At 42.2% G+C, this 72,089-nt stretch overlaps 2 protein-coding genes across 3 annotated transcripts; both read right to left on the bottom strand.

Annotated features, from left to right (window-relative positions):
• Nucleotides 1-17,157: 17,157 nt before the first annotated feature.
• LOC101029068 (large ribosomal subunit protein eL8) lies at nt 17,158-19,288 on the bottom strand. Its single transcript, XM_074387352.1, is given in 2 exon segments — nt 17,158-17,704; nt 19,206-19,288. Coding segments are annotated over 2 exon segments (630 nt in total).
• A 6,170-nt stretch (nt 19,289-25,458) lies between these two features.
• Nucleotides 25,459-50,972, bottom strand: HSPH1 (heat shock protein family H (Hsp110) member 1). Of its 2 annotated transcripts, XM_039473191.2 has the most exons (19): nt 50,921-50,972; nt 50,417-50,656; nt 47,761-47,818; nt 45,006-45,146; nt 44,101-44,223; nt 41,834-41,933; nt 40,600-40,733; nt 39,945-40,189; nt 38,974-39,202; nt 37,424-37,530; nt 37,037-37,170; nt 34,698-34,906; nt 32,952-33,083; nt 30,309-30,446; nt 29,002-29,127; nt 27,820-27,927; nt 27,606-27,725; nt 27,246-27,407; nt 25,459-26,355 (listed from the first exon to the last, which is right to left on the bottom strand). In XM_039473191.2, exons 2-19 carry the CDS (start codon nt 50,521-50,523, stop codon nt 26,149-26,151), a joined length of 2,580 nt encoding a protein of 859 aa, XP_039329125.1. In that variant the 5' UTR covers nt 50,524-50,656; nt 50,921-50,972; the 3' UTR covers nt 25,459-26,148. The 2 variants fall into 2 exon arrangements, with proteins under 2 accessions (XP_039329125.1, XP_039329124.1); XM_039473190.2 differs by lacking the exons at nt 32,952-33,083; nt 50,921-50,972 and having other exon boundaries at nt 50,417-50,913.
• Between the last annotated feature and the right edge of the window lie 21,117 nt (nt 50,973-72,089).

The raw sequence follows: 72,089 nt of genomic DNA, 5'->3' as shown, positions 1-72,089 counted from the left end.
TGATTCTTATTAGGACTCAAAATGTCTCCAACTTTACACAGCTTCCCTGGACTGAATGACCTCCCTCAAAACTGTCTGGATGCCAAGTCAGTAAGACACATGTTAAGAAAGCAAAGTCAACTGGATGTGGTGGCTCACATCTGTTAATCCCAGCAGTTTAGGAGGCCAAGGCAGCAGATCATCTGAGCTCAGGAGTTCGAGACCAGCCTGGGCAAAATGGGATAACCCCATCTCTACAGAATAAAAAATTTTTAAATTAGCCTAGTGTGGTAGCACCCACCTATAGTCCCAGCTACACGAGAGGCTGAGGTGGAAGGATCGCTTGGACCCAGGAGGTCAAGGCTGCAGTGAGCTGTGATCATGCCACTGCACTCCAGTATGGGAAACATGAGACCTTGTCTCAAAAAAAAAAAAAAAAAAAAAAAAGGTCACTGTGCCCTACCATCTGCCATTGCCTCACTTGCCTTAAGTTCTCTGTAAACATTCCAAAAGGTTCAAGTCACTAGAATACAAACTCCATGAAGACACACCTCATTTGCCACTTCACTGCGGTATTTCTAGGATGTAGCCCAGTGCCTGGTTTACAGTAGTTGCCAAATAAATATGTTTTCATTCAACCAGCATCTGTTAAATGCCTATTGTGGACCAAGCGTGTGTATTCACTAAAGATTCAGTGAGGAGCAAAACCAGGCTCAGTCCCTCCCTTCATGGAGCTTGCAGTTTAGTGAATGTTGAGTGAAAGAACAAATTTGTGCAGAAAATGCCCCAGGAAATCATGGCCATCGCAAGGGTAGAAATCATGCATGAGTCAGTGAAGTCCATATTCACTCAGTTTTCCATTCATTCAGTGCATATTTATCAAGCACTTGCATAGCTCACTGGATAGGCACAGATGCTACAAACATGAATAAAACATGATTCCTAGCTTCAAGAATCTCATGAAGTGGCAAAGAAATAAATCACTGAGGAAACAATAACCATACAATGTGACAGATGATATAATAAAGTATAAAATGCTGGGGTAGCACAGAGACGGGAACTGCCAACTTTTCCAGAATATCACACAGGATATTAAAAGATTTCTAGAACTGAGGACAAGTTGAGAAAAGGCAATCTAGATGCAGGGAAAGGGGAAAAGCAGCAGCAAAGTCTGGAAGCATGAGAAGCTTGTTTGGAAGGACTGTGGAATGGCTGGGGGGCTAGAACATTGGGTACAGAAGGAAAATGAGGTTAGAAATTTTAAATTAGAGCTTGAAAGCCAAGCTAAGGTATTGTCTTAGGCTTCTTGTGATGCCATAACAAAATACCATAGACTGGGGAGCTTAAATAACAGAAATTTATTTAGCCCAGTTCTGGAGGCTGGCAGTTCAAGATCAGGTGCCGGCATATTTGGGTTCTGGTGAGGGCTCTCTTCCTGGCTTGCAGACAGCTACCTTCTTGCTGTGTCCTCACATGGCTCTCTGGTGAGCAAGCTCTCTGGTGTCTCTCCTTACAAGGGCACTAATCCCATCATGAGGGCCCCGCCTTCATGACCTCACCTAACCCTAATCACCTCCCAAAGACCCCCATCTCCAAGTACTATCATATTGGAGGTTAGAACTTCAACATGTGAACTTGAGGGGACAGAAGCATTCAATCCATAACAGATGTGTAAACCTCATTCTGTAGGAGGGGAGGTTACGGAAGAAGGAACCCAGACCTAAGTGATCACAATTGTGGAGGGACAGGGTGTGCATGGGGATGGGGTTACCTGGCAGCCCAGGCTTGTGGGGAGGACATGGAACTGACCTTTCTTTTCCAACAGCCTCACAATGCATCTTTCTCAGCTGCATTCAGGCAGAAGGGGCATCTTAGGTGATTGTGGATAAGTCCCCAAGGGGCGCTCTATGGCAAGGGAGAAAGAACATGTTTACAGGCCCAAGAGAAGCCAGGTCTTTTCACATAATAACCATCCTACAATGAGGGTGGTGAAAAGATATGGAAATGGTCAAGGACTGTTTGAACTCTGTAGCACTTTGAAGACAAAATGTTCTTCAAAAGTCTATTTTGGTTTTGTATCTTTCCTGAGGTATATATAATATTCCATTAAATACATTTCTTAAAAGCCAATTTAGAGGTAAATATTCACATACATCTCTTTATTTACCTGTTCCTATTCTACCACAGGATAATTTGAAAAGCTACAGTGACAGAAATCAGAATCTGGAAGAAAGAATGGTGTAGCTTGTGTTTGTTTTTATTCCAAGAAGTGGAGAGTAGCTTTCACTTGGCTTTTTTTTTTTTTTTTTTGAGATGGAGTCTCACCCTGTCACCAGGCTGGAATGAAGTGGCATAGTGTCAGCTCACCGAAACCTCCACCTCCCAGGTTCAAGCCATTCTCCTGCCTCAGCCTCCTGAGTAGCTGGGACTACAGGTGCCCACCACCATGCTCAGCTAATCTTTGTATTTTTAGTAGATATGGGGTTTCACCATGTTGGCCAGGATGGTCTCGATCTCTTGACCTCGTGATCCACCTGCCTCAGCCTCTCAAAGTGCTGGGATTACAGGTGTGAGCCACTGTACCTGCCCACTTGGCTATTTTAAAAATATTTTTGATTACTTGCAAACTTCTGCATGCTTACCAACCTATAACCACTGAAAAAATAATAAGTTCACCTTGCACAGGTCCCCTTTCATAGGTCTTTGGACCTAACATAAGGTCTTAACACATGTCAGGTGCTCAATGAACACTTACCAAATTAACAACCAATAATTTGCCACACCAGCCCCTCTGTCCCTGCTGGATGCGCATCTCGATCTGACCCTGTCCTGCAGGAACCGTTATACAGCAGCTACCATCATGGTGCGTTAACTATCCCATCATATCTAGATATGTTCTTTCTTTTAATTTAGATGTGATGTTCTGAAGGGCACATGTCAGCATGGCAAGATCATGAGTACCATTCTTTTCAAGTTCAAGAATTTGTAAAAAAGCTAAAATCATTTTCCCAATTCCGATCAAATCAATCAGTCATGTAAGAAGCCCTTTGAATTAGTCAAAAGAAGAAAGCAACATTTTAATTCTACTGTGAGTATTCCATGCATAGAAGTAAAGGAAGAGTTTGGAAGCCTGCATTTTTCTTGTAATGAATTATTGCTTTCCTTGAATTGACCTGGTGTTTTAGTATAAGTTTATAAGCTTAGTAAGTTTAAGATGTTTCTTCACTGGGTTGAAAGGAGTCAGTGCCAGGGTGAAATCTGAACTCTTGCTGATGGTACTTTTCAACCTTTCTGCCAGATCCGTCATCCACAAGGTGGTTTCTAAAAGATCTCATTTGATGTCTGGGGCTGGAGTTAGGGAATTTGCAGGGAGCATGGTGCAGTAGAAGTGGGGAAAGAAGGGTACCAAGAGGCATTCGGGAGATTAACCTGGCATCTGTATCCCAACGTTAGTTAAAGGGGAACTGACATATTGATTCGATGTCCCTTTAATGAGGTAGCAGCCTTGGAAAATTTATCCTCCCCTTTTATCTCATTAGTTTGGAGCTGATGGAAAAGTGTCTGCTGTCATCCTCCCTTGACTGCACTGTGCGCCTGTGGAGGAGAGACGGGGCATACATAGGCAGGAAACATCCACCTAGCCTCCTCCTAGCCTCAGTCCCAGGCCAAAGATGTAGCCTCCATTGATTTATGAATTATCTGAAGTAAAATGAATTAGTCTGCTCAGGCTGCCATAACAAAACACCACAAACTGAGTGGCTTGACAGCCAGACATTTATTTTCTGTTAGCTCTGGAGGCTGGAAGTCCTAGAGGAGGGTTCAAGCATGGTTAGGCTCTGGTGAGGGCTCTCTTCCTGGTTTGCAGATGGCTGCCTTCAGGCCGTGCCCTCCCAAATGGACAGCCAGTGAGCTCTCCCAAGTCTCTTCTTACATGGACACTAATCCTATAGGGTCGGGGCCCCACCCTCATGATCTCATCTAACCATAATTACCTCCCTTGTGTCCCTATCTCCAAATACCATCACAGTGGGGATTAGGGCTTCAACATATGAATTGGGGGCAGGGGAATGGGAAATAAGATTCAGTCTATTGCATGAAGTTACCTTACTTTCATGAAATTTAATAACATCAAAGACATTTGTACTTACAGAAATCAGCTTAACTGATGAAGGCAGTAACTTTGGTAAGAAGCTGTGTTATCATGAGAGTCATGTCTTGGTAGAACAGTTCAGGACTAGGGGGTCGGAGGGAAGAGGCCTGGTGTGTGTGGGATGTAGAGACCAGCTTAGCCTGACTTACTGCTCAGAGGGACTCTGTCCTTGTTCCAGTAGGGTTGTCTTATCTCCTAGCTTAGATTCCTTAGGCAGGTGCTAGGACGAGTTTAAATTTATCCTGCAAGTTCTTAGTATATTTCTGAGTAGGCTATACACTCCTGTGATGTGTTTGGTGGGAGACATTCCAGGCCTCAGTGTCCAAGGCCAATTGCCCTGGAATTGTTTCTTATGGAAATACAGAGGCAGCACTTACTTTGATTAAGATGACCTAGCAAGGACTAAGGAGACCTAGGAATCTTAGCAATAAGCTTTGCCTGATCGTATGTATAGGATTTACTCACTTGTCTCTATCCTTCCAGGGACCTTTGGGCAGAGAAGCCCCTGCGGTATTTTCACTCCTGCCTCCTGGAGCTACCCGCGAGTCCCCCATGAAGTTTTGGCAGATCTCCAGAGCATGCCTGCTCACCCTGGAAGAGAGATGTTTCTGCTGGGCACAGGGGAGGAGGAACAGGAGGATGTGATGGAGGAAAAGGCTCGTGCTGAGGCTGGTGCTGGCACATTCGTCTCACCTGTGCTTACTCTGTAGCTCACAGGCAGATAACCACAGAATATAAAGCGCAGCTTAAAAGAGTCAAGGCATGATCTGGAGAAATAAGTAAATACAGGAACGAAAGTACGTTCCTTCCATCCCAAGATTCATGCTGCTGATTGGGACCAGGAGGACTTGTTGCCACCTGTGGGAGGCTTGGAGTTGACCTTCCAGCTTTGCCCTCCTTTTGACCAAACAAAAGGCTGTTGCCCCTGACCTCGGAACACAAGCAGACACTGCACCATACACAACCCACAGTCACATCTGAGAAAGCCAGACCGGGGACATTCAACTGCAGCACACACCTCACTGTTGTGAGATGTGTTTAAAAGCAGGGCTTCCTAACCAGGGAAAGGCAGAAACGGTCGGTTTAATGACCAATTCTGGGAAAGTCAAAGTTGAAGCAAGAGATTTTGAGAGGGCCCTGGTCAATGCAGTCTTGATTTAGAACTCTGTGAAATATATGGATTTCCAAGAAATGCCTGCCCTTTAATAAATTGAAAAGAAGGTCATTTCATGAGCTACTGCTCACCAGCTATGTCACAACTCAAGGCAGAACACCTGCTCTGCCAGCAAAAGCATGCATCGTAGGTTTTTCCTTCGGAGACTCCTAGAATACTGATCACACAGGATAACCTAGTCACTGACTCCTGCTTAGAGCTGCAAACATGTTCCAAATAAGAAACAAAGAAACAGCGCAAGCACAGACCAGAAAAAGCTTGTCTTGTCAAAACCTGCATCTCCATGATCTTGTTCCCAGACACGTTCCCAAGATTATCAAGGGGTGCTCTGGCTGCTCCCGGAAGACTCAGAATGTGTCGACGCGGCACAGTGGGTGATTTAGAAATACAATAATTTTAGCTTGCATTTGATATGGAGAAACAATTTTGATAGATCTACAACTTACAAAATAAAAGTACAGGGAGAGGAGAGGTGGGAAGAGGGGAAAGAAAAGAATAAAAGGGTGTGGTGGGGGTGCTGATGTGAATAAAATCCCTGTTAGGATGGCTGTGAGCTACAGCAGATCTAGGGAGAAACCTGCCCACAAGTTCAAATTTCAGGATGAGGGAGGAAAGGGGGTAAACTGGGAGGCAGAGGAGGGAAAGAAACAGGAAGGGCAGAGGGAGAAGGAGGAGGGATGGAGGAGGAATCAGGGAAAAAGGATACCCAGTTCAAACAACTCAGAATAGTTAGATGATGCTTGCTCCCCAGGCACACAAGAGGGTGAGCAAAGGCTTCGCACATGGCCTTCATCTCGTATAAGAAAGCCATAGGGTATTTTTGTTTATGATTCTGTCCAATTGGACTATGGATACCTGAGGAACTGTCTATAAATTATTTCCAAGAAAAATACATAGGAAAAAAAGAATCTGAGCCCTTCTATAGTGTATCTGGGCCAGTCAATGGGAAGTTATAAACTTACAGAATAAAATGTTTGTAGCTAGGGCTTCCTGAGTTCCACTCCCAAGTTACCCTGATTAGCTTGTGCCCTCCCTCAGCAGTCACGTCCACTGAGTTAGCTATTGAATGAGGAGTGGGATTTGATGATCTCTACGTCTCTTTCCAGCTCTAAAAATGTCAGGTTTCTCTGAATGTCTATTTTGAAAAAGCAGAATGTTGATTGAATTCTGGATGCCAGTAGCAATTCTGCCGGGATACCAGAGATCAAACACAACCACAACAACAATCAGTTGACTGGATGCAGAAAATCACTCACCTGGAAAATATCACATATGAGTTGGTAGTTTGAAAATCAAGTCGAAGCTCAGGGGAAAAGGCTCTTGTTGTCTAATGGATTCAATCAGCCTGAATCTTGTTCCGACACAGAAAATCTATGCAACTGACAGGAGGCCCTTGTTCCCCATTACCAATGTGATCATGGGTTCCTGTTGCCATATCTGTTCCATCTCCCAGCCTGAAGAGACTGCTAATCTTCTCTCTCTAGAAGATTCTGTCCTTGAAGCTGAGCTGAAAGAAGGCATACACAAACAGAATGCGTTCTGCAAAACAGGTTAGTCTGAAAGAATCACCCAAGTCAAAGAGCGGGTCCTCCTGAAATTATGCAGCCTTTCTTGGCAGAGGCATCCCAAGCCACCCTGTCATCTGCAAGAGTCACTGTCCCTTAGCCAACCCCACCATCCCATCCTGTTAATATAACTGAGATCACAACTCCAAACCCACACGTTGAATGTCCTTCTGCAGGATTGAGGCTACTCGAAGGCTCCCCCAGTTTCACTTGGTCATCACATACTACCAAGGCCGCCTCAGTTCTTCCCCCCAAGCTCCGTGGCTGATGTTCCTTCTCCCAGTGCCATTTAAGGCAGGACTGCCTCACTGTTCCTCCTCAGGAGCTCTGTGCAGGCACTCTGGCCTCTTGAGAGCGTGGGGTGGAGGGCGGGCCCCGAGGCTCCCAAAGCTGTGGAAACCTGGTGTACCACAGAGACCCCGTGTGCCTGCCTGGTCTGCAGATGCTGTGATGTGGTGGGTTCTACAGAGAAGCAGGGCAAATTAGTGCTTCTCTCTAGCTCTGTGGGTTATTTTCTTCCCTGGGTCCCACACTGGCCTTCTTGGGTCACAATCCCTGTGGTGTTTGAATAACGACAAAACCCCCTAACAATGCATTTCTCAGAATGGAGACCCATGACCGTATATATTTAAAGGCAAGAAACCATTAAAAAATGATGCATACATCCTGTAAACATTTTATTTCAATTTGCAACATTAAGATATATGTTCATTCGCCAACCTTTTAATATAGGGCCAAGGCTGTTTCTTCAACTGAGAGATGAGTTCAACATGGTCTTCTGTGATGCATTATATATGATTTTCAATTTCCACTTCTTAAAAGTAGAGTAAGAATTTAGTGATATTTGCAAAGCAATACGAGTGCAGTGTCCTTGCAGATTTTACAATTTCTCCCACACTTTAACAGTGGCTTCACGTATCCTCAATTCAGTATCACCCTTCAGCTAGTCTTCTCAAAGTCTTCATCTTAGCTTTCACAAAGTTTTCATTCATTATATTTCACAGGAATTTCATGAATTTTCATTTTGTTTAAATAAATGTATCAGCACAATGAAGTGCACAACAGACACAAACAGGTGTGAGCACATGGGTGCTAGGCACACAGCTCCATCCCTCGCCTGCTGGAGCAGAAGCGCACCGGCCACTTTCGCCACCTTCCAGACACAAGCATTCAGAGGGCTGTGGGCATTTGGCAGGGTGTTGACAGAGAGCCAGCTAATCCATCAACTCACCTAAGAGAGTGTCTACTGCAGTGATCCTGTGAGCAATGGATTCCCTAGAAATAAAATCAACACTTTCCCTGAGCAGCCAAGCTGCAGGACCAAGGACAGGGAGAGAGAACTTGGGAGGGAAGAAGGCGAGGGCCCTGTGGTCAGCCCACTCATGTCAGCTCTACAAGATGCCTCACGTACATTGTCTTAGTGGGACCCAGTTTCTCAAATAGCACACACCTTACTCGACATCAAAAAAGTGCTGGGAGCCGGGCGCGGTGGCTCAAGCCTGTAATCCCAGCACTTTGGGAGGCTGAGGCGGGTGGATCACGAGGTCGAGAGATCGAGACCATCCTGGTCAACATGGTGAAACCCCATCTCTACTAAAAATATAAAAAACTAGCTGGGTGTGGTGGCGCATGCCTGTAATCCCAGCTACTCAGGAGGCTGAGGCAGGAGAATTGCCTGAACCCAGGAGGCGGAGGTTGCGGTGAGCCGAGTTCGCGCCATTGCACTCCAGCCTGGGTAACAAGAGCGAAACTCCGTCTCAAAAAAAAAAAAAAAAAAAAGTGCTGGAGCGCTGTCCTATCTAATTGTGTGATATCTCACAGAGTTAGATGGGAAATCACTAAATACCGTTGTTAGTTCTCACAGCGTCCCTGGAGATGTTCTATTTGTTATCTCCACTTAGGAGGCTTAGGGAGGACATGTAATTTGCCCAAACTTAGATCACGAATATGTGACAAGGCAGGAATAGGGTCCCACTTCTCTTTCTGCCACCCCACAGTGATAAGGCCTTGGAGAAGGGCTTTTACATGAGCATACAAAGGAAGGGGTATTGCTTGCAAATGCTCTGAACACTTTGAAGCTATGGACAACCAGTAGATATTTGTCTTGTTTTGTTTTGTTTTGTTTTGTTTCTTTGAGATGGAGTTTCGATCTTGTTGCCCAGGCTGGAGTGCAATGGTGCGGTCTCAGCTCACTGCAACCTCCGACTCCCGGGTTTAAGCAATTCTCCTACCTCAGCCTCCCAAGTAGCTGGGATTATAGGCATGTGCCACCACGCCTCACTAATTTTATATTTTTAGTAGAGACAGTGTGTCTCCATGTTTGTCAGGCTGGTCTTGAACTGCTGACCTCAGGTGATCTGCCTGCCTCAGCCTCCCAAAGTGCTGGGATTTCAGGCATCGTGAGCCCCCACGCCTGGCCAACAATCGGCAGATTGCTGTGGAATCAGCATGTCTTCACAAAATGCAAGCCAGGTGATGCTGCTGGTGTTAACTAGCAAAGATTCGCAGAGGCTGGGTCAGCTTACACAGAAAGAGGGAGAGAGGGGGCCGGGATGAGGCGCTTCCCAGGCTGTGCAGAATGAAGTGAGGCATGGAGAGGCAGACTGGAAATATCTCCAGAGAAATGGTGCCAGAGTGACCCAAGGGGATGTGTGTGGAGCAAATGGGGTAGACACCTCTGAGTGCTCAAAGAGAAGGAAGCACTGATTGAGCAGAAATTGTAGGTCAGGCAAGAGGAACCAGAGAACAGGCAGACAACAGTGCCACCGAGACCAACTATGCTCCAGGAAAGGGTGATTGACAACTGCTACCCCCGGTAAATCAAGAGCATTCAGATTTGGTCTCGAGGTTTTTGTTGAAAATTATTGGTGAATATTTCCAAGGAAAGATTGTTCAACATTTCCCTCTACAATATTTGGTGGCCAGCACTCAGTGCCAGGCACTGTGCTGTGATACAGCCACGGATAGAAAGGACTCTGTGTGCTGAAGGAGCGGCACACCACTGGCCATCCTCTGCCAGGAGGAGTGCAAAGCATAGTGGGGGCGCTCAGTTGGGAGGTTAGCAGAGTGCCTTCCCAGAGGGAGAGAACTTATGCTGAGACCTGAGATGAGTAGGATGTGGCCATATGAAAGGAAGCCTTAAGAGAAGGCTGGGTACGGTGGCTCATGCCTGTAATCCCAGCACTTTGGGAAGCCAGGGCGGGTGGATCACCTTAGGTCATGAGTTCCAGACCAGCCTGGTTAACATGGTGAAACCCTGTTTCTACTAAAAATACAAAAAATTTTCTGGGCGTGGTGGTGCACGCCTGTAATCCCAGCTACTTGGGAGGCTTAGGCAGGAGACGGAGGTTGCAGTGAGCTGAGATCCCGCCATTGCCCTCCAGCTTGGACAACAAGAGGGAACTCCGTTTCAAAAAAAAAAAAAAAGAGACAGAAGAAAAAGCCGCTACCATGTGGATGAACCTTGAGGGCCTTATGCTAATGAAATAAGCCAATTATAGAAAGACGAAGATTGATTCCACGCGCAGGAGGCACCTAGCGTATTCCAGTTCATAGAGACAGAAAGTAGGATGGTGGTTGCCAGGGGCTGGGGAGAGGGAAATGGCTCATTATTGTTTCATGGGTGTAGAGTTTTAGTTTTGCAAGATGAAAAGCACTCTGGAAATGGATGGTGGTGTGCTTGCATGCCAATGTGAAGGCACTTCCTGCTATGCAACTGTGCACTTAAAAGTGGTTAAGATGGTAAATTCACGTTATGTGTGTTTTACTATGATTTTTTTTTTTTTTTTTTTTTTAGACAGAGTCTCACACTGTCGCCAGGCTGGAGTGCAGTAGTACAATCTCAGCTCACTGCAACCTCCGCCTCCTGGGTTCAAGCAGTTCTCCTTCCTCCACCTCCTGACAAGCTGGGATTACAGGCGCCTACCACCACGCCCAGCTAGTTTTTTGTATTTTTCGGAGAGATGGGATTTCACCATGTTGGCCAGGCTGGTCTCGAACTCCTGACCTCGTGATTTGCCCTCCTCACCTCCCAAAGTGCTGGGATTACAGGTGTGAGCCACCGTACCCGGCCATTTTGCCGCAATTAAAGAGAGAGACAGGAGAGCCTGAGGCAAGGCCACTAGGCAAAAGAGAGGGGATGTTCTGGAAATTTCTAGTAGTTCAGCGTGGTTGGCACAGAGTTGGGGGTGGCAGAGGCAAGAACAAGACGATGAAGGGAAAGGGTTTGAGGAGTGGGAGCAATGCCTTTCTGAGGGGTTTAGATACACCCAGGAGGAAGGAAGGAGTGGATGACAGAGGACCAAGTACAAGGGACCGACAGAAATATGTTTTTGCTGAGGGAAAATGTGCAGTGGCCATGCTCCGCCTCGGGTCTTTGCTTTAAGCAGGGGAAGCAGGGGGCCCGCAGGTGCCCAAGGAATCTGCACCCTGTTCTTACCTGGTTCTTTCCCGCCAGGCTGCCGGGGGGCAGAGCAAGCCCTCCCAGAGAGCGCCTGTGCCAGGGTGGCCCAGCATTTAGCACACCTTCCAGTACCACGAGGTCGTCTGCCTGTCCGCTCTTGGGGAGAAGCTGGATTTGTCTGTTACTGGCTCGGACTTGTTTAATTTAAATTTTCTTGGGAAGAAGAAGAAAGTGAAGCTGCCCAGAAGGAGCCCTGATACCTAAAGCAATTTCCTTGTCTGAGTTCTAAAGAGACCCAGCTGCTATTTTCTTTTCTTGGCAAATTTTCCCTGTGCAATCAAAAGGTCTGACTGAGATTAAGCTTTGGCAGACAGGAGCAAAGAAGAACAAAATAAGGAATGATTTCGGCCACTGTGGGCTTCTTCCCAAAACAATTAGAGCTTGAATTTAAGCGAACAAATCGGATTTGAGGTTTTTCTTCCTTGGAGGCCATAGTTTCATTGAGCAAAGAGCGCAGGGCTGATGAGTCGGTGGCGCTCGGAGCAGCTCTGCCACAGCTCCCAAATGCCACCTGCCGCCTCTGCTGATAGGCGGGCTGAGGACAGTGGGAGAGAATCGCAAGCTGTTGGTGAAAAACACTGGCAGATCTGAACATTTGCTTTGTGCCAGGCAGGCCTTGCTTAAGAGCTTAGATGTATTTGCATTTATTCCTAATAACATCCCTGGGACTAGATACTGTTAGCTTCTTATTTTCCCAACCAGGAAACTGAGGCTCCCAGAAGTTAAGTGACTCACCAGTGGTTAACAGTGAAATGACCCAGGAGAATCCAGAGCCCGCGCACTTAGCTACCAACAATGCTGACTCAAGAGTGGAGGGAAATCGGCTCTGGGAATAAAATTAGGAGGCCAGTTGCCCTCTTCTTTCCAAGGATGGTCCCAGAGCTGCCACTTTAAAGCTATAAGTGAGCAACCTCAGAGATCACAACAGCGAAAGAAAAGGAAGATGAGTAGGATCTTATAGGTGAGATCTATAAGAATAGATGAGCTCTTACTGCGCTGATCTCTTCACCAACGCCATGGAATCCTCACAGCAGGCTAGAAAGGGAACATCCCATTTCACAGATGAGAATGTTGGTCCCCAGAGAGATGAAGGTTTTGCCCAAAGTCACACAAACAAAATAATGCAAACGTTTGTTTGTTCCCAAACACTGAGCTGTCAACCTTCACCTGTAATTCAAAGCCATCGCTTTGCAAATGGAGATCACAAGGGCAGAGAGCCCATAACTGCAAAGCTAGGCAGTCTCTTGGCCCCTCCTGCAGTCAACACTCCAATACCCACTTCCTGCTCTCTGGTCCGCCCATGACCAGTACCCCTCCTGAAGCAGGGCAAAAGGACCCTGCCCTGGCCATGCCCCTACCTAACCACACCTGCTTCTCCAGGTCGTGGAACCGGGAAATCCCATGCCCAGATGGCCCCAAGTCCATGTTCAGAGCCTGTGCTGCCTCCTCCCACATCCATCCATCTGAAGAAGGGCCACACAGCCCCAGGCCCAGAAAAGCAGATAAGGGACAGTGTTTGTTGAGGTGCAGACCTATTTTGGGGTGGGGGTGTTCATACATATGTACATTAAAGCCCCCACAGTGCAGAAAGAAGCTGGGGTGGAGGGAGAAGGAGGAAAGTGAGAGGCTGAGAGCCAGAAGCTGGCTCTCCCCACATTGCTGCAATTGCCATGGAGCTATGAGTACTCAGAATTCAACATCCACACTGGCCATCTGGGGCCTTAGGGAGTTGACGGGGTAGGAGGACAGAACATTCAGCATCTGCTAAATGTTGACTGGAGAGTTTGTCAACTTTCTAATGCATGTTTAAACACTGTACCTCTATTTGGCTGGGGATGGTGGCTCACACCTGTAATCCCAGGACTTTGGGAGGCCAAGGCAGGTGGATCACCTGAGGTTGGGAGTTCGAGACCAGCCTGACCAACATGGAGAAACCCCGTCTCTACTAAAAATACAAAAATAGACAGGGTGGTGGCACACACCTGTAGTCCCAGCTACTCAGGAGGCTGAAGCAGGAGAATCGCTTGAACCAGGGAAACAGAGGTTGTGGTGAGCCGAGATCACACCACTGCACTCCAACCTGGGCAACAGGAGTAAAACTGGGTCTCAAAAAAAAAAAAAAAAAAAAAAAAAAAAAAAAAAAAAAAAAAAACTGTACCTGTTTGTGTTAGGCCTTGCTGTGGGCCTTGAACATCAGAAGGGTGAGCCTGTCTCTGCCTTCTTTTTCACGGCTCAGCTTCCTCTAATCCCACACTTCGAGGCCCCTGTGACCTCACTCCCTGTTGACAAACCACCCCTTGCAAAGAATGCTGCATTCTCATTTTCACTGGGCATTTCAGCACGTGTCTGTGTTTCCAGCAGTCAGCAGGGAGATGTTGCCCCTTCCTGGGAAGGTTCCCTGATTGCATCCCAGCATTTTTCCAACTCCACCAGCCAGGAGTCGAGCTGTTAGCACATCCAGCTGGGTGCTTGTAGAGACGCTGCTCTTCAGTGAGGACCCGCGGTTGCCCGTGAGGGAGCCCCAAGCTACACAAACTTAGGCAAAATGAAATGTATTGGCTCATAGGACTGTGGGAAAAGCCATCACCAGGGGCTTAACCTCATCCATGTGCTTGAACACCCCCACCCCAGCTGACATGTCCAATATAGGTCTGCACCCCAGCAAACACTGGCCCATCTCGTCTTTCCATCTCGTGCACCCATGTCCCCTCGAGCGCACTCTCTTCTCTGCAGGCCAGTTCTCCCCTCTTGCAGACAGCATGGCCACAGCAGCTGCCAGGTTTCACCGGCAGCTTTTGCTCCACAGACAGATTTTTGATTTCTCTTGGGTTCCAAGTCCCACACTGAAGCTTGCTGGCATATCTCTGGTCAGTACTTACTTTGGTCCAGCCAACTGAGGGCTGGGGGCTGGTCCCCACAAAAATGGTTGCTCCATGGAGCCACAGGGATGAGAAAGCCCAGCCACTGCTGGGAGAGGAGCGGGATGCCGGGACACAGGCAGTATGTGTGTGACTCGTACATCTCCTGAGGCGAGACCGCTGGTTTCCATTGCCATAAGACTGTCGGACTGCCTATCTGCTTTACTGCCTGACTTCTTTTTCCTCTCTCTTTTCCTTTCCCTACTTTTCTTCTTCCCTTCCCTCCTTCCCTCCCTTCCTTCCTTGCTTCCTTCCCTCCTCCCTTCTTTTCCTCCTCCTTCCCCCTTTTTTTTTTTTTTTTCTGATACAGGGTCTTGCTCTGTCTCCCAGGCTGGAATGCAGTGGCACAATCTTGACTCACTGCAACCTCTGCCTCCTGGGTTCAAGGGATTCTCCTGCCTCAGCCTCCTAAGTATCTGGGACTACAGGTGCCCACCACCATGCCTGGCTAATTTTTTGTATTTTTAGTAGATAAAGGGTTTTACCGAGTTAGCCAGGGTGGTCTTGATCTCCTGACCTCGTGACCGTCAGTCTTAGCCTCCCAAAATGCTGAAATTACAGGCATGAGCCACCGTGCCGGGCCCCTTCCTTCCTTCTTCCCCTCCTCTCTTCCTTTCTCCTTCCTGACCTGGATTTGAATTCTGAGTTTTCTCTTTCCCAAGCTCCAGAGGCATAGAGGAGACAGGGCCCCAGCTCTGCCATGCTTGCTGACGGTTCTGACATCTTTCTTTCGCCCCTAAGCTTTTATTTCCTCAGCTGTTGCTTTGGGGCATTTTCCCCTCACAGTTTTTCCCCCTCTGATGCTGAGCCTTTGAGCCTCCTAAACAATCTGCCTCGCTAGTCCAGACCCCTTTTTCACCCTGCTTTTTATAAAGCTTTCAATGGTGGCTTTCTCTCTCTACTTAATGAAGTGTTCCTTTTTCATCCTTGATTTTGGACTGCCGCAGTTCAGTCTCGGGGTCATGGCCTGTCTACTCAGTACTATTTTAAGTGGAGAGATCTGTGTTAAGGCTGGTTCTCTGAGAGCAGTGTTCCCTCCATTAACTAATCCCTCGAGGACATAATGCCATCACAGGAAGCCAGCAGCGTTCAAAACCAAACCCACCTCTATAAATCACGCCAGGCAGGGTTCCAGGTACCTCCAGATGCAGCTTCCAACTGGTCCAGCCTGGATGGAAGAAAATGGAGCCAAGTGTGACACGTCTGACTTTTTCTGACCCAGCTCCTCTTCCTGCTCCCTTCCCACTCCCCCCTGCCTCCGTAGCCAGCATCCTGCTTTCCCGTCTCCCTTGCGTCCATCACAGCAGGGGAAGGGACAACTGTAACCATTACCCTCAGCTCCCTTCACTACAGTGGGGGCATGTCAGACAGGGGAGAGGTTCCCTGCAGAAATGAGTTTGGGAAATGCTGGATTAAAGACAGTTCAGTGGGTCTGTTTACCTCAGTACTCTTCTGAGCTCTTAATGCTGTCAAGCACCTGGTAAATCCCCAGGAAAGGAAGAATTTCCCAAACTTACTTGACCAAGGAGCCTCTTATTGAAGGTGCATCTATGGGATGAGTGTTCCAAGCAATATCCCTTGAGAAATGCGGTCCGAACTGCAGCTCACCTGCATGAGGTGCTCGTTCGTTCAGCCTCGTGTACGTTGTCTTCTGTCTAATCGTCAACTTCTTTTGTTTTAAGTTGCTGAAGAGCTTCCACCCCCCTATCTTTCAATTTTCCCTCCTAACACTCCTGTGAGACAAATGCTATTCCTCAGAACTTACAGATGAAGAACTGGAGCTCAAAAGAGTCTCTTTGTCCCAGGTCTTACCTCTGAGAAGCCCAGAACCTGGCTGGGCAACTGTGATGACTCTTGGTGAGCATAAAGGAAACTGAGGCACAGAGAGGTAACCTGTTCCAGGTTGCAAGTAAGCCAGATGTTTCTGGTTCCCTGGATCTGTCCTCTCTCACTCTCTATAAAGGAAAGCATGAGGCTTGTCGGCCAGCCGGCAGGGAGGATGGGACTGGAAAGTCGTCGGAAGAGGGGACCGGAGGGATTCAGCATGCTGATGTCTGGCATTGGAACAGGGGTCCCAAGAGATTCTGAATCTGCCCTGCCATTAACCGCTTCTCCCGGTGAGATCCCAGAGGAAGACATGTAACGAGGAACAATGGAAAATGGAACCAAGACACCATTTTATTGAGAGCTGGAACACCTAGTAATCCCCCAAAGCTGGAGGTTATCTTAGGCTCAGAGCCTGAGCAGGGTCATTCCCTCCTCCTTACCCAAATCTACAAGAGGCTGAAGACCCTGGTATGAGGGACCCAACCCACTCATAAATGATGTCTAGTCGGGATCCTGGTCTCTAATCAGTGGCACTTGAGGAATGGAGCTGCCTTCTCTCCTCCCGTCTAGGACAACTCAGAGTAGCACTGCTTGGCCAACTCTCAGGCAAAAGTTTGTTTGCTTTTCTAGGATGCTTTGGTAGAAGGTAGGGGCCCATCAAGGATGGCCCAGTGCTTCTCTGCTCCAGTGCTCAGATGAGGCTGGCTACAGCTTCTAGAAGCTTGGTCAGGTCCCTCTGCTCTCAGGACAGGGGTTAGAATCATTCTTCTAGACCCTAGAGGCCACTCTGTCTCATCATAACCATGACTACTTTCCCTCCCTGAGGCCCTCCTACACCTCCTGTTCCTCATCCCACCCCCTCCCTTTAGGAGCTCAGGTTAAGCCTGGGCCTGCCTTCCCCTTGCCATCAGTCTCAAGATCTCAAAGAGTCTATTTTGTGGCTTAGATGCCAGTCTGAAATAATTTGTCCAGTTTGACACATTGCACCTTCCCCTGCCTCTCATCCTGAAGCACACCCTCCTGCTTCCCTTTTTTTTTGTTTTTACATTGTTTTATTTTTATTTACAGAAAACAGTGTACGTTTAACCCAGTTTCGTGGCAAGTTCTTTAGCATTTGCCTTTTCGAGCTTGGTGATGCGAGCCACAGACTTGGGACCCAGGACATTGCCTCCCTAGTGACGGCGGATCTCATCGTATCTGTCATTGTAGCTGGTTCGGACAGCTTCCACCAGCTTAGCCAAAGCACCTTTGTCTTCCGAGTTCACGTGTGTGAAGGCGACCGTGGTGCACGTCTTCCTGTGGACTAGACGTCCCAGTCTTGCCTGCCCCTTGATAATGCAGTAAGGGACTCCCATTTTACGACACAGGGCAGGCAAGAAGACAACGAGCTCGATGGGATCCACATCATGAGCAATCACCACCAGCTGCGCTTTCTTGTTCTCCACCAAGGTGGTGACGGTGTTGACTCCTGCTCGAAGGACAGGTGGTCTCTTAGAGGGGACATCCCCTTTGCCAGCCGCTTTCTTCTCGGCCCAGGCCAACAGCCTCTGCTTCTTCTCTTGCTTCCTCTCTGGTCTATACTTGTGGGCCAGCTTAAGCAGCTGAGTAGCTGTTTGGCGGTCCAGGGCCCTTGGTGGAGAGTCTCATGAAAAGATGTCATTTGTGTGCACCTTTAACATCAACAGAGGTATGATTGAAGGCTTCCAGATTTAATCACTGGTTGGATTTTCCTGGACAATGACAAAGCGAGCACATCTTGTCCAGGAGATTCCTCTCTGGTGAAACACGGGAAAACTTTGCAGGAAAGATTTAGGCAGTATTTTTTCTCATCCACTTGGGACCTCCGTGTTGTACTGAGTAACGGCCCAACCCAAAGAGCCAAGTTCTGATCCCTGGAACCCATGAACGTGACCTCATTTGGAAAGGGACTTTTGCAGATGTGATTAAGTCTCGAGCTGGGGAGATGACCGTGGCTTTACTGGGTGGGCCCTAAATGTTCTAAGTGTCCTTACAAGAGAGAGGCGAAAAGAGATAACAGAAACACATGTGGAAAAGTAATGGAAAGAAGAAGCAAAGAGATGTGGCCACAAGCCAAGCAATGCAGGGCAGCACCGGAAACTAGAGAAGACAAGGATAGATTCCCCTCGACAGCCCTGCAGACACCTTGGCTTCAGAATTGTGGCCTCCAGAACTGAGAGAGAATAAATGTGGGTTGTTTCAAGCCACGCAGTCTGTGGTCATTAGTTATGGCAGTCCTAGAAAGCTGATACAGACACTAAGCTTCTGGAATAGGGCACAGTTTTCTCAGGCATGTGGAATCTGGCCAGTGCTTATCCATCGATTGTTTTATTTGTTCATTTAGTTCACATTTCACTTATGTATCAGGCTCTGTGCTAAGCGCTGGGGACACAAATGGGACGAAAAACCTATTCCTCTTCTCAAAGAGCACACAGTCTAGCAGCAGAGAGAGAGTTAAGAACAGATTAGAAAGTAATGCTTTAAATACAATAGGAGAGACACAAAGAGATCTGCGTGGAGGGGCTGGGGCCGACTGGAGCATTGTCAGGAAGTCTGGCCAGGGATTCCTGGAGAGGGGGAGGCCTGAGCAGAGAGAAGATGGACAGGTGAAGGCTGGCAGCGGGTGGGGCAGGGTGCTGTGTGTGGTGCACTGCACTGTGTGTGTGTGCATGCATGTGCATGGGGTATGTGTGGTGCAGCGTGCGTTACAGAGTATATGCACGTGTATATACACCTGAGGGTGGGAGGCTGGGTGGGATTGAGCAGGGCTGCCATGGCCAGGGATATAGGATTGGGGTGCACGGTGTCTTTCGGGGGTAACTCCTTCCTCATTGAAGCCCTGGTCCTGCTTCAACATCTCCGTCACCTCTGAGGAAGTGCTAATCACCATTTTTAGGGACACTTTTGAACAAGTGCAGGACCTCCCCAGCAACCACAGAAGATGGTTTCAGACTGCGGTCTGCTCTTCCTTGGTTGTCAAAACTAGCTGTGATGCCCCCACCTCTTCTCCTAAAAGCAAGAGATTTATGAGCTTATGAAGGAAAAGTGCACTATGTTAGAAATCCAAGTTCTGTGCGGGTCACAATGACCTTAGAGCCCCTGGCCTGCAGACCTGTTTCCACAGGCCAGGAGCAGCCCCCAGACCAGTGTGTGCCCTCCAGTCCCCACTACCATGAAACAAGCAAAGTCTGCCATGGACGGCAGTATACATTGGGCCAATGTTAACTCCCATTTCCAAGTCTATTATCTCAAAAAGTCTTTGTGGCAGGCAATTTTTTAGCTTCTGTGTGGAATGGGTGTATAGTTCATTACTGGCTAAAACTCTGAGGAGCATGGGAAAGGGGAGAGAGTGAATGAGGGGCTGCAGTTGAGATCTTCAAGAGGTTCCTGATATGGTTTGGCTGTGTCCCCACCCAAATCTCATCTTGAATTGTAGCTCCCATAATTTCCAAATGTCATGGAGGGGGACATGGCAGGAGGCAACTGGATCACGAGGGCAGGTCTTTCCCTTACTGTTCTTATGACAGTGAATACATCTCACGAGATCTGATGTTTTCATAAACGGGAGTTCCCCTGCACAAGCTCTCCCTTGCCTTCCAGCATGTAAGACATGCCCTTGTTCCTCCTGTGCCTTCCGCCATGACTGTGATGGCTCCCCATCCATGTGGAACTGTGAGTCCATTATATCTCTTTTTCTTTTTCTTTTTCTTTCTTTCTTTTCTTTTTTCTTTTTTTTTTTTTGACAGAGTCTTGCTCTGTCATCTAGGCTGGTGTGCAGTGGCACATTCTCGGCTCACTGCAACCTCCAACTCCCTAGTTCAAGTGATTCTCCTGCCTCAGCTCCTGAGTAGCTGGAATTACAGGCACTTGCCACCACGCCCAGCTAATTTTTGTGTATTTTTAGTAGAGACAGGGTTTCACCATGTTGGCCGGGATGGTCTCCATCTCCTGACCTCATGATCCACTCGCCTTGGCCTCCCAAAGTGCTGGGATTACAGGCGTGAGCCACTGCATCTGGCCATACCTCTTTTTCTTTATAAATTACCCAGTCTCAGGTATGTCTTTATTGGCAGCATAAGAACAGACTAATGCAGGTTCCAAGTAGGAAACAGGCGGGGGTAATGGGCTAGCACCGGGTGAGGCCAGATGGACACAGGGGAGGATGCAGGACACCTGTGGGTTCTTTCCATTTCATGGTGGCTGAAACAGGTGCCTCTGACTGCCAGGGCCTGCTGATTCAGTGAGACCAAAGGCAAGCATATGAAGACTACGGTAAGTTGAAAGAGGAGACAACCGTCTTCCTGTGACCGCAGAGCACTCACCACCCAACGTCTACCCCAGACTCTTGTGGAATGCATTTATTGCTCCAGTTTACCACTCAATTTTCTAATCTTACCCACGGGGGAGCACTCTCCAAATGCAACGTCCTTTGCTTCCTCACACTCCTTCAGCTGCTACTGCCTTCAGAAACAGCCAGTGAACTCTGCTGAAGTCTGGTGCACGTTTTGGTCTTCATCTCCTCGGGCCACTTTGTAGCGCTCATCCCTCCTTACCCCTTGCTCTGTTTTCCCCCTTGGCTTCTGAGCTGCCTCCCACCTGTTTCCTTCCAGCTCCCCCCGCACTGTTTCCTCTGACGTCTTCCTTTTGCCCTGATTCTTAACATGGGCCTCCTGGGGCTTTCTGTTCTGAACCTCAGTTCTTTGACAAATCCTGAATGAGCATCCACTAAATGCAAGCCCTGTACTAGGCACACGGGCTATTAAAAAGTAAGTAGAACTGAGCCTTTTCCCCCTCACGTGAGTAGAAGAGGCTGAAAGCTCAGTAGAGGAGGGCGCATGTGACTCAGGGTGACTCAGCAGCGGAGGGTGCATAGAGGGCACACACGGGACAGACCGTCCTCCACTTGGGCATCTGGCTTGCGTGTCTGCACCCAGAGCCCGACTGTTCATCCACCCGCAGTCTGTCAGCTCCGCTCTCTCCCGAATCCCACACCTGGGAGCCTCTGCTCACTGGCTAACTGTTGGCTCTGCAGACGCCTCATATTGAACATATGTCAAGGTAAACCTAGCTCTCCCTCACCTTCTTCTCTGGGTCTCTGTCTGCAGGTTCTCCTCCTTTCACCTTGAAAAGAGAGAGCCCAAAGTCAGAGAGACCTGGGAGTCAGCCTGGACTCCCCACTCCCTCTCCCTGTATTCAGAGCCACACAATAGCAGGGCAGGGGCAGCCCGACACGGATGAGGATATCAGGGCCTGGAGGTTGGAGGATGAGCTTTCTGGGCAAACTGTGAGGGGCAAAGAGCCCTGCTCAGAGCAACGACTTGGTGAACTGCATAGGCTAGTAGGCCTGACTCCCAGTGACAGGAAAGAAGTCACGAGTCCATGCTTCCCTCCTTGGGAGCTGGGAGTTCTCAGCATCTTGGGCCACCCTTGCTTTGTGAAACCTCAGGGTTTGACAGTGATACATGTGGTCCTAATGCCTACCAACTCAGCACTAAAGAACCACTTCCTGGCTAGTCTCCTCTGTGCCAAGTTGCGAGAATGCATGTGCCCTGGGATGCAGGGGAGAAGGAGGAAAACCAGGTTACATGCCGGGCAGATACCCAGCTGCGTCTGCCCGGCATCCTCCATTCTCCTGGAAGCAGCATCCCACTTGTTTTGATAAATGTTCCTCCCTCTACCCACTCATGGTTAGAATGTGGCAGTCGTGTTCTTGCAGAGCTCACACGGCACAGTTTTGTCCCCAGGAGGGACAGAAGTTTTCCCCTGGGACTTCTTGTCCCTGGAAGGTGTGTTAGTGGTGTCTTCTGGGAACTGCTGTTGCGGCTGTGCTTCCCAACCTGCTCTAGAAGCAAGTTTTCAGCAAGGATAGTGGAAAGGAGTCCCTGTGTTCCAGAAGGCTGGCTGCCCTGAGTTCTGCACAGACCGGTTAGTCAGTGCTTTCTGTCATTACCTGCCATCCTTCTGCTTATAAATACCCTTTGAACCAAAGTGCTTTCAGGTGGATTTCTGACACTTGACAACTGAATGGCCTGACTGGTGGTACAGTGAAGGCAATGCCCCTTCTCAGAGGACCGGGGCTAACACCTGTAGGGAGGAATTCCAGATGGGCAGGCACTCATGGGGAATGTGAGCAGAACACACCAGCTGTATGCGGAAAATACATCATCCCACCGGTGTGCAAGATGCATGATGTATGTGCCAGAAACGCATGAAAGCCATAGTAACTATAGAGCCAATATCTATTCTGGATTTTATTCTTGTGGCTGTGGGGCAGTGGGAACTGTTTCTTCCTGGACTTGTATTACCCAATCATGGAGGAACAGTTTTGACTGATCACTAAACCACTCCAGTAGTTTTTATTAAGGTTAAGTCAACAAATACATTCAAGATAATTTACGGCAACCTTCTGGCTGATGGGCCACATTTAATAATGCTTTTTGATATAAGTGAATACAAGTAACACCTAACAAGAACTATTAAAGAGGCAATGTAGACATATTAATGTCTAACAAAGTGATCCTTTTGGTAAGATGATTATGTATAGTAGCTATATAATCTCCAGAATTCTCAAACAAAATTTACATCATTTTAAAAGTGTTGGGCTGTTCATGGCTACCAAGCGAAGTAGATCATCTTTGTATCCTGGATCCAAAAATGCAGTTTTAGAGGACATTTTTGATAGACAATTGGACCTGGTAATACTACTGTGTCAATGAGATTTCTTGGGTGTGATAATGGCCGGAGGTTCAGGAGAACGCCTCCGTCCCAAGGAGAAACATCGTGAGATGTGTCACAGTAGCTGGTCACATGTTCACTGAGCTGTTCTTTTAACTTTTCTAAATCAAAAGGTGGGAGCATTTTTTTTTTAAATGCTAGTCTGGTATTTGTCATTGTTAGAAGGGAAAGGGGTACTATTAAAAGATTTGTGAGATCTTATTAGATTTGTGTATATCCTGACAATAGTTTACATCTCTGGGACTGGGAAAATAATGTCCTCTGCTTACGGACTGTAAAGTCACAATTCTCCAGAGACACTGTTGGCACCCTCTGGCTTTTGAACGTCCCCAGGTGCTCAGACATGTGCAGTCAAGAGGAGCCATGGGCACCTAAGCAATGACAAATGGACTTTTGAGTTTCTGCTAAACCCACGGCAGCCGCTTGGTTCACCAAGCAGGAAGAAAGCCATGCTCTGACTGCCTGACAATGTCTAATTAAAAAGCCACATTTTCCCAGAAAACCCAAAGGGGGGAAATAAAAAGTCAGTGTGTTTGTGTGTGTGCAGCGGTGGCAATGAGAAGTAAAAAGTGAACGCTGATACTGGAGGAGAAAGGTAACACTGAAGAGGTGGACAAGGGAGCACCTCCTCAGCCAACATACTTGTAGAATTTCCTGGGTGCCCACCCTGTGCCAAGATCACTCAACACATCATGTGCACAAATTCCTTTCATCTTCCACAACCACCTTGTGGAGGCAGAAACTGAGTTTACAGAAGAAACCAGCTCGGGGGGTTAATGCTAAGACCATGTGGATTGTGAAAAGTGCAACCAGAATGTAAACCCAAGTTATGTTTGACTTAAAAGCCAAACAAGCATTTGATGTGCTTTCCAGTGCTCCTTCCCTGCTTAGCGGGGCCAGGACCAAGTGCAATAAGGAGCTGTTTCCCAATTCTCCATGCTTTTCTGTATTTTATCAACAATAAAAGCCAGAAGCAACTAAAAGGAACACATTGATAGGAAACCCACAGACAGTGTATGTGTCTGTGCAGATGTTGATGGGGGGTGAGCGGTGGTGGCGATGCAGGAAGAAGCCCTGAAAGCACCAGTCCAACAGTGAACCACAGTGAGATACTCAACTGCCTTCACTGAATCGGCTGCAGAGGGGCTCATTCTCAGTAGGACTCAAGGCTTCAGTGATTAATGCAGAAGTTAAACCTGTACAAAAACCTACAGAAAGGTGCAGAAGCCATTTTGCATCAATCCCAAAATTCTTCCAGTGAGAAGCAGGAGAGGTATAAGGAAGTTGGGTATATGTAAGCAATACTTGAACATCTATAGCCAGTGTGAAAAGGCTACGTACAGAAAAAATGTAAATGGATGAGCCTATCATCTGTTTATCTACAGAATAGATCATCAGGGCTTAGAAAAGGAAACCTTCAAATTCTTAGCACTGAAACATCACTTACCAAACAGGACACCCCACATACAGTCAATAGCCCTGTGGTCCTTGAGCTTATACATTGGACTCACTTGGGAAGCTTTTAAAATCCTGATGCCCAGGTTTCATCCCAGACCAATCAAATCGATCTCTGAAGGTGTGTGCCATTATTTGTATAATTAGCTCCCAAGAAATTCTAATATACAACCAGAGTTAAGGGTCAGTTTCTAGTCCAATGCTCAATGAAAAGGTAAGCTTTGGGTTTGGTTTTTTTTGTTTGTTTTTAATGAACAATTGCAATTGTCTAAGCCAGTATCTCTCAAACATTTTGGGACACAATCTTCAGTAAGCATGGACCTAATTTATGCCTAACAAATAAAAGCATCAGGAAACAATCCTCAGCCGCTTGCACTGGCTCATGCCTATAATCCCAGCACTTTAGGAAGCCAAAGCGGGTGGATCTCTTGAGATCAGGAGTTTGAGACCAGCCTGGCCAGCATGGTGAAATCCCAGCACTTTGGTTAAGTTAAGGCATACAGATTGCTTGAGCCCAGGAGTTCAAGAACAGCTTGGGCAACATAGCGAAACCCCTTTTCTACCACAAAAGAAATAATAATAAACTGTTGCACCCTAGTGAGCAGCTGGTTACTTGTCATCTATCCTAAGTGAATGTGTCTTCTCTACTACCCCAAACACAACTTCAATTCTGGGCTTACAAGATAACCAGATAAAATTCACTGCAGCATTATTTAGAACAACAAAAATGAGAAACACCTAAATCTACCAATAGTGAGACTGGTACTTTTAAGTATGTCTTTATAATGAACTCACTACATTTATGTAGTTACAACACCTGACTGTATTTACTGATTGCCCTGGTATAGTTTTTTAAAAACAGCCTACAGCACTGTAACATAGACACCCACACAGATATAACTCCAGCATTAGGGGGAAAAGGCTCCAAGGATGTATAACAAAGTGTTAACACTGTTTTTTTCTGGGTGGAGGAATTTTAAATTATATTCACTTTACAGTATTTTTTTAATGCATTAATGTAATAAATATGCTACTTTTCTGTCAGGAGAAAACCATTTTAACTCAGAAAAGAGATAAGATAAGCAGCAAAAAAAAATTGGATCTTGACACTAACTTCGTTTCTGCTAGAATAATTGTCTCCCCATCTGATTTTTAAAATTAGTGACAAAATCAAGTTTAGAAATGACACCATAAGATGAACTTTATTTTAAAGCTCATAAAACTGTTCACAATCAGTTACAACAGGATCAACATTTCTTCCATTCCACTTTCACATGACAATATACTGTATAGTGAGAGATAAATTTTAAACGTTTTGTTCTGCATGCTTCTAATACATTTGACTAGCTTTTGTTTTACTCATTGAATTAATATCAAAGCAAAAAGTCATTTTCTATTGGACAGAAATGATTTTAGAAAGCCCTTATGAAGTCAGACTTAGCCTTGTTTATAAACATCCACACCCACACACATGCTGAATGGAGAGCAAAATGCAAGAAAACTACCTTGGCAGGAACAAATGCTTAAAAGATTTTAATCACAGCCCTCTTGAACGAGCAGTACAGTTTTTTTTTCTCCAAAAGACAAAAGTCAGTTTTATCCTCAGTGATGCAAATGGTTAAGACTGCACAGAAAGCTTAGTATGAATTCACAATTCCACAGGAATCTGAAAGTTACCAAGGCAATTTTCCCTTTTAGGATCATAAAGACTGCAGACTTAAGCTTTTTTCTTTTTCCATATAATACACAAAATTTCTAAACATCCTTAAAAAAGAAAATATAAATAGTTTCAGTATGTTATGTAGAGTCACATACTATGGCAAAAATATTTTATTAATTGAGGGAATAAGCCAATTTAATGTTATCTAGTCCAAGTCCATATTAACAGAATTTTTCTCATTAGGGTAACATTCACCATTCTGATGTGGAGGTTCAGCACCAAAATTATTTTTGTCTTCTAAATCTTCTTCCTTTTTATCAATATTTGGGCCATTTGGAGTTCTTTCCAGTTTGGGTGATTCAATTTTTGGTTTGGGTTGTGTTACAACAGGTTCACACGTGTTATTTAATTCCTAAAGAAAACAAAACTAGTTATCAGATTAACTCACATCCATCCAGTTCATTTTCAACTGCTTCTCCATATGTCCGAACCACTATTTTTCTACCAACTCCAATTATACATCAAAAAATTACATTTTCTCATTACACTTGCCAAAAACCATAGCTTAAAGTCCGATCAAAAGAGAGTATTAATATTCTTCCATGATGTGTCAGGACTCCCCATGTACTTACACATATTACTTCCCTTAATCCTCACAACAGTATTAAAGGACAGGAATTAAAATCCCCACTTCATGGAAGAAAATGGTTCAGAGAGGTTAAGTAACTTCAAGATCAGGAAAACTAGTGAGGACAGAGCTAGAATTCAAGTTTATAGCTTGAAACTGATAGTGCTTAAAAGGGCCACTTTTCCTTGACCTTCACTATGTTTGAATATTATTCCAGAAAAGCACTTTTCCCAGTTTCCTTCCAGCCTCACACACAAGACCTAGAATTTCCTAACCCCTTTTGCCCTACTGTTTCCTGACAGCCCTGAACACTTTCTGACAGATGACACAGGTATGTTTACTGTTGGTCTCTCTCCCATTACAAGGTGAGTTCCATAAGGGCAGAGACTACACTTTGCACACTTAATTGTTTAACCCTGAGAACAAGGACTGGCACATGACAGGAGCTCAACAAATATATTTGTTGATATGAATGAATAAATGGAGAAGTGGACATTTAACAAACTTATTAGGTCTTCTGTATTTTGTGATACAATAATGGCCTAAGAAAATCTGGTCTCAGTCAGGATGAGGTAAAAGATTTATAGGAAAAATGGCTACGTTAAAGGTCCAAATGACTGCAACTTTAGTCTGTAAGAGAACCCAGCAGTAAACACGAGACAGTTAACACTCACCTTGATTTTTGTTTTAATTTCCTGAGCACGTACAACTGGATCCTGATCAAGACTCTTTTTAGCCTGAGCATTCATGACATTATTCATCCATTCCATCACTTCATTAACAGACTTCTCAACTTTCTTCATTTCAGACTCATCAATATGGTTATACTTCTCATCCTGAACAGAAAAAACACATTCTATGGAATTTATTGAATAACATCTCATCTGACCCAACCTTCTAGGAGGTTCGAATCTATCTCTAACCTCAAATAACAAAATTTCAAACTTAAGATTATTCATGATGATTCCCAGCTTAAATGTTAGCTTATTCAAATCTAGGTTAACTTCCTCCCTAGTACAAAAAGACCGACTCACCTTGTTTCTGAAGTCAGCTGCTATCTTGGCATAGTGCTGCAGCCTCTGTCCTAGTTCTTCAAACATTTTTGGCCGTTCTTCAGCTTCCTGAAACCGAACTTTAACTGGAGTGCCAATTTTCTAAAATAAAATGTAATAAATTAATAGTATAATTTTATTTTAAAGTCTGTAGTTTCAAACACAAACCACCTTTTAGGGGGAGAAAAGGGCCTACCATTAATTCTTCCAACTTGTCAACATATGCTTGTTTAGCTTGGTCCTCTCCTTCTTCATACAGCCAGTCTTCAGTTTCTGTGAGGAGTCTCAAAAAATTCTGATGATCCTTTAACATAAAATATGACAATACTAGTGGCACTCGTACTTCAGAATTTTTCAAAACAAAACAAAGAGGCATTCTCAGAGGTGTTCACACACTAGGTAGCTAATCTTATCCAGGAAGGCACTCTGATTTGGCTTCTCTGCCTTGTTATACAGACACTGAAAATGGTCTCATTGACTTACAATACTGGAGAAACCCAATCTGTAGAGTGAAATGTGGCTTACAGAGGAGCAATTATCTTCCTACTCTCCAAAACAACCGGGTCTTACTAGCTTTTTGTTCACTTACACAACTATCAAATACTGAGCGGAAGCTATACAAGTTGACAGTCACTGAACACATGAAAGAGTCATTCCTAACCAGTTCATGTAAGGTATGAACTTCTACTCCAGCCCTGGGAGGTCCTGCCTGGTTCAGTCATCTCCACTTTAGAGCCCCCACCATAAGAAACTCAGACAGTAACAGGGCAGAGCTAAGAACTGAAGTACATGACAAGGTAGCCCAGAGTCCTTAGAACTATGAATAAAATAGAGTTGAAATTTCCCTTTAAATGACCCTTAACTAAACTGGCTGGATTTATACCTAGCCAGTTTCTGTTTCCCCAGGCCTATCTTTCACAGCTGTGCATTGGGATTTACTCAGAGCCATACTAACTGGGAGTCAAGAAAAGGGATAAGGGAAATAAAAGGGCTTAGTAAGCTCTGGAATGACTGAACACATCTCAGGAGATGAGACAATGACAGAAAAGCTACCAAGGCAGTGGCATCACTGCATTTGAGGTCTTTAAAATCGAACATTTTTCTCTTAGTGTCCTAGACCCTATGACAGTAATGACACAGACTCTACGTAAATATTCGACAGGTTCTCTCTTCTTGATGGTCAAAAGTGTTTTGGGGGCAGGCTGGTGCAAAATAAAACTGCTCATCACTAACAAGCCCTTTCTCCATGACTTTGTCTTCTGTTTCCAAAAAGTTCAAATTATGTAACTGAGTAAAAGGCTTAAGCCTCAACTGTCCATTTATATATTAAACACTTTATATGAGACTATTGAAACAAAAATAGAGCTTGAAGACATACCTGCTCACATATAAATTTTTCATATGGTCCACACAGCTTGTCTCTGAACTCATACACATATTCCTCAACTGCATTTTTAGCGTCATTCCTTTCTTTTTCCAATTTATCTTGCATTATCATCTTACCCTGTCAGGAAACAGGAAAGGTTAATTCCAGTCTTCTAGTTAACTCCAACTAAATTTTAAATACGTAGACTGTGGGATTAAAAAAAAAAAATCATACAAAACAAATGTGTTAACGCAGCTCCAATTTCTATCTCATCAAACTCTTCCTACAAACCCAACAGACATTTCCATTTTCTAAATACACAGGCTGATGTTGTCTGATTTTTTTTTAACATTGTAACTGATTACAGATTTCCTATTTAATGCTAAGTTAAAAAAAAAAAAAACCTATTGCTTAAATGTAATTTTGTCTTCTTGTGTATAAATGGTTATCTTATAATCAGATTAATACTGGCCAATGCATTAAGTCACACCACTTTTTAAAATTAAAGATATAAAAAAATGGACTATAGTTTATTGTTAAATAAACTCTTAAATACAATGTTCCCACCTCAGTATGGAAAAAAATATCAATTATTTCACATATTATTCTAGAATTTCAGACTACTAAAAAACCACAATGTATTTTAATAGAAATATTTAGTGTGGCCTGAAATTCCAACTGTACTGTGCTGCGTTATGATATACCACCATCCATTTTTTTCACAAGAACTCAGCCAATCATTTTATACCAAACAGAATAATTTATCACATAGATCTAATATGAATAAAAAAATGTAACAAAACTTGTTAAAAAAAATTAAACTAAAAAATTCATTAGTTTTGGCTTCATCCTATCCCTAAAACTACATAAAACGTAGTTTTATGAAACTACGGATGTGAAAGAATTATGACCATTTATGAAATATGGGTAACACGACCAAGCAACTAAGTAAATTTTAAATATATATATATGTTTTTTTTTATTTTTTTTATTTTTATTTATTTTTTTTTTTAGGAGTCTCACTCTATTGCCAGGCTGGAGTGCAGTGGCGAGATCACAGCTCACTGCAACCTCTGCTTCCTGGGTTCAAGTGATTCTCCTGCCTCAGCCTCCCGAGTAGTTAAGACTACAGGGACACGCCACCACACCCAGCAAATTTTTGTATTTTTAGTAGAGACGGGGTTTCACCATGTTGGCCAGGATGGCCTACATCTCCTGACCTCATGATCCACCCACGTCAGCCTCCCAAAGTACTGGGATTACAGGCGTGAGCCACCGCACTTGGCCTCAAAATAAAAATATTTAACTAAAGTACTTACCTCTGTCTCAATATACATGTTAAGAAGGTCTTTCCCTAACTGCCAGACCAAGTTGGCTTCAATAGGCAGCTCAACATTCACCACCTTTATTTTGGGCTTTTTAGCTTCTGGAGGCTGGTCAACTTTTTTTTCATTTGCCTTGGGAAGGGGAATAAAAAAAAGGAAAAATTTTTAAACAACCCTTGGGGGAAAGAAAAACTCCTCATACTTACTGATGACTTGAGTAAAAATAAAATCTCTAAAAATCATAAAGTTGGAAGGTTCTATAGGATCACCTAATTCTCACTATTTTAAATCATGGCTGCTATTAAACTTAAATATGCCATACCGTCCCCTTAAGGAATTTACCAGGATATTTTTCTCTTCTCATATTGAACAATCTCTCCTGCTAAAGCTTTTCTTCACAAGTCTTTACTTTCTAACTCCTTTAAACATTCTTGTAAATCCCACAAGCCAAAAAATGAAAATTATTGAATTATTCTGATCTTTATAGACTCTAGAGCCTGCCACCTAAGGATAAACTTTGAGCAGTGCAAAACAGGTTAGGACCAAGTCAATTCCTATATTATTACAGGCTCCATATGCCAGTAAGCCTGCTTTAATTACAACTAGCACTACGCCGATAAATGCCTTTTAAAATTGTCCTTATTGAACCTGGAGTTTTCATATATATACATACATACATATATGAACACACACATTATTACTATCCACCTTTGAATTGTATAAGCAACACTGCAAGGTAAAAAGAGATGAGTCTTACAGTACCAGAGGAACAGATGTGACACATGCTGATCACTTATATAGGTTTTCTAAAATATGTAAATACAGGGCTAAAGAAGTAAGTATCTCCTGTGGCCTTTAATTTTCCAAACTTTGCTATGCGTTTCCATTTCTGCAGCAGGTTTCTACTAATACAAATGACAAAGAACGCAACTGAGCCAACTCAGTTTTATGACAGATCAGATGACAACCACAGTGTGTAACATGTATCCTGATGGGTAGGATGGGAAGATGGGAAAAGACTAGCCCATGAGGCGCAACAGTCATGGCTTTTAGGAGTTATAAAGGATGTAAAAATCTTAGGCACTTTAACAAAGAAACTGGGTCTAGAAAGTTCAATGACTTGCCTAAAATAAAAGAGATGGAACTAGATCCCATGCTTCAGAGACTGATCTCAGTGTTCCTTAGAAATCACCTATAAGCTTATTACTATGCCGTAAGCTCTATCACTATGGATGAACTAGGCAGTCGGCCTGCAGTCCTCCCATCCTTTTCTTTCTAGTGCACACAACCCTTCCATACATTATGCATGCTCTGAGGACATGAGCCACAGGAAAGAAAAATAAATTCACTGAAATATACACCTAAGACGACACTGGAGTGCAATAGATGTTGGGAAACAAATGGATAACCACACATGTATGGAAGTTAAATCAAAACAAAGACAGCTTGACAGTACCCAATTAAACCAACTATTGACAAAACCAGCATCACAAAATGACATTTCAACATGGAATGGATGAGGAACCCTCTCCAAAGGGGTGGTAATAATGCTCTAAATGGCTTGAGACTAGTAATCCTACCTACAACTAAGGAGCATGAGATCCTACCCAATGTCATGCTCTAGACAGGTACTGAGACTATCAGCAAGAGCAGTTAATGCTCACCCCAAGTCAAGGGGTGTGCTGCTGAAACTAAGTGTCGATTTTTCCAAATAACCATCATCATCCTACAACATTAACAGCAGAAAACAGAAAGCAGCTTTCGGAAATCAGTCAGGTCCTATAGCTCACATTGGGAGCCCACAAGGATCAATGAGGAGACAAGAAAATTAAAAACTGGAAACTTTTACATAGTGTAAAAACCTATTCTGACCCCAATGAAAGATTCTGTAAGTTGCCTGAGGGTAAAAAAAAACTCTACCCTCTAAATGTAAGAGAAACCAAACAACCAAGAGAAGGCTACTTATTTATATGCAACTTGTATAGAAAATAAAGTTCTACAAAATATACAGTGATTCACAGTTAACAACAGAAATTTTTCAGTATCCATCTGACCAGAAATCTTAAAGGTTTGATAACAAGCTGTCCTTTTTCAAGGGACACAATATCACTATTTAAGTTGGCTTCCAACATCTACTGTAGAAGCAGGACAAAAGAATAATTACCTTGAAATGCAATCTGGTTATTACCAGACCACCGTAATTAATTTACTTAAATTTGACTGATGACTTGAGAGGAGAAAGATGTTTACTAGACTCCTATAGCCCATGTATTTATCATCTGATTAGTTCAAGTAAAAACTAGTCAAGTAGCCCTGCGAAATATCAATTTCTGCCTTTGGTATTAGAAGATACCTTTGCTCTTTGAAAGACAACAAACAGTATACATTAGCCTCTTGTTACTTCAGGTGGCAGTTAATCAAGAGACGCTTTTAGGTTCAGGACATTCAATTCCCTTAATTGAGCTTGAATACCTCTAACTGGTTTTAGTTGAAAAATACACAGAAAATCAACAGAAAAAAAATCCTACACAGAATGAAATCACTTGGTGCTTGCTCTTGAAACTGCAATTTAATGATATCATTAATGATTACATGTTGCAACATTGTCTAATGGAATGAACTAGAAGAGTCACTCACTTTGTCAGCATCTGGGATTTTGTTTTCTTCTGAGGTAAGTTCAGGTGAAGGGGGAGACTGTGAGGTTTGCTGAGCATCAGTTTGTACCTGGGGCTGTGTTCCAGCTTCACTGTTGTCTTGCTGGACATTTTTCTGAAATGAAAGCCCAGGCACAAAGGATGTAGAAAGCAGGTGTACTTGTATAAATTTTTAAAGTTATAGGGCACCAAAGACAGTACACTCAATTTCTGAAATTTTAACAGGTGGGGAGTAAAGGTACTGGATAAAAACAAAATGAACACAAAGTACTTGAAAACTTCTGTAGAAATTCTAAACCTGTAAAAAATTCTTTGAATGACAGCAGTTAATACCATTAAATAACACAAGTAAAAGCATTTTAACTGATGTGACGGCAATCAAGAACTCTCCCTTAAGAAGCTCATCTAAGCTTGTACAGATATTCACCCTCTAAGGCACTGGAAATAGTTTACTGCAGGCCTCATTCCTAGAAACAAGCTTCTAAAACCTATTTTACCAGCAGCCATCATGGATCTCAACAAATCTCCATTTCAATTTACTGAACAGTTACATAAAATGGCCAATTATCAGTTTTTCAGGGATTCATCACTTCAGCTTACAGGTACCCAAGACTCACTCTGTCCCCACAATAGTCTGTGATCCAGCTATTTATACCTTAAAAGATCTCAGGATAAAGAATCAACGCTACATATTAACAATCCTAATTAAAAATGTGGTAAAGAAAAAGAAGAAAAATGAACCCTGAGAGTTTCCTAATTTTCTTCTTTAGTAGCCCTCAATCCCTAATAAATTAGTGCTTATCTCTACCCATCTTGGGGAGAGGCTCGAAATATTCTAGGTTAACTACTTTCTGCCCACACCCAACTCTCTCATATTTTTCTTTCAAGTCTTCAAGATTCTAAGATAGGCACTGAAATGTTCAGAAGCAAGGCATTCCTGATATCCAAAGGACACTAAGTTTGAGAAAGTATATGGCACTCATCAATTAACCCATTACTTTACATTAGAATGTTTCTAGATGAAGAGAATAAAACTAAGGTTCAAACTGTTTATGTTCCTTAAATGTTGTAGAAAACAGTGATCACTAGATAACACACTTTTTCACATATTAACTAGAACACCACAATGCCTGCCTCTTAAGAAATAAACTAATTATTGTAGTACTTTAGCTTCCTAAAATTCTTCTGTTGACCACACAGGACTAGCACTCATGCTAATGATGAACAACTCTTACTATACACACACAGACACTTCTCTTCCTTCCTCCCCCAATACAGAAAACCATGTAAAAATAAAAACAAGTTCTGAAATAGCAAAGCCAATTTTGCCATACAATTTTAAAAACTTTAGTATTTGGTAGCTATTTCTAACAGTTTTTTAGCAGTCTATTTTTTTAAGTTTCTTAAACATCAGTCAACATTTGACTTCTCAAATGTGGTCTATGTCTTCAAAAAACCAAAAGCAATCCCAACTCAATGAAACTTCAACTACTCTGGTATATACAAGTTACTTCAAATTCAGTTACATGGAATTTAATCACAGTTCACCAAATTTCAAGCTGTATATTACTATTAACTGGGCAAGTGCTATTATCATCATTACCTAAAATTCTGATCAAAATTATTTATGAAGAAAAACATTCATTTTAACCCTTCCCTACCTAGCTTCTCCTATAGCTTAGAACTAAGTCAACTCTATTCAAACACAAAGATTTATCCACAAACTTACATCAGCATCTGGGTTTTCTGGCGGTCTCTGATTCAGACACTCCATGTCAGCTTCAGCAGAAGACATTTCATTTTCCTCAGTTGGGACTTTCTCCACCATAGATGCCGTAGAGATGGTGAAAATGCCATGGGTGTTGACTCGCACTTTGACTTTTACTCTAGATTTTTCTCCATCCTTCTGTGCAGAAACATTCTGAACTACAAAGCGGCCTAGAACAACCAAAACCACACAACTTTAGAATTAAGTCTAAATCTCTGTAGAGGAGGCCAGGTAGGGAGGTTCATGCCTATAATCCCAGCACTCTGGGAGGACGTGGTAGATCACTTGAGCCCAAGAGTTTGAGATCAGCCTGGGCAAGATAGTGAGATACTGTCTCAAAAAAAGTCAAGTGCAGTGGCACTCACCCGTAGTCCTAACTACTCAGGAGGCTGAGGCGGGAGGACACTTTGAGCCCAAGAGTTCAAGGTGGCACTGAGCTATGATCACGTCACTGCACTTCAGTCTCATAACAAAGTGAGCCCCCCTTCTCTTAATAAATCAGTAAAAATCTATCTGTGTAAAGGAGACAGATAATAAAAATACAAAGGCTAAAAAAAAAAACTTGAGAACTACTGCTGTTGCAAAATCTTCTACCCAGTCTTTACCAAATTAAAGTCCTCTAATACATAACTATAAACTCTTAAAATATATATACTTGCGATTAACTTTAGTATGCCATAAAAACTTTCAAAGGTAAGGCCATTCTCATAACTGTCTTATTTAACACTAGGCAAACACTGCGTGTAAGGTACTGATAACAAGCAGTCCTTGCCTCCTCCTACCCTACTACTTATTCCAGATGGGTGAGCACAAACCAGACATGCAACTGTTTGCAAGCATAAGGCAGATGATAGCAAGCACATGCTGAATTTTCATCCTATAATCTTTTAAAGAATACCATTCTCTTGGTTAAATAATCAAAACATTTAGCTGTTTTAAATAAGGGAGGTGAGCCAAAATCTGTACAAAAGCCTGAAATTATTATGTGCAATACAGTGGGGTTCCAGAACATTACGAATGGTTCAAAGTACAGACTTTAATCCAGACTGTCTGGGCTTAAATCCTGGTTGTGTGACCTATTATAAAAGTTACCTAAACTTTCTATACTTCTGAGGATTAAATACTACAGAACCAAGTGCTAGGTGTTAAGTTATAGCCACCAATAAGTACTGTTATTCCAGAGAGCACTAAGCCAAAAATGAGTATTTTGAACATGTTATGTGCAAAGCTCTAAATGGGATTTAACTGCCTTTTATTTAAAGTGCTGTCTATATGAACAGATACAGCTACAGATTTAACTACAATGTCACAAAGATCAAAGAATACACTTTGATTGTTAAATCAGTAGTTCAGGAAATAATTGCCAAAAGATCCATCCATCTAAAGAAACAGCATTTACTCTGGAAAGTGGCATGTAAGATGGCTCAAGTATGTGCAAGGTTTTCAGTTTCAGCCAAACATGAAAAATTAGATGCCATGCTAAAGAGCTGGGATTTTTATCTTCCAAACAATAAGGAATTAATGCACAGATTCCAATTTAGCAAAATCTTACAAGTCTACTCAAATTGTTTTCCTGAAAATAAATTCATGAAAACTGTTTTAGAAACAATACGCCATTAAGTCCAGGTCACAACATTTTAGCCTTTAGAGTAGTAAGAAAGAAAACACAACTTATCAGGTTGGACTCCTTCAAACAATTTCTTTATGAATAGGTGTGAGGCAAGGGTGAGTGCTGAAAAGACCTACCAATATTAGCAAATTCCACCTGTGGTCTGGGAAAGGGTTACTTTGGGTAAAAGTAGATGGATGGTGCCAAATGCCCCCCTACAATATGTACCAAAAAAGACATATCTTTACAACAGGTAACACAAAGGTACATTTGAGAAATAGTTTCACAGTGGTCGCTGGCTCAGATTTTAAATGAGAAGTAACAGACTGCAAATAACACTTAACCTAGAGGAAAAGTGAATATTAAAAGCAGGGGTCATCCTTTACATACAGACTGTATCAGAACAGGGAAAATATATTAAAGTGTTCCTAAATATATATCAATGTACACTTGCAAGTAACAGCAGAACTACCAAACTGTTCTACCTCTAGGGCAGTTGACTCCTCAATAAAATTAAGATATTGCTCCATCACCATTATTCTAAATCGAAAATGTCTCCACACAGAATTATGCTAAGAATAAGAAAACTTTTCAACACTGCTAAGAATAAGAAAACTTTTAATGTGTCTATGATGAATGAGAAAATAAGTCTTTTAATTAAAGAGTAAAATATACACAATGAATGGCTTACCTATTTTTGCTTCTGGATATGGAACTCCTTGGGGATCAGAATAGAAAGCTTCTAGCTCAAAAGGCCCCCTTCTCAAGAAGGTGAGAACTTTGGAGAAAGGAGCAGCATGGTTTCGACTAAACACTTCATGAACACTAGAGAGAAAAGAAAAAGGCATTCAGCAGATGAAGTACTTAAATACGCTTACTGCGCTACATAAACAGAAAAGAGACTTTCTAAAATCTTGATCAATTCTATCTCATCATGTACAATATGAAAATGAGATAAATATTTTGGTAGATTTGGTTGCTGAAAGATTCCAGGTAATTAATGACTCTACTATAGAAGTCATTTGTTAATTTTTTGACTTTAGAGTAGAGTATCTGAATGTTATTCTCTGCTACATACCCTTCAGTATCTTCTGAGTCGTGGTTCCAGACCAGAGATATTGGAAAAGGAACTGCATCTGTGACGGAAAATTCTCTAACTTTAAATGCCGGGGAAAGTATTGCACACTTAAAAAAAAAAAAAAATCATGAGCACATGAACACTTCCCAGTCATCTTTTAATATAAGACTCAATTCTAATGGATGGTGAGGGTTTAAAACACTCAAATTCGAAAATAGTTTACAGTATATTTCATCTAAAGAAATAATTTATTTTTACCATCTAAATACTATGCCAATTACTAGGTACAAAGACAAATAATGTATCTTAGGATAACAATCAATAACAGGTTTCATAAGGGCTTAGGAAAAGAGCCTCGTCTTTCTAGAAATTTGTTTTAGAAACTGCCTTGCTAATAGCAATTTCAAGCTGTATCACTTTTGAATATGTACATATATATCCATTAACAGTGCTGTCTACACTGCTTTCCAAATCTCTAAGAAACCTCCAAAAGGGCAAAACTCATAATGTTCATATTTTCAAGTAATTTTGCCAATGAAGAAAGCAATGGTAAATTCCAATTTAGGAAAGGCAACACCCAACACATAGGTGGACAATTCTCTATTTAGATAGGACATATAAAAATAACTAAACAGATGACTAAGCTGAATAGACCAAAAAAGTCAATTCATGATTTAGTATAGGATCCTTCAAAAGAGAGGCCAAAATTAGCTGTACTTCTGAAGAACCTACAAACTTTCATCATTTGAAGGAATCAGAGTCAATTAAGGAGGCATATTCCATTATGAAGAAAAAAGCAAAAACAAAGGCCCCATAGAACAAGATGCATAATACAATGGATTATCATTAATAATTGGCTGTCTACATATTTTTCCTTTTGTAAGTATTAAAAAAGGCAGTCTAAATACCTTTGTTTACAGTATCCTGTTTTATGTTTTAAAAACTGCTAACCAGATCACTTAAAACTCAAATATGTTAACTTGAAACTTTAGTTAAAACTATTTATCTTTTCTTTACTATGATATCCTAAATATAAACTAATATTTTTCTTTTTTACCAAGTAACTTCTAGATTTGGTGTTTTTTTCACCAAACTAACTTCATGCTTCTGGGCTGCCTTTTTATTTGATAAGTAGATTAAAAATCAATTTGGGGAGAGGGTTATCTATTTTATAAGACCATTTGTTCATACTCAACACTCTGAAAACTTGCCCAAATCAATTCCTTATTATATTAGATTACCATTCTAATTCTGTGTGCTTCGTAAGTAACTACTGCCACCACCACACAGCTAATTACTGTTTCAGTCATGTTTTCTGTGATATCCTCAGAATCATGCCTGTTTTTTGATTCCCAGCTTGAGAAACACCAGCTCAGTAATTCTTCAATTAAAATTTACTGGATCTTTTGGATTTGAGTAGCCTGATCTCCCTACAGCCTTATAGGTTTGTTTTAAAGGTCCTTCAGCCTGTTTATTATCCCACCATGATGACATACAATGGAAACTATTTAAAGGCTGTACCCTAAGTGAAAGCATGGTTGAGAAAGTACCTGTAATGCACACCCTCTGGCTACTGCTTCATCTGCATTGAGTGTTGTACTAATATCTTTTCCAAAGAATTTGGCAATTCTTTCTTTCACAGCTGGAATTCGTGTAGCGCCTCCAACAATCTCAACTGCACTCACATCTTCTACTTTAAGATGAGTTTGTTCCATCAATGAATAAAGGGGTACTTCTATCTTTTGCAGAAGTTCAGCACAGAGTTCTTCAAATTGTGACCTTAGCAAATAAAAACTTGTTAGAAAAGATACTTTTGACAACCCAGTGAATTTCATTATTTTCCCCCTCAGACACCCTGGATCCCACATGGGCCAAGTTTAGTTGTCCTGTAGTTTACAACTCCTTTGTTTTTGATAAATTTACAAAACAGCTGCAGAAAGAGGAGGAGGAAGACAACCAGCTCTACTGGTATTACTCAAATAAATCATTTTCTATCCTTACGATTGCCATTTTACCTTTTAAAATTTCTCCCCCAGAGAAGGGTCTTGCTCTCTGAGTGCAGTGGTACAATCGTAGCTCACTGGAGCCCCCAACTCCTGGACTGAAGGGATCTTCCCACCTCAGCCTCCTGAGAAGTTGGGACGACAGGCATGTACCACCATGCCCAGCCCTTCTAAATCTTTTGATCTGATTCTCATTACTTCCAATGGTTATTTCCAGTCCCTGCACGGTATCTTTGTGAAAGTCATATTCAATTACTAGCCCAGAAATACTAAAAAGCGAAAATACCAAGAAGACTTAAGGGTACTTAGACCCGTGAGAGTACTTAAGTACTTAGCAAAGGTATTTTTAAAAGCACTCTTCACACAAGTGCCCCTACAGTTAATGGTGATAAACAATAGTATCTGCAGCCACAGGCATTTAACACACAATTCTGAAATGTAGGCCAAGACTCACAGCACCCACTAGAACTGACACCTGGAGCTACAGTTTCAAAAAAAGTTCCATCTTCAAGACACACCTGTTCATTTTTCCAGAAACATCTTTGTCATTCATAAAGCATTCGATATTCAGTGGAAGGTCTGTGCTGTTAGAGCTCATTAGCTTTTTCAGTTTTTCACACTCCTGATACAGACGAAGGAGTGCTCGTATTTTGGATTTTGCATCCAACTTGTACTTAGTTTTAAATTCTGCACAAAAATGTTCCACTAACTTTTCATCAAAGTTTTTTCCTCCTAAGAAAGGATCAAAAGCTGTTCCCAGTACCTAATTTGGTTGAAACAACAAATAGTCTGGTTATTTTCAATCATATTTGTAACTAAAATCTTAAGTATTACTACTCAAACAATTAAAGACTAAGAGACTCAAGACTATTTAAATTATACATGAAATCCAAATCAGTTAGGAATAACTCTTAAGACATTTTTGACTTTTAAATGACTACATAGAAGATAACTGTAAAAAGCCTTTTCTTTCCTAAACAAGAACACTTAAGAGTATGCTAAGACCATTACATCATCTTTATGGAGAGCAACCTTAGCAACCAGTTCTTGTTAACATCTTTAGCTAAAATAAAACTCTTCATTAGCAAGAAAAACCATAGTTAACGGGCTCAGCAGGTTCAAGTCACAATACTTAATATGTTTTGAACACTGACTTCCAGTGTATCGCTTTACCTTCAATTTTCCCTTGTTAAAAGCACAGGCAGACACTTGCAAAGCTGAATGTCCCATATCAACAAAAACCACTATCCGAGGTTTCTCTTCCAGGCTTGGGAGATCCTGCTTATAAATTCCATAATTCAAAGCAACTACAAAAAAATAAGAATGTTTCAATTCTTCAGTTTACATTTTCTTAGGAATTTCACTGTTACATAAAATTACATATGGAGGAAGCTTGACTATTAAAACAATTAAAGGTGAACACATTACATTCCTTTTATACCTCACGTCACACTAATTTTCTTGGATCTATTAACTCTCTTTCTGATTTCAGAAAAATGCTCCATCGTTTTTTAATATATGGAGATTTGCTAGACAAAATATATATGGAGTGAATACAATGAAACGTAACCATGTATCACAAACAATATCAGACTCATTATGCAGTAGTTACACTTTAACCCCAACCCACTAGTACACTGCTTATCTAAAAAAATTAAGAATTTCATATACAACTACAGCAACTGCAGTTGCTACCAATTTTTTTAGATCCAAGGTAAATCACTGTCTACCTTAAAGAGTTTGTGTTAATTTTTTTCTGAACTTTAAACAACTATACTTCAAAACATGTATACCTAAGAACGTTATTTTTACCAACATTTAAGTTTTCCAAAAACCTAACAGAAATATGTGAGGAAAACTCTTCAGCATAAAAACTCATTTTTTTCCTTAACTTTCTGTTCGTCTGTAATCCTAATAAAAGCTCACGGAGGAGATGTTGTGCTCACCACTGTATATCCATAATATCTAGTGCAATACGTTCAAACAGCACAGGCTTAAATCAGTATTTGATAAATGATCAACTATCTACAGTTCAGTAAATATATTAAAAAAAATTTTAACTAAACCAATTACTTGTAAGCCAAGGCAGTTTTGAAGCCCAGAATTTTAAGATTTTGGAAAAATTTGTTTTCTAACCATAAATGCAATGTAAGGAAATACAGTTAAATTCAATCGACATATTCAAAGGAATAATAAACATGAAAATTCTCTAATGAAAGCAGATTCGTAAGTTTGATGAAGTACCAATTTCTCATTAAACATAAGCATTTTAGGATAGATTTTTGTTTTCAAATCTGACCTGACTTTTTAATAGGCTGTGTTTCTGTATCTATATGAAAGCAACTGCACTGAGAGTATCTTTAGTTTTGATAGTATATTCACTTCTACATAAATGCTTTTTCCTTACCAGCTGTCATGTCATTCATAAGTCTTAAACAGTTTAGGCCAACAATCTGTGCAGCATCCAATACAGATCGCCTCTCAGCATCTGTAAAGAAGGAGGGGACCTACAAACAACAACAAAAAAATCTGAATTATCTAGAACACAAAATATACTTAGAAATTACTCACAAACCACTTATAAATTCAGAATAATCCACCTAAGTAGGTGCCTCGCCAAGTCACAAAACACAAATAGGGCTTTAGTTTCCTGCAAGCTCCTTAACTTCCAAAAATAGTTAACTACTTTTGAAAATATTGTCCCAAAATTACAGGATCAAAATAGTCTTTATGACAATCAAGTTTAAGCTGAAATAAAAATTAATCAGGAGTTTCATAAGACATATTGAAAGTTACCTAAATCTAATAGAACACTTGAAATTAAAGCAGATGAAATCTGCTTCCAAACTAGTCTTTTTTTTTTTTTTTTTTTTTTTTTTGAGACGGAGTTTCACTCTTGTTACCCAGGCTGGAATGCAATGGTGCGATCTCGGCTCACCGCAACCTCCGCCTCCTGGGTTCAGGCAATTCTCCTGCCTCAGCCTCCTGAGTAGCTGGGACTACAGGCACGTGCCACCACGCCCAGCTAATTTTTTGTATTTTTAGTAGAGAGGGGGTTTCACCATGTTGACCAGGATGGTCTCGATCTCTTGACCTCGTGATCCACCCGCCTCGGCCTCCCAAAGTGCTAGGATGACAGGTTTGAGCCACCGCGCCCGGCCCCAAACTAGTCTTAAGTTTCTACTGGCATTAGGAAATTATAATGCTAAGTCAACATTTAATGTTTAATATAATTATACTGTAGGTAAGAACTACAGGAACTTCAAGAGCTAATTCTAATGTATGCCACCACCTTTCGGTTCTGCTATTCACCAAGGTACTCTTAAATTCAGTCAACTGTTAAGATTACAAAATCACTTTTTGGCAAAGCCTTTGATTTTCCTAAGAGTAAAGACAGCTCAAGCGCTGAAGTTTCTTATAGCACTGACTTGTGCTATTCTAGTTGTATTTCTTCTTGACTGCCTTCTAGTGCAGCACTTCAGGATACTATTCAGGAAAAGAAGTATCTAACAACACATTCACAGAATCATTTAAGTGCAAATACCTTAAAGTTTAGTACAGTGATTTTTCAAATTCGTCCAAAATATTTGTAGATGCTTCAGAGACATGGGCAAGAGCAAAGGTGGATCTCTGCTAACCTTTCAAATCAGAATACCCCTTCCATCAGTTTCTCAGCTCATTAAGGGGAAAAAATTGTGGCCAAAACAAACAAACAAACAAACAAACAAACAAAAAAGGGAAGGGAGAGGGGAGGGGAGGGAGAAGCCACTGACCTATAACTTAATTCTTTAATTTTCCCAGGGATTAAAACACTTCCCATTTTGCAAGGGCAACAGGAGAAATGTTAGCCCTTCTGCCTGATTCATTCATACACTCATTCATTCATACAGGTTTCTTTCTGACTGGTCCTGGCTGGCCACACTGCTCATACTATAGAGCAAAGACCATGCTGTATATTTAAGTCCAAAAGCATACCCCACAGCATATCAAGAAGTGACCCAAGACATCTGGGCAAGCAGTTTACCTTTTCGGTGTCCAAATCAAAGATTACAGTCTAACTCAGGTGTCCCCAAACTGCGGCCCCCTGAGGCCATTTATCCGGCCCCCCCCCAGGAAGGGGCATTTCTTTCATCGGTGGTCAGTGAGAGGAGCACAGTATGTGGTGGCCCTCTAATGGTCTGAGGGACAGTGAACTGGCCCCCTGTGCAAAAAGTTTGGGGACGCCTGGTCTAACCAGTAATTGTCCAATGAAGATAACAGGCTTGCTACTGCTAAAAATTTAGGTTTCATCACTACCGGTAGGCTACATTTTAAAATTCCTAATGCACTGGTTCTCAACTAAGAGTAGAATTCTTTAACCTGTGAAAAGCGCCGGTGTTAAATATACAAGCTTGATAGTGCAGCAACTAACTGCATTAGAATACTTACAAACGCAACCAATCTGTGTTTTCAAAAAGACTCACAATAGATTTAGATTTCTAGTCAAGAACGTTTGCAGCTTCTGGCTAAAAATATCACTCAAATCTACTCTGTAATGCTCTGGAACACATATTAATACAGTCCAGTAGACTATGATCTCTAGCAAAAGAACAGCTTTCCCACAATTGATACTTAAAAGTAATAGAAAGAATGCAAAATGAAATAAAATACACTGCCTTGCTGAATTATACTTACTGAAATAACACAATCTGTTACTGGTTTCTTGAGGTTGTTTTCAGCAGTTTCCTTCAACTTCGTCAATAACATGGCTGTTATCTGCTCCACACTAAATAGATGTTCTTCATCCATGTACATTACCTGTATTGAAATGAAAAAATGTTTTAAACGCAGTACTTCAAGCTACATGCCAATATTTAACTTCCGAATAGTAGCACATATTCTCTTCCACAAAATCTTTACTGTTATAGTCATTTTGGAAACAGAAGCAAAGGAGGAAACGGGGAAGGGGAAAGAGCGAAGGGGGAGAGAAAGGAAGAAAAAAAGAAAAAGGAAGAAAGACCTTCCACCTCAGGATGAAGGGGAGGGGAAGAAAGCTCGGGCAGGTACGCCCCGCCCAAAGTCTTAGGCAAAACATGACAGAGGGTAGTAAATTTCCACTCTGATTGAAGAGACGAATCACTGGGATAAATATTATTGTGTGTTGATCACAAGACAGGAATACCTCTGCAAGTTTAAAAAAAGATTCCTGGTTTTATTACACTACTGCTCTCCAAACAATTGCAACTGGGCTACCTCAGAACAGACTTCTGTTTGCTACATGAACACAATGTTGGTTTTTTTTAAACATCAAATAAACCTCAATTTTACAACTGCCAAAAAGTCAGAAGAAACACAAATTAAGCTATAGTATATAGAGTACCATCTGAATAATTTTCAGACAATTTAGCATGTTATCTACTATACTTTAAAAGGAGCTGAATGAAAAAAGAACAAAAAGACCCCCTTGTGTAATTAAGAAATTTGAGTAAAAACTCAAGTAAGTTAGTGTTTTTAAGTATTAATAAGTTGATATTTTTCTCTATGGATGGATGAAGGGGTCATCTCCTATTAAGGAATCTAAGGTTGCTCAATTATATTACCTTTATTCCAACTCCACCATTTTTCAGCTGAACCAAATCGTAACTTAAGTTTTCCTTCTCCTTCTGAATGAAGGGGTCATTGAATGCTCGGCCATGAAATCTTTTGAAGTTAGACACCGTATTGTTTGCATGAGTGATTTGCTGCAAAAGAAGTTTGAGATTTTACTTTTTTCTCTAATTTCACACCTCTCAGTACTTTTAGTAATTTTATTTAGTCACTTTACAACTCAAACCAACCCTATGAGTGCCCATAACTTTCCCTGAGGCCCACCGATTTCACTAAACTTCCTATCTACGAGCAGATTTTACTTACGCTTCCTTCTTCTCCTATAGAAAATGCCAGAAGGTAAGCAGCAAGAAGAAACAAGAGGCAACAGTGTGACTACAGACCTTAAAGCAGATTTCCAAATCTGCAAGATAAACTCAAAGACAGTGAAGCTATCGCTAAAGCACTGAACAAACCCGCAAGAGTTTTGTCACTTTGTTTCACTCCTTTTTTCCCTGCTAAACTTGTGAAGTTTTATACCCAAGGAATGAATAGATCTAGAAGCACTATAATCAAATTATAATTTTTTTAAAGTTAATTTTTATAGTCTAATAAATAGCTAAGTGTCCAGGATAAACATTCTGTGCCAGAAAATACATGGATCGCTACTGTTCCTAGCAATAGCAGGAAATGATAGTTATCTACACCAAAAGGTAGAAGACAAGAGTAATTCAAGAAGTTTCTATATGACCTAATGTTTTCAACTGCATGTGCATATTTTGATGACTTGAGAGCCACAATTTTTAAAAACAAGGCACTGAACTGCTATCTTACGCAACTGGTTCAGATGCCTGTTAAACTGTTTTAAGGTATGGTGTTTTTATAATCCATCGTTTTGGTCAAATATTTTAAGCAAACTCTAGATTGAAAAGTCCCACTTCAGAGCACATTTCACTCAAAGGTACCTCATTTGAAAAAAGAAATAATAAGTATGAAAACTAAGACTTCTGAAATTATTACTTAAAAACACACAGTTTACTATCTACCTCTTCTCTGACCTAGTTCTTTAAATAAAGGGAAGAATACAGTTAGCTTGGCAGGACTAGTTTTCAAACAATATGGAATTCAAGAAAGTTTAGGTCTTAAAATTCCTAATGCTTCTAAAACTGAAAGAAGTATGTCTAGCTGTCTACAGGGCAAATGTGAGTCTCAACAGATTCTCCTCACATAACCACAAAGATGCAAGAGAATTTTAGGTCTAGGTCATCAATATCCTCACTGGGCACATTTAGAGCATTGTTACAGCTGGAGTCCCACCCCCCTTTTGAACATGTCATTTGAGCGTGCCTATTTCCCTTTGTTTCTCTCTCACCCCTTCTTGTTCTATCTCTTCCAAGGAAATAAAGTGAAATCCAATCTACATATCTAAAGGATTAGAAAACATGCAAGAATTTTCTAATGAAAGCAGATCTGTAAGTTTGATAAAGTGCCAATTTCTTACTGAACATAAGCATTTTAAGAGATAGATTTTTGTTTTCAAATCTGAACCGACTTTTAAATAGGTCAGCACTAAATATATTCCATAATACAGTACTAAAATATATTCCAAAATTTTCTTTCTTAGCAATACTATTTTCTGTATTTAGAAAAATGTTTTCTATTTCCAAGAGCCTCTCAAAGAGCATTTTTTTTTTTTTACTGTTTTTCTCCCCACCTCCAAGAGGTCTGTCTAGATCAGTGCTGTTCAATAGAATTATGCGTAAGCCATAAATGGGGGCTGCCTACATACAATTTTCTAGCAGCCACTTTAAAAACTAGTGAGATAAAATTAATTTCAATTAACTTAGGACAATATATTTTTAAAAACTATCACTTCAATAAGGAGTCAATACAAAAAAATTGATGAGATACCATACTTTACTTTTCAACTTGATTTTAAAAAGTAAAAAATCTCACATGTATTTTATATTTCGCATTTTGATTCAGGTGAGCCACACTTCAAATACATTACACAGTTACCATCTTTTTAAAACAGCACAGTTCTGGACAAAAATTTCAGTAACCTGAAAATGCTTTTAAACACATAACTTCTTAGAAGTTCCTTCTATAAAAGGAATCTTTAACTCTTAAATGAGTATCATGAGAAATTTCAAGAATTTGGTGTCTTGTTTATAATTTCTAAAAACTAGATAAATGAAAGGCAGCAAAAAGTTACTACAAGTTAAGGTTGGCAGGCCAGGCGCGGTGGCTCACACCTGTAATCCCAGCACTTTGGGAGGCCAAGGCGGGCGTTATCACTTGAGGTCAGGGGATTGAGACCAGCCTGATCAATGTGGTGAAACTCCATCTCTACTAAAAATACAAAAATTAGCCAGGCATGGTAGCATGCACCTGTAATCCCAGCTACTGAGGAGGCTGAGGCAGGAGAATTGCTTGAACCCGGGAGGCAGGGGTTGCAGTGAGCTGAGATCACACCACTGCACTCCAGCCTGGGCAACAGGGAGACTCTGTCTCCCAAAAAAAAAAAAAAAAAAAAAAAATGTTAAGGTTGACATATTAGAAAGTTAAAGTCAATGTTAATAAAACAAAAGAAAGGGAACAGAAGGGAAAGAATATCATCTGAAGGTTCATAAAGAATACATGAATTAAATTTTTAAAACTCAAAAATACATAAGCTTAGGCACACTTCACACTCTTGTATGTGTCTTGAGATTTTCCTTTTAAGAACTCCCTCTTAAAAACTGATCAGAATTCTTTTAAAGAACATACCTGATTTTTGGCTGCAACTCCAATTGTTCTATTTTTTGATCCAAATGATATGACTGACCTAGAAAAAAAACCACGTATTTCAATAACGTTAAAAAGCATAAATGCTGACATCTTAAACTGACAAGAGAAAAATTCTAATATAAATGTCCTACCCATGGGGGCGGGGTACGGAACAAGCATAGCACAATTTTAATGTCTATACCTTCCATCAGATACTCAAAGTGGGCTTCCACTTAACCGCTGCTCTGACGAATTCAACCTAGGTGGCAGTTATACCACCCTAAAAAGGTCTGTCCATGGCTCAGGAATCCACCAAGTCCCCAGTTATTACAAACCGAACATTAACTTTGAAAATGTTTTAATACTTAAAGGGTATTACTAACTTGACCCTACACACATGACTAACAAAAAATAGGATGTGACTCTACCTTTCAGTCATCAACTCTGAACAAATCTTAATGTCATTGTCATATCGACTTTTGTTCTGATACACCACCTGCTTCTTTAGGAATCAAAAGTTTTTATGCAAACCCAAGCAAGTGAACCCAAGTTAAACCTCTGAAGTTTAAAGAGCACAAAGAGGTTCCCATCTGGGAGATTCTGCAAGAAAAAAAATGATACAGAACAAGTATCACGGCAGAACAGAATATAAACGTTGAGGGAAAGGAGTGACTAATCAGTTATACCAAATCTGCTTTGAAGAGATGGAAAGTGACTTGTAACTGTGAGACAACCTTCGCAGCCACCATGGAAACGGAACCGCACAGCAACAGCACAGACAAGCTCAAGAAGTCTTGTGAGGAGAAGGTAAGTGAAAGGTTTTGGATTTGAGGAGTTATCTAATTCTAGATTACTAATCCAAATCTAATCTAATTTTGGGTGAATTACTCCTACCTGCTTAGGTAGGAGTAATGGTAAATGAAATGAGCAAAATGAGAAAATACTGAGGGCATTAAGTACTATAAGTATAAATTTTCCATAATAGAAACATCCTTGAACTACATTATCCGAGCAAGTGTTAAATAAAACAGCACCCTAAAGGCCAGAGAAGTGTCCAAGCAGAAGGCAGACAAGAAACCGTCCAAAATCAGAGTATCATTCAAAGCTCAGAATATCTATACACTTCCAGAATGATCTACTCATTTTCCCAGGGGAGAATCAAATTAATTGCACTGAAGAGCAATCAGTAGCTGATGCAATAGTCGACCATATAGTTAAACAAACATACTAAGGGGAACTCCAATATTGCCCTCACTTCACATTTTTCAGGGCCATACCTGTTGTCTAGTTTCACACAGTAGTAACTGTATCTACATAACACAATTTTTTTTCCCTACTCTCCTCTGAAGAGTTTTTATTTTACTGGATTAACCAGAACAAAGTGTAAACTGCACCTAGGCATGCAAGGCTGAAATACTATTTTCTTTCTTTCTAAACTTCAATTACAAAACCCCTAACCAAAAAACAGATCTGCAGAGGTAGACGTACAGGTTGCTCAGACAGTCTTCCTAACGTTACTACCATTGCCAAGTATTTTGCCTCAGATTTTCCACTCAATTTTTATAAACGTTCATCAGCACCCAAATAATTGTATTACCCCAGTTATTCTGCCTTTGGGTTCAATATTTTCATTTCACACTTTTCATCCTGGGCTTGGGACATTTGGAAAAAATTAATAGGCACAGTAATTTCCTTGAGATGGAAGCATGTTTCTAATCAATGCACGTGCAGATATGTTTGTATATATCCTCGTCTGAAAACACCTAACAAAAGTTGCTTTTTAAAACGTTGCCCCTCGCCCAAACCATGCTGCTATAGAATATTTAGTTCGGTGACGACATCCATCCTCTTAAAGCGTTCTAGCACAAAAATATCCAATTTTTATCCTCTTTTACATAAACTGTTCAAAATTAATTGTAAAATACGCTTTACAATTCCTCATGAATGGCAAACAGCAAAAGGAGGACGTTTAAATCTTTCGACAATGACCCTGGGCACTACGGACAACAATGTTGGCAACCAAGAGACTGGGTACAAAGAGGTGGGCTAATCTTTCATAGGACTGCTTCCGTGGTCGCTAACAACAGTCCGCCTGCTCAGTGGACAAGCAGCGACACAAGCTCTGGAAGCTTCCAGTTCATTTCGAGATTCACAATGCGGAAGAAAAAGCCCGGCAGCCCGGCTCCGCCGTGCGCAAAGATCTGCGCGGAGGGAGGACAGGCTGGGGGCGGCTGAGCCAGCTCAGAGAGGCCGGGTAGGGATACGGGGGCGGCCGCGGAAGGCGCAGGCTGCAGCCTGCCAAGAAAACGGAGCCAAGTCGCGGGCTTTGGCGCAGCCCGACCCCCAGTAGGAAAACCCCCAGCAGAAGTCCGCACAAAGTGACGACCCTAAGAGTCTCGACTCTGGTCTGGGACTCCTCTCGCCCCCGTGAATTCCTGACACAATCCCTTCTCGAATTCGTGGCGGCAAGCCCCCCATCCCTCCTCTTGGCCAAGGTCCTGCCTGGCTGGGTCGCTGGTCCCTAGTTCCACGGAAGGGTGTGCCGCTGCCAAACGCCTCCGTTTACCGCGGTGCTCCGTAGCCAGCCTGCGAGCTTGGGGTCCCCACGCTAAGTGCCCAGAACCACCCCCAACCATCCTCGCAGGCTTCCACTTACGGGGTACACCGGTCGCTGAACTCGTTGGCGATGGTCTCGATGCCCCCGGCCCGGGCCACCGCGATGTAGCAGCTCTGCGAGCCCACGTCCAATCCCACCACCGACATGGCCGGCTCACAGTTCGCCTCCGCCTCGGGTCCGGGTCTGCGTCCTCCGACCGCCTGCCTGCTTCTCCAGCCGCCGTTTCCTGCCCCGGCAGCGTTAGGCTCCGGCCCGCGGGATCTGGCCGCTCCTCTGACACTGAGAAGGACACACGGACAGCCGGCCTGTCAGGCGCCCCCGACTCCCCAGGGAACAGCGGCGGCTGGCTTAAGAGAAACCCCGGGAGAAAGCGCCGGTAAGCCTCCGCGGGTCGCTCCGCACCTTAAGCTGCCTGCTTCACTTGGCCGCGGCTCGCACACCGGCGCCGGCGCTGAACTACCGACCCAAAAGGGGAGGTCCCACTTCCTCAGCCTTATGTATTGCACTGATCAGAACTTTCCAGAATCTGCGGCATTTACTCACCGGCGCCTCCACTGGCCCCTCCACGTGCCACTTCCGCTTCCTTCTTCTCGAGCCTTCTCAAAAGATTCTACCCAATGGGCTGCCGGTCCCCCGAGAATGGCCGCCGTTGCTATGGCGGCGACAGGGCCGCTCCCATGCTATTGGCTCAAGCCTGTCTCCGCCCACACGCACCCTGGCCGGAGGCTTTTTGCGGCCCTAATAAACAAGCAAGGAAGAATGCATCAAAAACTTGGAAAAGTCACAATTTGCTCTCAGGAGGTGGTTTCTGACTCTAAACTCTAAAGGGAAGCTGAGCGGGCGGAGAGGGACCTCATTTTTGCAAAGACCCCAGACCCCAGGATGGTGGGAGGCCGGCCAGCTGTCGGGAGAGCATGTTGGGAATCGTAGTTCAGCCAAGAGAAGTGTGCGCCTTGCATGCTGGGATGTGTAGTCCTAGCCGCAGTGGTTGCTGGACCCAGCTTTGTCTTCTGGGACTCGCGGGAGAGGCTGGGCTGGGTTCTGTCTGGCGCTTTTTCCTGGGTTCCCAGGCAATAAGCATCATTTTGTTTGTATTCACTTCTATTATTGTCTGGATTACCCCGACAACTGGTGCGTTACGACTTAGAAGAAGGAACATCAGTTTAAACCGCTTATGATAAAAGCAAAGGAGTTAAGTGTTATATTCATCAGCCAGCAGGATGATCTTATAAATATCATATATGTACACTATTGTGTATAAATATCATATGTGTACATTATTGTGCATTAATATCATATATGTACACTATTTTGCATAAATATCATATATGTACACTATTTTGCATAAATATCATATATGTACACTATTGTGCATAAATATCATATATGTACACTATAGTGCATAAATATCATATGTACACTATAGTGCATAAATATATATGTACACTATTGTGCATAAATATCATATATGTACACTATTGTGCATAAATATCATATATGTACGCTTTTGTGTATAAATATCATATATGTACACTATTGCGTATAAATATCATATATGTACACTATTGCGTATAAATATCATATATGTACACTTTTGCATATAAATATCATATATGTACACTATTGCATATAAATATCATATATACAGTGTTGCGTATAAATATCATATATATACACTATTGCGTATAATATATATACAATATATGTATATTTCTTTTTTTTTGAGACGGAGTTTGGCTCTTTTTACCTAGGTTGGAGTGCAATGGCGCAATCTCGGCTCACCGCAAACTCCGCCTTCCGGGTTTAGGCAATTCTGCTGCCTCAGCCTTCTGAGTAGCTGGGATTACAAGCACACACAACCATGCCCAGTGTATAAATATCATATGTGTACACTATTGTGTATAAATATCATATGTGTATGCTATTGTGTATAGATATCATATGGGTACACTATTGTGTATAAATATCATATGTGTACACTATTGTGTATAAATATCGTGTACACTATTGTGTATAAATATATGTGTACACAATTGTGTATAAATATCTTGTGTAACTATTGTGTATAAATATCATATGTGTACACTATTGTGTATGAATATCATATGTGTACACTATTGTGTATAAATATCATATACACTATATATATATTTCTCTTTTTTTGAGACGGAGTTTTGCTCTTGTTACCTAGGCTGGAGTGCAATGGCGCGATCTTGGCTCACCGCAAACTCCGCCTTCCGGGTTCAGGCAATTCTCCTGCCTCAACCTCCTGAGTAGCTGGGATTACAAGCACGCACAATGATGCCCAGTGTATAAATATCATATATATACACTACTGTGTATAAATATCATATATATACACTACTGTGTATGAATATCACATACACTACTGTGTATGAATATCACATACATACACTACTGTGTATGAATATCACATACATACACTACTGTGTATGAATATCACATACATACACTACTGTGTATGAATATCACATACATACACTACTGTGTATGAATATCACATACATACACTACTGTGTATGAATATCACATACACTACTGTGTATGAATATCACATACACACACTATTGTGTATGAATATCACATACAGTATTGTGTATGAATATCACACACATACACTATTGTGTATGAATATCACACACATACACTATAGTGTATGAATATCACATACACTATTGTGTATGAATATCACATACACACACTACTGTGTATGAATATCACATACACTACTGTGTATGAATATCACATACACTACTGTGTATGAATATCACATACACACACTATTGTGTATGAATATCACATACACTGTTGTGTATGAATATCACATACACACACTATTGTGTATGAATATCACATACACTATTGAGTATGAATATCACATACACTATTGTGTATGAATATCACATACACACACTATTGTGTATGAATATATATACAATATATATATATTTCCTCTTTTTTTGAGACGAAGTTTCGCTCTTTTTACCTAGGCTGGAGTGCAATTGCGCGATCTCGGCTCACTGCAAACTCCGCCTCCCGGGGTTAGGCAATTCTCCTGCGTCAGTCTTCTGAGTAGCTGGGATTACAAGCACGCACAACCATGCCCAATGTATAAGTATCATCTATACACATCACCTATACACAGTGCTGTACAGCGTGCAGAGATATGTACATCTAGTCTAGATGTACAGAGTGCAGAGATTTGTACATCTAGTCTAGAGGTACAGCATACATCTAGTCTAGAGGTACAGCGTACATCTAGTCTAGAGGTACAGCATGCAGAGATATTTACATCTGGTCTAGATGTACAGCGTACATCTGGTCTAGATGTACAGCGTGCAGAGATATGTACATCTAGTCTAGATGTACAGCGTGCAGAGATATGTACATCTAGTCTAGATGTACAGCGTGCAGATATATGTACATCTAGTCTAGATGTACAGCGTACATCTAGTCTAGATGTACAGCGTGCAGAGATATGTACATCTAGTCTAGATGTACAGCGTACATCTAGACTAGATGTACAGCGTGAAGAGATATGTACATCTAGTCTAGATGTACAGCGTACATCTAGTCTAGATGTACAGTGTGCAGAGATATGTACATCTAGTCTAGATGTACAGCGTGCAGAGATATGTACATCTAGTCTAGATGTACAGCGTACATCTAGTCTAGATGTACAGCGTACATCTAGTCTAGATGTACAGCGTACAGAGATATGTACATCTAGTCTAGATGTACAGCGTGCAGAGATATGTACATCTAGTCTAGATGTACAGCGTGCAGAGATATGTACATCTAGTCTACATGTACAGCGTACATCTAGTCTAGATGTACAGCGTGCAGAGATATGTACATCTAGTCTACATGTACAGCGTACATCTAGTCTAGATGTACAGCGTGCAGAGATATGTACATCTAGTATAGATATACAGTGTACATCGAGTCTGGATGTACAGCATGCAGAGATGTGTACATCGAGTCTGGATGTACAGTGTACATCGAGTCTGGATGTACAGTGTACATCGAGTCTGGATGTACAGTGTACATCGAGTCTGGATGTACAGTGTACATCGAGTCTGGATGTACAGTGTACATCGAGTCTGGATGTACAGCGTGCAGAGATGTGTACATCGAGTCTAGATGTACAGTGTACATCGAGTCTGGATGTACAGTGTACATTGAGTCTGGATGTACAGCGTGCAGAGATGTGTACATCGAGTCTAGATGTACCATGTACATCGAGTCTGGATGTACAGCGTGCAGAGATGTGTACATCGAGTCTAGATGTACAGTGTACATCGAGTCTGGATGTACAGCATGCAGAGATGTGTACATCGAGTCTGGATGTACAGTGTACATCGAGTCTGGATGTACAGTGTACATCGAGTCTGGATGTACAGTGTACATCGAGTCTGGATGTACAGTGTACATCGAGTCTGGATGTACAGCGTGCAGAGATGTGTACATCGAGTCTAGATGTACACTGTACATCGAGTCTAGATGTGCAGTGTACATCGAGTCTAGATGTGCAGTGTACATCGAGTCTAGATGTGCAGTGTACATCGAGTCTAGATGTGCAGTGTACATCGAGTCTAGATGTCCAGTGTACATCGAGTCTAGATGTACAGTGTGCAGGGATCTGTACATCTAGTCTAGATGTACAGCGTGCAGGGATCTGTACATCTAGTCTAGATGTACAGCGTGCAGGGATCTGTACATCTAGACTAGATGTACAGCGTGCAGGGACCTGTACATCTAGTCTAGATGTACAGTGTGCAGGGATCTGTACATCTAGTCTAGATGTACAGCGTGCAGGGATCTGTACATGTAGTCTAGATGTACAGCGTACATCTAGTCTAGATGTACAGCGTGCAGGGATCTGTACATCTAGTCTAGATGTACAGCGTTCCGGGGTCTGTACATCTAGTCTAGATATACAGCGTGCAGGGATCTGTACATCTAGTCTAGATGTACAGCGTGCATCTAGTCTAGATGTACAGCGTGCAGGGATCTGTACATCTAGTCTAGATGTACAGCGTACATCTAGTCTAGATGTACAGTGTGCAGGGATCTGTACATCTAGTCTAGATGTACAGCGTGCAGGGATCTGTACATCTAGTCTAGATGTACAGCGTGCAGGGATCTGTACATCTAGTCTAGATGTACAGTGTGCAGGGATCTGTACATCTAGTCTAGTTGTACAGTGTACATCTAGTCTAGAGGTACAGTGTACATCTAGTCTAGAGGTACAGCGTGTAGGGATCTGTACATCTAGTCTAGATGTACAGCGTGCAGGGATCTGTACATCTAGTCTAGATGTACAGCGTGCAGGGATCTGTACATCTAGTCTAGATGTACAGCATGCAGGGATCTGTACATCTAGTCTAGATGTACAGCGTGCAGGGATCTGTACATCTAGTCTAGATGTACAGCGTGCAGGGATCTGTACATCTAGTCTAGATGTACCGCGTGCAGGGATCTGTACATCTAGTCTAGATGTACAGCGTACATCTAGTCTAGATGTACAGCGTGCAGGGATCTGTACATCTAGTCTAGATGTACAGCATACATCTAGTCTAGATGTACTGCGTGCAGGGATCTGTACATCTAGTCTAGATGTACTGCGTGCAGGGATCTGTACATCTAGTCTAGATGTACAGCGTGCAGGGATCTGTACATCTAGTCTAGATGTACAGCATGCAGGGATCAGTACATCTAGTCTAGATGTACAGCGTACATCTAGTCTAGATGTACAGCGTACATCTAGACTAGCTGTACAGCGTGCAGGGCTCTGTACATCTAGTCTAGATGTACAGCGTACATCTACTCTAGATGTACAGCGTGCAGGGATCTGTACATCTAGTCTAGATGTACAGCGTACATCTAGTCTAGATGTACAGCGTGCAGGGATCTGTACATCTAGTCTAGATTTACAGCGTGCAGGGATCTGTACATCTGGTCTAGATGTACAGCGTACATCTAGTCTAAATGTACAGTGTGCAGGGATCTGTACATCTAGTCTAGATGTACAGCATGCAGGGATCTGTACATCTAGTCTAGATGTATAGCGTGCCGGGATCTGTACATCTAGTCTAGATGTACAGTGTACATCTAGTCTAGATGTACAGTGTACATCTAGTCTAGATGTACAGTGTACATCTAGTCTAGATGTACAGTGTACATCTAGTCTAGATATACAGCATGCAGGGATCTGTACATCTAGTCTAGATGTACAGCGTGCAGGGATCTGTACATCTAGTCTAGATGTACAGTGTACATCTAGTCTAGGTGTACAGTGTACATCTAGTCTAGGTGTACAGTGTACATCTAGTCTAGGTGTACAGCGTGCAGAGATGTTTACATCTAGTCTAGATGTACAGCGTACATCTAGTCTAGGTGTACAGCATGCAGAGATGTGTACATCTAGTCTAGATGTACAGCGTGCAGAGATGTGTACATCTAGTCTAGATGTACAGCGTGCAGATATATGTACATCTAGTCTAGATGTACAGCGTACATCTAGTCTAGATGTACAGCGTGCAGAGATATGTACATCTAGTCTAGATGTACAGCGTACATCTAGACTAGATGTACAGCGTGAAGAGATATGTACATCTAGTCTAGATGTACAGCGTACATCTAGTCTAGATGTACAGTGTGCAGAGATATGTACATCTAGTCTAGATGTACAGCGTGCAGAGATATGTACATCTAGTCTAGATGTACAGCGTACATCTAGTCTAGATGTACAGCGTACATCTAGTCTAGATGTACAGCGTACAGAGATATGTACATCTAGTCTAGATGTACAGCGTGCAGAGATATGTACATCTAGTCTAGATGTACAGCGTGCAGAGATATGTACATCTAGTCTACATGTACAGCGTACATCTAGTCTAGATGTACAGCGTGCAGAGATATGTACATCTAGTCTACATGTACAGCGTACATCTAGTCTAGATGTACAGCGTGCAGAGATATGTACATCTAGTATAGATATACAGTGTACATCGAGTCTGGATGTACAGCATGCAGAGATGTGTACATCGAGTCTGGATGTACAGTGTACATCGAGTCTGGATGTACAGTGTACATCGAGTCTGGATGTACAGTGTACATCGAGTCTGGATGTACAGTGTACATCGAGTCTGGATGTACAGCGTGCAGAGATGTGTACATCGAGTCTAGATGTACAGTGTACATCGAGTCTGGATGTACAGTGTACATTGAGTCTGGATGTACAGCGTGCAGAGATGTGTACATCGAGTCTAGATGTACCATGTACATCGAGTCTGGATGTACAGCGTGCAGAGATGTGTACATCGAGTCTAGATGTACAGTGTACATCGAGTCTGGATGTACAGCATGCAGAGATGTGTACATCGAGTCTGGATGTACAGTGTACATCGAGTCTGGATGTACAGTGTACATCGAGTCTGGATGTACAGTGTACATCGAGTCTGGATGTACAGTGTACATCGAGTCTGGATGTACAGCGTGCAGAGATGTGTACATCGAGTCTAGATGTACACTGTACATCGAGTCTAGATGTGCAGTGTACATCGAGTCTAGATGTGCAGTGTACATCGAGTCTAGATGTGCAGTGTACATCGAGTCTAGATGTGCAGTGTACATCGAGTCTAGATGTCCAGTGTACATCGAGTCTAGATGTACAGTGTGCAGGGATCTGTACATCTAGTCTAGATGTACAGCGTGCAGGGATCTGTACATCTAGTCTAGATGTACAGCGTGCAGGGATCTGTACATCTAGACTAGATGTACAGCGTGCAGGGACCTGTACATCTAGTCTAGATGTACAGTGTGCAGGGATCTGTACATCTAGTCTAGATGTACAGCGTGCAGGGATCTGTACATGTAGTCTAGATGTACAGCGTACATCTAGTCTAGATGTACAGCGTGCAGGGATCTGTACATCTAGTCTAGATGTACAGCGTTCCGGGGTCTGTACATCTAGTCTAGATATACAGCGTGCAGGGATCTGTACATCTAGTCTAGATGTACAGCGTGCATCTAGTCTAGATGTACAGCGTGCAGGGATCTGTACATCTAGTCTAGATGTACAGCGTACATCTAGTCTAGATGTACAGTGTGCAGGGATCTGTACATCTAGTCTAGATGTACAGCGTGCAGGGATCTGTACATCTAGTCTAGATGTACAGCGTGCAGGGATCTGTACATCTAGTCTAGATGTACAGTGTGCAGGGATCTGTACATCTAGTCTAGTTGTACAGTGTACATCTAGTCTAGAGGTACAGTGTACATCTAGTCTAGAGGTACAGCGTGTAGGGATCTGTACATCTAGTCTAGATGTACAGCGTGCAGGGATCTGTACATCTAGTCTAGATGTACAGCGTGCAGGGATCTGTACATCTAGTCTAGATGTACAGCGTGCAGGGATCTGTACATCTAGTCTAGATGTACAGCGTGCAGGGATCTGTACATCTAGTCTAGATGTACAGCGTGCAGGGATCTGTACATCTAGTCTAGATGTACCGCGTGCAGGGATCTGTACATCTAGTCTAGATGTACAGCGTACATCTAGTCTAGATGTACAGCGTGCAGGGATCTGTACATCTAGTCTAGATGTACAGCATACATCTAGTCTAGATGTACTGCGTGCAGGGATCTGTACATCTAGTCTAGATGTACTGCGTGCAGGGATCTGTACATCTAGTCTAGATGTACAGCGTGCAGGGATCTGTACATCTAGTCTAGATGTACAGCATGCAGGGATCAGTACATCTAGTCTAGATGTACAGCGTACATCTAGTCTAGATGTACAGCGTACATCTAGACTAGCTGTACAGCGTGCAGGGCTCTGTACATCTAGTCTAGATGTACAGCGTACATCTACTCTAGATGTACAGCGTGCAGGGATCTGTACATCTAGTCTAGATGTACAGCGTACATCTAGTCTAGATGTACAGCGTGCAGGGATCTGTACATCTAGTCTAGATTTACAGCGTGCAGGGATCTGTACATCTGGTCTAGATGTACAGCGTACATCTAGTCTAAATGTACAGTGTGCAGGGATCTGTACATCTAGTCTAGATGTACAGCATGCAGGGATCTGTACATCTAGTCTAGATGTATAGCGTGCCGGGATCTGTACATCTAGTCTAGATGTACAGTGTACATCTAGTCTAGATGTACAGTGTACATCTAGTCTAGATGTACAGTGTACATCTAGTCTAGATATACAGCATGCAGGGATCTGTACATCTAGTCTAGATGTACAGCGTGCAGGGATCTGTACATCTAGTCTAGATGTACAGTGTACATCTAGTCTAGGTGTACAGTGTACATCTAGTCTAGGTGTACAGTGTACATCTAGTCTAGGTGTACAGCGTGCAGAGATGTTTACATCTAGTCTAGATGTACAGCGTACATCTAGTCTAGGTGTACAGCATGCAGAGATGTGTACATCTAGTCTAGATGTACAGCGTGCAGAGATGTGTACATCTAGTCTAGATGTACAGCGTGCTGAGATGTGTACATCTAGTCTAGATGTACGGCGTACATCTAGTCTAGATGTACAGCGTGCAGAGATGTGTACATCTAGTCTAGATGTACAGCGTACATCTAGTCTAGATGTACAGCGTTCAGAGATGTAGAATAGATGTACAGCATACATCTAGTCTAGATGTACAGCGTGCAGAGATGTGTACATCTAGTCTAGATGTACAGCATGCAGAGATGTGTACATCTTGTCTAGTTGTACAGTGTATAAGTATCATCTATACACAGCGCTGTGTATAAGTATCATCTATACACAGCGCTGTGTATAAGTATCATCTATACACAGCGCTGTGTATAAGTGTCATCTATACACAGCGCTGTGTTTAAGTGTCATCTATACACAGCGCTGTGTATAAGTGTCATCTATACACAGCGCTGTGTATAAGTGTCATCTATACACAGCGCTGTGTATAAGTGTCATCTATACACAGCGCTGACTGCCTCAGCCTTCTGAGTAGCTAGGATTACAAGCACGCACAACCATGCCCAGTGTATAAATATCATATATATACACTATTGTGTATAAATATCATATATGTACACTATTGTGTATAAATATCATATATGTACACTATTGTGTATAAATATCATATATGTACACTATTGTGTATAAATATCATATATGTACACTATTGTGTCTAAATATCATATATGTACACTATTTTGTCTAAATATCATATATGTACACTATTGTGTATAAATATCATATATGTACACTATTGTGTATAAATATATACATACACTATTTTGTATAAATATATATACAATATATATATATTTCTTTTTTCTTTGAGACGGAGTTTCGCTCTTTTTACCTAGGCTGGAGTGCAATTGCGCGATCTTGGCTCACCGCAAACTCCGCCTCCCAGGTTTAGGCAATTCTCCTGCCTCAGCCTTCTGAGTAGCTGGGATAACAAGCACGCACAACCATGCCCAGTGTATAAATATCACATATATACACTGCTATGTATAAATATCACATATATACACTATATATGTATATATATGTATATACTATATATATGTATATAGTGCTCTGTATAAATATCACATATATACGCTATATATGTATATATATATATATATATACTATATATATGTATATACTGCTGTGTATAAATATATATACAACATATATATATTTCTTTTTTTTTTTGAGACGGAGTTTCCCTCTTTTTACCTAGGCTGGAGTGCAATTGCGCGATCTCGGCTCACCGCAAACTCCACCTCCCGGGTTTAGGCAATTCTCCTGCCTCAGCCTTCTGAGTAGCTGGGATTACAAGCACGCACAACCATGCCCAGTGTATAAATATCATATATGTACACTATTGTGTATAAATATCATATATGTACACTATTGTGTATAAATATATACATACACTATTGTGTATAAATATATATACAATATATATATATTTCTTTTTTCTTTGAGACGGAGTTTCGCTCTTTTTACCTAGGCTGGAGTGCAATTGGGCGATCTCGGCTCACCGCAAACTCCGCCTCCCGGGTTTAGGCAATTCTCCTGCCTCAGCCTTCTGAGTAGCTGGGATTACAAGCACGCACAATCATGCCCAGTGTATAAATATCACATATATACACCGTTGTGTATAAATATCACATATATACACCGTTGTGTATAAATATCATATATATACAATAAATATCATATATATACACTGTTGTGTATAAATATCATATATATACACTGTTGTGTATAAATATCATATACAATATATATATATTTCTTTTTTTTTGAGATGGAGTTTCGCTCTTTTTACCTAGGCTGGAGTGCAATTGCGTGATCTCGGCTCACCGCAAACTCCGCCTTCCAGGTTTAGGCAATTCTCCTGCCTCAGCCTTCTGAGTAGCTGGGATTACAAGCACGCACAACCATGCCCAGTGTATAAATATGATATATATACACGGCTGTGCATAAATATCATATATATACACGGCTGTGCGTAAATATCATATATATACACGGCTGTGCGTAAATATCATATATACACTATTGTGCGTAAATATCATATATATACACTATTGTGCGTAAATATCATATATATACACTATTGTGTATAAATATATATACAATATATATATATTTCTTTTTTTTTTTGAGACGGAGTTTCACTCTTTTTACCTAGGCTGGAGTGCAATTGCGCGATCTCGGCTCACCGCAAACTCCGCCTCCCAGGTTTAGGCAATTCTCCTGCCTCAGCCTTCTGAGTAGCTGGGATTACAAGCACGCACAACCATGCCCAGTGTATAAATATCATATATATACACTGCTGTGGATAAATATCGTATATATACACTGCTGTGGATAAACATCGTATATATACACTGCTGTGGATAAATATCGTATATATACACTGCTGTGGATAAATATCGTATATATACACTGCTGTGGATAAATATCGTATATATACACTGCTGTGGATAAATATCGTATATATACACTGCTGTGGATAAATATATATACAATATATATATATTTCTTTTTTTTTTTGAGACGGAGTTTCACTCTTTTTTCCTAGGTTGGAGTGCAATTGCGCGATCTCGGCTCACCGCAAACTCCGCCTCCCGGGTTTAGGCAATTCTCCTGCCTCAGCCTTCTGAGTAGCTGGGATTACAAGCACGCACAACCATGCCCAGTGTATAAATATCATATGTGTACACTATTGTGTATAAATACCATTTGTGTACACTATTGTGTATAAATATCATATATGTACACTACCGTGTATAAATAGCATATGTGTACACTACCGTGTATAAATGTCATATGTGTACACTACCGTGTATAAATATCATATGTGTACACTACTCGGTTTTTTGTTTTTTAAGAAAGCGATTTTTAGTTGTGACGTCATTTGGCAGCTGTCCACGGTATCACTTTCTGCTTAATTTTAATACGTCTGATTTCAGCTGACACTGTTCTACCCTGCCACTCCCAGCAATAAATTGGTACTGTGTGTAAGTTTTGCCACTGACGTGATCTGAAGCAGCATTTGTTTTTTTCCCTCAAAAGCGATGTCCCGGTTAACTTCCGTTCAGTAAAAAGAGTAAGAAAAGGTGTGAACTGTGCTGCTGATACTCTCAGGTCTTTTATACCCTTTTTTGTCTTTTTAAGTTTGCTTGCAATTCCTGAGGTTACCTTATGTCAGGCTCGTGGAAGTATAAGCACAGTTCAAATATGTTATTGGATAAGCATGTAATTGAATAAGAGTTGTAATATAAAGTTAGAAAAATCTAGCTCATAAAGAGTATGGGAATTCCTCCTTATCCGTCAGGACAAGCAGGTTAAGTCAGAGGCAACGCGGAAAGCCCAGGTTTATGTTACGTGTAAGTTGTGCTTTTTTTCTGCCACTTAAGTGGTTTAGTTAACATGCTTTGGTTAACTCACCTTTAAAATGGTAGTGATAATAGTTATCAGAGGGTTGTTGTGTTCTTAAATTTGAACATATAGTTAGCTGTAACTCTAAGTTAGTTTTCTTATGGATCCCCAAAACTTGGTTTCTGTCCCCACTGCCACCCCCGCCCACTAACTTTTTCTTACATATCAAAATCTTATAACAAAATCCATGGAGAGGCCAGGCACGGTGGCTCACACCTATAATCTCAGCGCTGTGGGAGGCCAAGGCGGGCGGGTCACCTGAGGTTGGGAGTTCGAGACCAGCCTGACCAATATGGAAAAATCACCATCTCTAGTAAAAACTACAAAATTAGCTGGGCGTGGTAGCGGATGCCTGTAATCCCAGCTACTCAGGAGGCTGAGACAGGAGAATCACTTGAACCCAGGAGGCGGAGGTTGTGGTGAGCCGAGATCGCACCAGTGCACTCCAACCTGAGCAACAAGAGAGAAACTCCATCTCAAAAAAAAAAAAAAAAAAAAAAAAAAAATTGCATAGAGACATAGCAATTTTGAACAGAAAGAACCTTTGAGATTATTTGGTCTTCTTCCCACATTTTAACTGCTGTACAAAGACGAGAAATGAACAGTTCTCAGTCTTTGGAGCCAGACAGATTTGGGTCAGGTTCAAATCCTTGGCACTCTACTAAGACGTTTTATGTAAAGTACAGCTTGTAAAGGCACCAGGCCTCCTGGAGTCAGACTTCATGGGCTTGAACCCTAGCTATTCTTATTTGTGAGCTGTGTGACCTTACAATTTCTAAACCTTCCTGTGTTCCACCTCATAGTGTTTATGTGATGATGGAAACTGTATATAAAGCACTAAACATATATTATGAGTATGTAATATGACCTATGTACTGTCTGTTATCTTTGTCAAATTCCTCCGTGCCCTCTGTTTCCTCAACTGTGCAATGGAAGTAATACCTATTTTTGCTAGGATTTTGGAAAGATTAGATATAAATAAAACACATGATATGGTGGTATCAAATAAAATGTAGTAACGGAAGTAATATCATTCAGGCCGGGCGCGGTGGCTCACGCCTATAATCCCAGCACTTTGGGAGGCCGAGGCGGGTGGATCATGAGGTCAGGAGTTCAAGATCAGACTGGCCAACATGGTGAAACCCTGTCTCTACTTAAAAAAAAATACAAAAATTAGCTGGCTATGGTGGCTCATGCATATAATCACAGCTACTTGGGAGGCTGAGGTAGGAGAATTGCTTGAACCGGGACCCAGGAGGCGGAGGTTGCAGTGAGCCAAGATGGCGCCACTGTACTCCAGCCTGGGCTACACAGAGCAAGATTCCATCTCAAAAACAAAAACAAAAACAAAAACAACAACAAAAAAAACACTAATACCATTCAGTGAAAGTCAGTACAAACTTTAATCTCACTGCTGTGGATGCTGAGTTGCATGGTCATGTTGTAGCCCCGTTTTATTTAATCAATTCACCTTAATTAGCACAACAGATAACTGATAAGAGGTTGTCAAAACTACCATATTTATTGTCTAACTGAAATTCTTAGCAGGGCTAGGCATGGTGGCTTACATCTGTAATCCCAGCAGGTGGGGAGGTTGAGGCAGGAGGGTCACTTGAGCCCAGAAGTTTGAGGCTGCAGTGATCTATGGTCACTCCACTGCAGCCTGAGCAACAGAACAAAAGCCTCTCTCTAAAAATAAAAAAATAATAATTCTTAGGTGGGTGCAGTGGCTCATACCTCTAGTCCCAGCTACTTGGGAGGCTGAGGCATGTGACTTGCTTCAGCCGAGGAGTTCAAGCCCTGCCTAAGCAATATAGCAAGACCTTATCTATTTTAAAAATTCATGTTTATCATTTTATTATATTACTTTATATATTTTACTTATTACATTTTTGTTACACACAATTTATCCCACCATTTCTGCTGTAATGTCAGAAATTTTAAAATGAGACTTGGACCAAATAAAGACAATCCCTACAAATCCTTGTTCTGTAGTTATGAGTCCAATTACTAGGTTTCATTCCATATTCATTTTAGAGAATAACAAGGTCCTAAAAATTGGAAGCAAAAACAGACTGCTTCCAAAGAATAGTAAAACAAAAATGCCATTCAAAGAGATAATATGCAGTAGATATAAAAGACTTCGCCAGGCTTCCTTGAAAGGTGGAAGAGATGGGCAAAGGAGTGGCTATGCAGGAAACATACATGAAAGTGTATATGACCTTGAATATCTGGTATCAATCATTATGGCGGCCTTCTCTAACCACCATCATGCCAGGGTCTGGAGGATTACAGAAGTAGTATAAAACTTGTTCCAAGTCAAGATGTGTTTTTTTTCTTCTCTACAATGCTGGGGCATCATGAATACTCAATTATCTGAAATCTTGTTTGTTTGAACCTTTTTCAGTATTTGCTTACCAAAAGATTTTTGTTTTCTCCTTGTATATTAACCTGAAAATGTATCCTTTAAACGTTAATTGGTTCTGCTAAAACCTATTTTGTCCTTAAGTTATATTAGAATGATCATCTAAAAATAGGAATGCATGGGGAAATCGTGCAGGGAGCAGAGACTTAGAGAAAGGTATACCTAGAAGTGAGGTAAACTACGTTTTGTCTGCTAGAAGCCAGAATATGGAAAATATGCATAAAATGTTGTTTCTTTTAATCTAAAAAGGATCATCATATGTTGTAATAAATGTGGCAGACAAACATTCAATGTGTAGGAAAATGTTCATGTCTGCCCCTGTAAACTCACTGTGAGCCACTTCCCCACTGGAACATGGTGCTCAGGCACGCTGGGCCGCAACCCCACATCAAGGCGTTCCTTTATTCCCTTGCCTGGAAAATTCTTCCTTAGGCTCTTGGTTATGCCAGTTCCTCAGCCTTCAAGGCTCAGTTCAGATCTTCACCACCTATAGAGAAGATTTCTGAATGCCTATCCAGTAAGCACATTATCCTTCCCCAAAGTACACCCAGTTTTTGTCCAGTTATTAAGAAGAAGCTGGTGCCAGCCCAAGTGCTAAGGGTGGACACTGTTTGGCTTAGGCCAGTCTTTACATCCTTGGCCACAGTCCTTGGTTCAGGGATGGGCATGTGACCTGGGCAGCCCAGTCAGGGTACTCTCAGGACTGTGGTTTAGAATATGTGGCTATAAGGGTATTTCTCTGCCCCTTTCCACTACCCATTTCCTTCCACTCTCTCCATCATCTTCTTCTTCCTCCAGGCACTGTTGTGAGAGGTGATGAGGCCCAGAACCATTACAACAACCTTACTAGCATCCTGAAAAGGAAATGACACGTGGAGGTGGATAGAACTTAAAAAAATTAAGTTGGAGCCTAGTGCTGAAGTCATTCTTGAGACCCATCCTACTTCTGGATTTAAGTTATGCCAGCCATACATTTCCTCACCACTTACACCAGCTTGAATTGGGGTTTCTGTTACATGCTACCCAAAGCAAGTAACCTTCTCAGAAAGGTCTTCCATGACCTTATTACCTAAAGCCCCTTCTGGTTCACTCTCTATTGTTATCCACTGATTTCCTTCACAACATGTACCACACTCTTATACCACAACATATAGCTGCTGATCTTGGGGTGTGTGTGTGGACTTCCTTTCTTTGAATTGTCTGACTCAGAGGGCAGTGACTGTTTTTCTTCTTTATAGTGCATTATAGATGCTTGATCAATATTTGTTGAATAGCTGAATGAAAAAACATACTTATGGGGAAAGATTTTCTCTAATGCAGAGTTTCTCAGGCTTGGCACTGTTGACATTTTGGGCTGGAAAGTCGTCCTGTGGGCTGTCCTGCACCTTGAATATTTAACTGCATCCCTGGCCACAACCCACTAGATGCCAGCAGCAGTGTCCTGCTCTTCCTTCCGCCCCCATCTCACCCCTGACCCAATTGCAGCAACCGAAAATGTCTCTAGGTATTGCTGAATGTCCCCAGTGGACAAAATTGTACCGAGGTTGAGAGCAGTAACTTTGATTTAAGCCTAATACAAAAAGGGCAGAGTCTCAGAATGTGTTTGAAAGAAAATAGAGCACTGTTTGGTTTTGAAACCACAGAGGCTAAGAGATGGGAGAACGGTAACCCAGGTCTGAATGAGTCAGACAACTCCAGCCCATATTAGATTCCATACAAGAGGAGGGACCCGTCTCTCGTTTGGCTATAAGATATGCATGCTGTTGTACAAATGTGCACTGCCTATGCCAGAAAGATCATCTTGAATTGTGGTTGAAAGTATTTTTGTGATTATCAATTATTTCCTTCAGAAAGGTAATTCACTGTTTTCCTTTGCCTTGGCTTCTTTTTTTTCTCCCCCAGATGGAGTCTTACTCTGTCTTGGCTCACAGCAACCCCGCTTCCCGAGTTCAAGCAATTCTCCTGCCTCAGCCTCCTGAGTAGCTGGGATTACAGGTGTAAGCCACTGCCCCCAGCCACCTTGTCTTATTATGAAATAATAATGAGAACACCTACATAGTGAATGAAAATGATTCTTAGTTACATTCATGGTTACCTTAGCCATTCTATTGTAGTAGAAAAGAGAAAGCAAGTTAATATTTGGATAACTGGGATCATTGTTGCCCTACATAATATTCTGATTTTCCACCCTGAAAACTAAATGCATATACCAGAAATAGATTCCTCTTTTCTTCTTTCCTCTGTTTCTTCAGGCACATGTGAAAAGAAGGAAAGGAAGGAAGAGTTAATATGCTGTTTCTTTTCTATTCCAAATTATGATGAGGTCAATTCAAAGTCCTTGTGTGTACAGATGAGTGAATCATTTCAGTACACGCTCTTTGGGTTTGCTGTGTTGAAAAATCACACCTTCATTTTGGTGGGAAAATAACTACAAGTTGTTGGTGTATTTTTCTGTGGGTCAGAGAGAGTCTTAAACCAGGATGTGTCTGAACTCTTGAGACATTTTATTACAGATGCCCTCACTGGGTAGGTCGTTAAGCTCTTGGAACCAACGGTGCATTCAGTTCCCCTAAACTAATTAATAATCCGCTAGGGAGGGTGGGAATGGTAGAATAAAAAACCTTTTTGGTATCTGTTTCTATTGAACAAGTCACACTCTTCTTACCTCATTTATCCCAAGTGAAATGAAATTCCTCCTTACAGACACTTCGGAAGAGCTGATTATCTGATTGCAAAGTTACATCTTGGCAAGGATGTATATAACCACAAAGGGGACTTGTCTAGTGGTGGATGACTAGAATAATGTGGAAATGAGAGACATAAAGCCATACAAATTAAAGTTGCTTTATTTAATTCCTTGACATCAGTGGAGAAACAGCAAAAAGGGAATTTCTTTCCTATTCTGAACAATGAGGCACTCAAATTATTCTACATGCCTTTCAGCTGCTTTCCACACCAGCAAACATGAGGTTAAAATATATTGAGAGGAAGGAGGCACTGGAGAAGATATTTATAAGTGAGACTTCCTAAAAAAGATCCAGTTACTCTTAGAAAGCTAATATTGCTGACCAATAACACTCAAACCAGCTTTTTAAATTCTGAAATGTAAGTTACAATTCTGTTTTTCCCATGGAAGTGTGTCATGTGTTACTTTCATTAAAGAAGCACACTCTCCATAAATGTTAGTCCACCTTATTTCCTGCTTACAAAGGCTCTCTTAGTCTTTCACCATTTAACAACTCTTTTCATATTTTGACAATAAAATGTTTTCCCATCTCTCTCTGAAAAGAGGAAACAGGGTCAGCCCAAGACAAAAAGGCAGGAGAGTGTCTTGAGCTCCTTGTTGCTGCCATGTCTCCAGCCTGTCTCTCCCAGGCCAGGCAGATATGCCAGTGGCTGCTGCCTCCCAACTCCCAAAGCTTCTTTCGCCTGGGTTCTGCTGTGCCATCCATGCTTATGCATCTCACTGTGCCCAGTGCCCTGCATCGAGCCAGGTGTGTAGGCGGCCCTCACGCTGTTTGCTGCTGTTAAATGCCGGCACCCCGCCCCACCCCACCCCACCCAACCCAACTCTTTGGGGGTTCCTCCTGCTGCCAGCACTGCCACCTCATCAAACAAATGTTCCCAGTCATTCCCAGAAATATGAAAAAGCCAAGTCACATAGATTTAAGTGTCCACTCCCAGAATGGAGATATTTTTATTAAGTAAGTTCCACCTAAATAACTTTCCTAGTTGGTCGTATTAAAGGCTGCAGAGGAAGATATCCAAGGACCATGTGGCTCTGTAGGGCTCTCCCTTATATTATTACCATGGTCACACTGGGTGCATAAGAATCTTTGTGGTTCCCTTCCAACAGCTCCCCACTGCGGCGCTCCCACCCCGCCGCCCCCTGCCGCGCCCTGACCACGCTCTGTTCCTCTTGGGAAGAAAGGGTAGTACTGCTCCACTGTCTGCTCAGCTGTCTCTGATTTCCGAGTTATTCAAACTTTAGGGCTTGTTTACTGATTCTCCCTGGGACTGTGCGCTCCCGAAAACCACTCTTTTTCTTTTTATTTATAGGCCTGTGTTGAATGAACCAAAAATTTCCCCTTTCCTTTTCCTTTGTTTCTTCCTGCCTTCCTCCCTTTCTCTCTTCATCATTTATTAATTATTCACTGCTGGTTGTGTCTCCTAAATGCCCCAGAATGCAAATCCCTGACCTGCCTCTGCCAAGGCTCTTAATCCACACCTGCATGTTATCTTCCTGTCTGATTTCTATTTGGCCTGCCATGGCTAAGAGGCCTAACCAGCAACAGGGAGCCAGGCCTTCTTACATCATCAGCTGCAAGCAAATGAAAAGAAGTGTCCTTCCCTGTCTGCTGGAACAAACAACAAAACCTTCTTGCTTTCCCCCACCTGGGTCCTGCACTGGCCTTTCTGGGCTTTCCAACTGGGGACAACTCTTAGGAGGAGGAAATCCACTCTAGACTATTGTCTTTGATGGCAGAGAGGAATAAAAAAGGTTTTTCTTCTCCTCTGGTGTAACGGGAGCTCGACCCTTACTGCTGTGACCTACCGCATGTCCTTGAGGATCACATTTGTCTTTGAACAGACTCAGAATTCTTCCCTGGGGGAAAAGTACCCCGTGTCTGTTGTTGTTGGTAAGGAGATGTGAGGGTGCTTAGCAGGGATGGTGAGTGGGGACTATAACTTTAGGAACCCTGGGCTGTCACCAAAGTGGGGCAGGAGAATAGTGTCTGGAGGCAAGGAACCTAAGTCCGATTTATGCTGACTTCCTAGAACCAAATCAAAAGGAAAACCCCAATTTTCCACACCTATGTAACAAAAGGTCCGGAGGCTATTCACTTTGTAAGCGTCCCCTCCTTTTCCTGCATGGCAGATGGAAAAATCAAAGTATCTCTGATTGGGTGCTTTCCACAACCAATCAGATGTTTGCGTAGGAGTGGACCGTTGTAACTTTGCTTCAGCCTCTGATGGGGGACCACTATTTTATTTGCATGGGGTGTACACCAAGTGGTCGATGGGAAACCTCTAGAGGATATTTAAGCTCCAGAAAATTCTGGAACTGGGGTCTTGAGACCTGATGCTCAGGCCCACTCCCACCTGTGGAGTGTACTTTTATTTTCTTTTTTTTTTTTTTTTTTTTTTTTTTTTGAGACGGAGTTTCGCTCTTGTTACCCAGGCTGGAGTGCAATGGCGCGATCTCGGCTCACCGCAACCTCCGCCTCCTGGGTTCAGGCAATTCTCCTGTCTCAGCCTCCTGAGTAGCTGGGATTACAGGCACGCGCCACCATGCCCAGCTAATTTTTTGTATTTTTAGTAGAGACGGGGTTTCACCTTGTTGACCAAGGTTGGTCTCGATATCTTGACCTTGTGATCCACCCGCCTCGGCCTCCCAAAGTGCTGGGATTACAAGCTTGAGCCACCGCGCCCGGCCGTACTTTTATTTTCAATGGATCTCTGTGTTGTTGCTTCGTTCTCTCCTTGCTTTCTTTGTGCGTTTTGTCCAATACTTTGTTCAAGATGCCAAGAACCTGAACACCCTCCACCGGTAACAAAAGGAGGAATCCAAGGACCTTATTGGCTTTTTTCAATAGCAATGGTTCTCCATGATATTAATTAGGATAAAATAAAACCAATATGGCCAAACTTTTATGCTTTTCAATGTCATGATAGATTATGACATTGAAAATTTCGACTTGAAATTTTTTATTCTAGCAAGTCACTTTCACACTTTCCTCATACAGAGTGGTCTGGAAGAAGTACTACAATGTGGCAGCCCTTTGCTTTGTGCTGGCAGTACCATAACCAGCAGCCCATGTTCCTGCCTTCAGGAAACTGAAAGGGAACCAAGTCTCAGAACTGCAGCAAGGATGAGTGCCTGGCCAGTTGTGCTGTGCATTTGTTGTTACAGTAATAGTCACAAGACAATACTCTAGACTCTGTGTCTGGAGTCAGGCAGAGCTAGGTGTAAGTCTTGGCATCTGCAACCTCTCTTGGGCAAACTACCTAACTCCTCTGAAATCTTACCAGTAAGATATGGGTAAGAAATTCTACTTCAACTGGTGTGGTGACTCACACCTGTAATCCTAGCACTTTGGGAGGCCAAGGGGGTGGGGGATGGATCACCTGAGATCAGGAGTTCGAGACCAGCCTAGCCAATGTGGTGAAACCCCATCTCTACTGAAAATACAAAAATTAGGCCAGGCCCAGTGGCTCATGCCTGTAATCCCAGCACTTTGGGAGGCCGAGGCAGGAGAATCACCTGAAGGCAGGAGTTCGAGACCAGCCTGACCAACATGGAGAAACCTTGTCTCTACTAAAAA

Source organism: Saimiri boliviensis, chromosome 16, assembly GCF_048565385.1.
Source record: "Saimiri boliviensis isolate mSaiBol1 chromosome 16, mSaiBol1.pri, whole genome shotgun sequence".
Lineage (NCBI taxonomy): Eukaryota > Metazoa > Chordata > Mammalia > Primates > Cebidae > Saimiri > Saimiri boliviensis.
The sequence above is the reverse complement of the archived record's forward strand: the minus strand, read 5'-3'. Positions and strand labels throughout refer to the sequence as shown.

Excerpts from the sequence above, each read along its gene's own strand:
- HSPH1 (XM_039473191.2), bottom strand. The coding sequence starts at position 50,523 with ATGTCGGTGGTGGGATTGGACGTGGGCTCGCAGAGCTGCTACATCGCG. Across the intron at positions 45,147-47,760 it reads GAGTTGCAGCCAAAAATCAG|CAAATCACTCATGCAAACAA; the intron begins GTATGTTCTTTA and ends CTTCTTTTGCAG. Across the intron at positions 40,734-41,833 it reads TATGAATGACATGACAGCTG|TTGCTTTGAATTATGGAATT; the intron begins GTAAGGAAAAAG and ends ATTTTTTTGTAG.